Source organism: Solenopsis invicta, chromosome 3, assembly GCF_016802725.1.
Source record: "Solenopsis invicta isolate M01_SB chromosome 3, UNIL_Sinv_3.0, whole genome shotgun sequence".
Lineage (NCBI taxonomy): Eukaryota > Metazoa > Arthropoda > Insecta > Hymenoptera > Formicidae > Solenopsis > Solenopsis invicta.
In genome coordinates this window covers 7178003-7250091 of record NC_052666.1, presented here as the reverse complement: position 1 = coordinate 7250091, position 72089 = coordinate 7178003, and the positions used below count along the sequence as shown (strand labels likewise).

Sequence of the window (72089 nt, the reverse complement as noted above, 5' to 3'; positions counted from 1 at the left end):
AAGTTAAAGTACTTACAAAAGTGCTATCGAGAATCAGGGTATTCCTGGACGTTCAAAAAACACGATAATACACACATCAACTCCCGTCCTAACCCCTCGAATCATTCCTAAATCAATTAATTTTACTTATTACGATTCAGAAGCTTCATTAAAAGATAACGACAGGACGCTTGTACCTGGTTCCGGCGATTCCGACGATTCTGACAATTCCGACGGTTCCGGCGATTCCGGAGACAATACCGTGAAAGAGCGCGACGCCGCACTTACCCTTAAGCGTAAACCAAAGCGTAAAAGAATGACACATCCTCTAACTTTAAATACTTTAAAATACGCTGCAGAAGCCGTCCCGTTTTTTGACGGGCAAAATATCCCTCTATCATATTTTATTGAAGGATGCAAAGAGGCAAAATCTATGTTACCCGGCGAAACCGAATCTCAATTCGCCCGGATTATTAGAACGCGGATTGTAGGCGAAGCCCGTCGGACGATTCAAGACCAAAATTTTGACAGCATTGCTCAATTAACCACGTTTTCGAAACAAGTTTACGGCCCATCTAAAACCTTATACCAGTTGCAAGGAGAATTAGGTTGCATATATCAAAAAAATGAAGAAGATGTAGTTACTTACGCAAACAGAATAAAATTATTGGGCAAACAAATATTGGAAGCGTATAAATCCTGGAAAAATGCTGTTCCCGATTAAAATATTAAAGCATCATTAGAGAGGGATATGAGCAAATGCTTTATTAGAGGATTAAAACCCGAAATCGAACAAAAAATAGCGCGAAATTTAAGTGTTCAGGAGACAGTATCTGACGCGTTACGAATAGAAAGAGAACTGCGTTCAATAACCGACCTACGACAGGGTAAAATAACACCTCAGGGCAACTATCAGTTATCAATCAGTCACGTGAAACCTGTCAAATCTGCTACAAAGAAGGACACTCTGCTTCTAAGTGTAGGAAGTTGACTCAAACTGTTCAGAACTGTGATAAAATTAATCTAGGAACAGAAATTTTAATCTGCCAAATTTGTAAAAAAACGCGGACATTCTGCTGACAAATGTCGATTCCGCGATCCTCAAAATCGACAATCCGTCAAATTAATACAACAAACTAATATTATTTGTCAGCGGCTGTGTTCCAAAGCCGGTCATAATGCCAAATCTTGTCGAACTAATAGAACTAGTAGTCAAAATAAACCCTCGGTAACTTGTCAATGCGATAGACTAGGGCATATGGCTAATAATTGTTGGAAAAAGCAGAATGAACAGCGTAACACGGAAAATAAGTTCAGGCCCACCTGTCAAAATTGCAATAATTTTGGGCACACTGCGAGAGATTGTCGATCTAACTCGAGGGCAAATGTGGCGCCTAAAGATACAGTAACGTGCCGTTATTGCAAAGAGCAGGAGCATCTCCTTGAGAATTGCGAACTGCAAATTGCAAGCAATAATCGAAGAAAAGCTAACGGTTCGGGAAATGCGAGCGGACCCTCGACGGCGGGTGTGAGATCCTTTCGGAACCCAAAAGACCAAGTGAGTAATCATGCATTGACCGCCCGTCAAGTAACCATAAATCTCGACAAGCATAGTCGTGTACCTACCATTCAGGTAAAACTTTGTGAGTCAATTCCGCAAACTACCTTTTTATTAGACACAGGCAGTGGACCCAATATAATTAAAGAACGCTTTATACCCGAAGATATAATTATCAATTATAACAATATTTTGAAATTAAGCGGAATAAATGAGTATCCTGTTTATACATATATTTATATCAACAAAATATATAATTAATAATAATAGAAAAATTTTTTTAATAGAGTGTAATTGTAAAACATATTTATATACATATAGACATACATACATGTCTTCTATTAAATTAATACAGAATTCTAATCTTGTATAAGTATCTTAACGTTTAGATAATTAGTCGGGTGCTAATAGATGAATAAGTGTTTGGGAAAACGAGGGAAACAGAGATTTTTTTCCTTCCTGTTTTCACCCACACATATAGAGAAGAATAAAGGGATAAATATAAATATATAAGTATGTAAGAAATGCAAAAAAAAAAATCCTTATAAAAAAATATTATTATTAAAAAAAAGGGAAACCTTTATTATATATTATGCAAATATTTTTATAAGAATATATATATTTATGCCTTGCACCTATCAGGGAATTATGTAAGACCTTACCAAAAATAAAGAATTTTTATATTATAAACGCGGCGCTGGTAGTTAAGTAAATAACACTAAACAAATAAATAACCAGGAATACGAAAGAAAAAAAAGGGAAGGGGATTTGGAGGTCGCCCTTTTCTTTCCTATTTCTATATAACTCACAACGCACACCTGAGCGCATTTAGATATAGATCTTCCCTCTTCGATATAAGAATTCATAGTTGTCGAAGGAAAAGAATCAAATCTCTTTGCAAATGTTGTGCATCCCCAACATTTGTCGAAGCCGGGGGTGTTACGTCCTGCGGAGTAACGATTCTTTCTTTTGCAACCAGCGGATATTCTAATTAACGGGGCCGAGCAGCGGTGATCTCACCCCGATTCCAAGAACACGGTGACTCTCACGGCAATAATCAGATGTCACGAATTAAGTAGTTATAAATTCACCAATTATGGAGATCTGAGGTGACACCGTTGCTCGACGCCGAAAACATCAAAGATAGTAAAATCAGGGAGCTGGAAGACGCACGTGTGCACCCCTTTGAGTTCTGAATGTCCGACACCCGCATAGCAATAAATCAAAGAATTTTTGACATTTAATGCTTCCGAGAGTTCAATTGTCAAACCTGCCGCTTTCTCGGATAACAATTACCGAGGAATATAAAAAAGTCGTAAAAGTAAATATTGCACGTGGGTAAGTGGTGCACACGGCCCTCGATGGGACAAAGGGAATCATAGATGAAAAATAGTATAAATAGGTGCGTCTTCTAGCGGAGCGAGTAGTCTAGTCTTGATCTTTGGTCCATCCGAATCACAGTTCCGTGACATCTTGTATGTCCGAGTTCTGTGACTCTCTGATCGCGGTCTTTAAACTCGTATGCGGCGCAAGTCTCGGTCGAGAGGAAAAAGTGTCAGTTGAAACGTCCCTGGTTGAGATCTGCAGACCATAGTGCATTGCACCCAAAACACCTCCGACCGGACCTACCATCTCCCGCCGAGTGCGGTCCAGTTTGAAGGCCTGCGGCTCCGAGAGAATCACATTCATCTACATCGACACTCACACTACAATTTGCAAGCAGTAAGTCCTGAATCAACCGTTTGTTTCGCTCTCGTTTTTTCAAACACCCTTTCTCTCTCTAGTGCGAAAGACTTTAATATAAACATAATATATTTATTAAGTTTATTACTCTTTCCTTCTCATACTCTTCTCCACTAAGTTTATTACTCTTCTCCATTAAGTTTATTACTCTTTCCTTCTCATACTCTTCTCATACTCTTCTACTCTCTCTTTCTCTCCCTCCCTCTCTCTCTCTCTCCCTCTCTCTCTCTCTCTCCCTCTCTCTATCTCTTTATTTTTAATTCTTTTCTTTCTTGGGATTCACTCGTAAGAGTTAATCCGAAAGAATCTCTCTATTTTTTTTATTCTTTTCTTTCTTGGGATTTACTTGTAAGAGTTAATCCGAAAGAATCTCTTTATTTTTAATTCTTTTCTTTCTTGGGATTCACTCGTAAAAATTAATCCGAAAGAATCTCTCTATTTTTAATTCTTTTCTTTCTTGGGATTTACTCGTAAGAGTTAATTCGAAAGAATCACTTATTCCTTTATTCTTTTCTTCTTGGAATTCACTCGGAAGAGTTAATCCGAAAAAAATCTCTTTATTTCTATTTCTTTTTTTTCCTGGAATAGTTAATCCGAAAGAACTTCTTTTCTTTCTTGGGATTCATTCGAAAGAATTCTCGTTTCCTTCTCTTTCCTTAGATTCTGTCAAACTTTTTAAAATTTCCCATCTTTTTCCTTGGTTTTACTTGAACCCTATTCGAGTTAACCCGAGAGAGAGTGTCTCAAGTTTAATCTTTTGCCAAACGGAGAGAAACGAGTTTTTTTTTTATTTTAGTGAATAAAGTCCCCAAAGTTCACAAAAACCGGTCCCGAGCAGCCGCGAAGCGCCGCCGGAATCGCTACAATTGCCGAACCCGCCGCCTCGAAGCCATTGAGAAGGAAATACACAGGATCGCCGCCCAAGTTAATCGACTTTGTCCCCCCGTTTCGTACTCCCCGGTCGCACCGGAAAAAGAGCGACTTCCCCCATTCGCATTTTCCCCCGATTTCCCCGTAGATTTTTTTTCTCGCGCCGACTCTCCTGTAGATAAATTTTCTCGCGCCGACTCCCCCGTAGATAATTTTCCTCGCGCTGATTTCCCCGTACATAATTTTCTTTGTGCCGACTCCCCCGATTCTCAAATAACTTATAGAATCTCCCCGAACTCTCCCGTTTCACTCTCTTCTCCGGGATCTCCGATCCCTGAAATTCACGATTTGGAGGAAGACCAACCTTGAGGATCCTCCTAGAGGCCTGCGAAGAGGAGGAGGAACCTCGCTCAACCCCTCCAATCCTCGGATCGCATAATCTCGAGGACAAGAATCGTTCTCCAAGCCCCGCGTTTAGCGTGGATTATCTAGACGAGCTTCCACCACTTCCACCTAGTTCGTTTTTCGCTCCTAACCCCTTCCAATCGTTAAACGCCATCCTGTCGGTCCTTCCTTTGTGTTCCAATCCCTTCCCTCCTGACGCATTTCCAATCGGGCCTGATCAGTTCGATCTGGAAACCGTTCGCGCCTACCTTCCCCACTTCCCTCCTGACGGAACTATTCCCGTCTTCTTCCCCCACACGTATCCAAATTATTACTTAGTCCCGAAAATAATATTCCTCAACCACTTTCGCCTCAATTTCGCTACTGTAAGAGAAATTAGAGAATAATACTTCTAGACAATATGGACACAATTATACATACACACGTACGAATACCCTGTTTGTCACACTAGTATAGGATATTATGAATGTAAATATACACACACACACGCACACACACACGCACACACACGCGCACACACACGCACACACACACACACACACACACACACACACACACACACACACACACACACACATATATGTATATACCGGGTGTCCCAGACCACCCGTCCCACCCGATTTTTTCGTAAACGCGACATTTTAAAGAAAAATGTTTCAGACAAAAGTTGTAGGGTTTTAAAAGATCTATTTACTGATTTTATCAGTTTGACCTTGGATGGCGTCGCCAAGGTCAGATCAAAATAACATTAACTTTTTTAAATAGGACACCTCATTTTTGGTTCCAGAATCTAATAGCTGGTGTCAAGACCTTTCCAAAACACTATAAGAAAGTTTATTTTTGTTGAGTACTTTCCGAGTTGTGAGGCTTGAAAGTTACGGTGTACTGTTACCTTCAAGCGTCATAACTCGGAAAGTCCTTAACCAAAATAAACTTATTTATAGTGTTTTGGAAAGCTCTCGAAATCGACTACAAGAAAATGCAATGAAAAATATAAGCAGAGGACACCGACTTCGCCCATGCTATCACGTCGAATAATGCTTTCTCTCTCGACCCAGCGTCGAGCGAGGAGGATGCACTATCGTAAAGCCCCCCACCACTTTCCGCCCGCACCCCGATCGTCGCCGCGCAGCCTAGACACACGTACGAGCGCGGCTCCGCGTGTGTGCGGCAGCCGAGCGCTAGCGTCGAGAGACACCATTTCTGCCGGTGCGTGTACCTATAGTCCTACGCGTAGAGTTTTGAAGATACCTAATTACCGAGATCTCTAACATTCGGTACAGCTCTATGATGCCGTTTATTCTTGATTTATTAATATTAATCTTCATTTAAAGTTAATTATTGTAGCAATAAAGTAATTTTCACGAAAAAGCACCCTTACATACCACTCCTAAAAGTCATTGCTTAGAATTCATAATATTACGCAACTCGTCACCAATTCACGTTTTCTAATCAGCAACCCGGTCGTAAGCGTAATTTGTAGTTATGCCTTACCCGAACGAAGAAGCTGCGTTAATGATGTCAGTTTTGGGTAGAGCTGGAAGTTTTCGAGCAGCTGAAATAATGTGGCGAAATGAATATCCCGATCATACACCACATTCGCGCAAAGTTTTCAGTCGCTTACAACGTCGAATAATTGTAAAAGGTATTGTTCAGCCGGATCATAATAAGGGAAGGCAAATTCATCGATCAGTTCGTTCAGTAAGAGCACCTGATGTAATTGCATCTGCCTTTGTAACCCCGAATGATTCTTTAAAGCGACGAGCAAGAAATAGTGGAATAAGTCGAAGCACGATCAGTTGAATTTTTCGTGAAAATTCATTCCATCCATATCGAATGTCACTTCACCAGGCCATGACATTGAACGATCATAGACAAAGACTGATATTCTGTAATTGGATTACTCAACAATTACCTAATTTCCATAGAAGTATTTTATTTTCTGATGAGTGCACCTTTAAAAGTGACGGCGAAATAAACACACATAATTTTCGTTATTGGGCACAAGAGAATCCACATTGGTATCGAGAAATGGATCATCAACGTATCTGGAAAGTCAATGTTTGGTGCGGAATTGTTGATACGCATATCGTGGGACCATTTTTCTTTCAAGAGAATTTAAACCGTTTTTTATACGCCGATTTACTCAAAAACGAACTTCCACGTTTACTTGAAGATATTCCACTCCAATTACGTCTAAATATGTGGTTTCAACAGGATGGATGTCCCGCCCACACGTCTGTCATTGCTCGTCATCAACTGAACCGCATATTTCGCGGCCGATGGATAGGTAAACATGGTCCACATAATTGGCCACCACGATCACCGGACCTTACAATTTTAGATTATTATTTGTGGGGACGAATAAAAGACCTTGTATACCGCGAACGACCTACGACTGCGGAAGATATGAAAAACAGAATTCGACAAGTCATTCAGTCTCTAGATACTGACGAAATTCGTCGGGCGACGGATGATTTCCAAAGTAGGGTAACAGCCTGTATAAATGCACGTGGTGGACATTTTGAACATCGAGACTGAACAACATGCGTATGCACAAAGGTGACGACAAGGGGAACCACCTTATGAAAGCACCCCGACAAAGGTGACGGCGAGGGGAACCACCTTAAAAAAGCACCCCGACAAAGGTGACGGCAAGGGGAACCACCTTATGAAAGCACCCCGACAAAGGTGACGGCAAGGGGAACCACCTTATGAAAGCACCCCGACAAAGGTGACGGCGAGGGGAACCACCTTAAAAAAGCACCCCGACAAAGGTGACGGCAAGGGGAACCACCTTATGAAAGCACCCCGACAAAGGTGACGGCAAGGGGAACCACCTTATGAAAGCACCCCGACAAAGGTGACGGCGAGGGGAACCACCTTAAAAAAGCACCCCGATAAGGTGTAAGTACGATCTTGTTACCTACACGTGGTACACCTTAGGTAACGCTAATACCTACAGGCGGCACCGATTATTTCGTTTTTACATTTTAAAAATGTTACTTTGACTTATACCTTTATGCCCAGGATCGATCTCAAGGTCGAATTCAAGATCATCATCAGGTTGATCCCTCGAAATCATGCAAATTTTGTCTGAGCCATTTTTTTGTACAAGCACATCCCTACGTTTTAAAAGGGTGGGACGGGTGGTCTGAAACAGGTATATTTTTCATTGCATTTTCTTGTAGTCGATTTCGAGAGCTTTCCAAAACACTATAAATAAGTTTATTTTGGTTAAGGACTTTCCGAGTTATGACGCTTGAAGGTAACAGTACACCGTAACTTTCAAGCCTCACAACTCGGAAAGTACTCAACAAAAATAAACTTTCTTATAGTGTTTTGGAAAGGTCTTGACACCAGCTATTAGATTCTGGAACCAAAAATGAGGTGTCCTATTTAAAAAAGTTAATGTTATTTTGATCTGACCTTGGCGACGCCATCCAAGGTCAAACTGATAAAATCAGTAAATAGATCTTTTAAAACCCTACAACTTTTGTCTGAAACATTTTTCTTTAAAATGTCGCGTTTACGAAAAAATCGGGTGGGACGGGTGGTCTGGGACACCCGGTATATTAGGGTGGGCCAAAAAAATCGACTATTTTTTTTTCACTTTATACTTCGAAAACTTGGTTGGTAGAGACCTCAAAAACATTCTCTCCAAATATGAGCTCTTAATTTTAATAAGAAAGTCCTCCGCCTCTCAGTTTTCTATTTTTTTCTTATTATGAGGAAGAAAAATATATATCTCGGTATCTACTATTTGAAAAAAAATATTTCGTCTCATATTTTCGTAGGAAATTGAATTCTCTACAAAATAAATCTCTTACAATGTTTTCGTATACCTCACCGTTCAGAAGTTATTAAAGGTTAAAATTTGATCATTTTAAGGTAGATTTCTTTTTTTTATGAATTTTATAACTCCTTAACAAAAAATCATTATGATACGCGCAACTCATGGTTTTGTCGGAAATTCACTGCTCTACAATAACGGTCTCTTATGATTAGTCGATTAAATTAACTGTTCAAAAGATATTCACCGTCAAACTTCAATGCACACTATTTTTAACAGTTTTTGATTAATAATTCAAACAATTTCAATTTAATTCATGAGTTTCGGGGAAATTTTTACGAATTTCAGTTTCTATGAACATGAAAATGTTTTAAACCTTTTTTCTAGTTTTTTTTTTAATCCCAAGCATGTTTGAGTACAATCTCATCTCAGTGATTTCACTTTTAGCACATATAGGTTAAAATTTCAATTAACAGCATTAGCAATAAAAGGAAGGTAGTCGATTATTATGTTTTTAATCATGAAATGCTGAGTCGACTACCTTCCTTTTATTGCTAAATCTCTTAATTAAAGATTTTACTTACGAGGTGTGTTCAAAAAATATCGCGAATTTTGTGTTTTTTCAAAAATTATTTATTTATTCATGAATATCTATTTTGTCCCCTTCAAAGTAATCCCCATGAGATATTATACACTTGTGCCAACGGTTTTTCCAATCTTCGAAGCACTTCAAAAAATCATTTTTTTTATCTTGTTCAGCTCCTCCTTCGATGCCGTCTTTATCTCGTCAAGCGTAGCGTAACGTCGTCCTTTCATGGGCCTCTTCAGTTTAGGGAACAAGAAAAAGTCACAGGGGGCCAGATCTGGGGAATACGGTGGCTGCGGCATCATTAGTGTGTTGTTTTTGGCCAAAAAGTCGCGCACAAGCAACGATGTGTGAGCAGGGGCGTTATCGTGGTGCAAAAGCCAATTTTTGTTCTTCCACAAATCCGGGCGTTTCTGGCGGATTGCTTCGCGCAAATTGCGCATAACTTGCAGGTAATATTCCTTATTGACCGTTCTACCCTGTGGCAAGAACTCATGATGCACCACGCCCCTGCAATCGAAGAAAACTGTCAGCAAAACTTTCACATTCGACCGAACTTGGCGCGCTTTTTTCGGTCTTGGTTCGTGCGGCAGCTTCCATTGAGATGATTGAGCTTTGGTTTCCACGTCATAACCATAAACCCACGATTCGTCACCAGTTATGACCCTCTGGAGCAAATTTGGGTCGTCGCGGACAGAGTCCAACATCTCATTAGCAATGTTCATGCGATGCTGTTTTTGGTCGCAATTGAGCAATTTTGGTACGAATTTCGCGGCGACCCGTTTCATGCCCAAATCATTGATAAAAATCGAATGGCACGAGCCAATCGATATGTTTAGGTCCTCAGCAACTTCTCTAACGGTGATTCGACGATTGGCCAATACCATTTTCTCCACTTCATTAATTTTTTCGTCTGTTGTTGAAGTGCTCGGGCGTCCGGCACGCTCTTCGTCGTTCACATCTTCTCGGCCTTCTGAGAACATTTTGCACCACCGATAAACGTTGCTTCGGTCCAAGGTAGCTTCTCCGTATGCCACAGTCAACATTCGGAATGCATCCGCGCACTTAATTTCGTTTTTCACACAAAATTTGATACAGGTTCTTTGATCCAGTAATGCTCGATGCGTTTAAATGCTCAAAATCTAGTGCTACCTCTGCAGCCGTAGAAGGGGAGTTCAATGATTTGAAGAATAGGGTTTTAAAAAATGATTGTAGACCGATAAGGGTAGATAAATTTGTAAGCTTACATCTGAAATCATTTTCTGGGAGAGCAAAATTGGCAGCAATTCGCGAAGATGATTTTATGATGGAAAATGAATCGCAGCAACAAACTACCACTTCTTTGATTATGGAATCTACAATAAAAACGGAAGAAACTCGCAATAACACTTCTTCGATTATGGAATCTACAACAGAAATGAAAAAAAATCACAATAACGCTTCTTCGATTGTAGATTCCACAATAGAAACAGAAGAAAATTGTCTCAGTTCCTCCTTTGAAAAAGAAGAAATAAATGATTTACTATTTGAACAAAATTGGAAAAATAAAAATATTCCTACAAAGATAAAGCGATCATATTTACAAGGAAGATCTGACTGGAATACAATAAGTATTACCAAAAGCACTGTTGGAATCACGCTTTTGAAAAATGGTAATCTTTGCCCGGCAATATCAGAAAAGACTTTAACGTACGTAGTTCAAAATACTTGTGGATTTGGCAGTTTAGTCCATATATTAGCAAGTGCAACTATGTATGAATCTTTTAATACTATTTTAAAAACAGAATCAACAGCAATATTTTCTTTTATTACACAATATATAAAAGAAGGACCGACTAAAAAAGTATATAAAAAGAGATTGGAACTGTTAAAAAAGATAGAACAGTTTATTTGCAATGGAGCAACGTCTGATATAATAATTATTAATGCTCTTTCTAATGTAAATAATTTATGTGAGAAAATATTCAATGAAAATCCGAGTTACAAAATTACAAATACATGCGAATGCCAAAGTAAATCTCGGTCGGGAATTATTTTACCCATTCAAACAAAAATAATAGAAGAATACGGATATAAAGAATTAGACAAAGCTATTACAGAATATGTGACAGAAACACTTCAAATTTGTAAAACGTGCAATAAAAGTATTCAGACAGAAATAGAATACAGATCACATTTGTTCATTGAACATAGTATCAATCAACAAACATACGATTTAAATAGTTTCATCGATCAGATTACTCTTAATAACTGTGAATATAAATTGGCAGGAATAGTTCATTTCTATGGTGGTACATCTGTCGCGTCAGTAAGGCATTATACAGCATTTATTAAATGTAATGAAAACTGGACAGAATTTGACGATTTGAGCCGTAAGCCAAAAGGAGTTAAAAGCAATGCTACAATAAATCCACATTTAATAGTATATATTAAAGTTTAAAGAATCCTTTATGTTAGTTTATTGTAGCATTCTTTTATGTCCATGTCCAATTTTCATTACATTTAAATGCTGAAATTTAATTGAAATCATCAATTTCATTAATTATTTTTATATTCTAATCCGTTAAAACCCGGCTTTAAAAATGTACGATATTTTCAGTCAAATATGTGTGCGTGCGTGCATGGTGATGGTGGTGTGCGTGCGTGAGCGTATGTGTGCGTGCGTGTGTATGTGTGTGTTACACAACGCGCGCGCACGCACGCACGCACGCACGCACGCACGCACGCACACACATACAGGGTGAATCATTTTAATCAATATACTCGAATATCTCGCACTCTTCAGAAAGAAATGTTTCAAATAAAAATTGTAGGATTTGAAGGGGGACATAAGAAGATATATATATATATATATATATGTATGTATGTATGTACTTACATCTGTGTGAAAATGAGCGAAAATATGTATATATACAGAATGTCTAAAGTCTGATCCCGCCCCTGGATTTCAGAAACGACTGTAGATATGGAAAAACGTTTCAGACGAAAGTTGTTGTTCGAAAGGGGACATAAAGAGAAACTGTTGGTTTGACCTTGGGCTGCGTTGTCATATGAAGGTCATCGCCAGTTTTTAAAATGGAACTATCATAATTGTTTTATGCAAATACATTCCTTCTAACATTCTGCATACAAAGTTGTAAGGGTACCATGGTCAAAAATTGCGTCGTTTATATTTGATATCTACATCTGACATATTTTGACGTAAAATATAAGAGATCTCGTAAAATATTTATTTTTCGATAATCATACCCTAATACTTTTATGCACAGGATAACGAGACGAATCAATTGGTGCAAAGAAAACGCATGGTTGTTTATAATAAAAAATGTGTAGTTTGTAATGTACTTTTTGTTATAAACAACCATGCGTTTTCTTTGCACCAATTGATTCGTCTCGTTATCCTGTGCATAAAAGTATTAGTGTATGATTATTGTGGCGGCGGGAGGGGGGAGTCCTACGGTCCTGTCAGTAAAGTCAGTAAGACTAAATTTCTTATAGACACATTCTTATAGGCTCTGACATAAGCGTTTATCCACGCAGAATGTTGCGACATAGACCGCTTATTCAACAATACGAGCTCTTCGTAGTAAATGGCTCGAAAATTTAAATCAATTCAGCCAATCATCGGTTCAGATTTTCCGGCACATTTCCATTTATTACCGGACACAAAATGAAGTTAATAAATGGAAGAACAGGTCTTTCTACTCGAGGAACATTCAGCTATTCAAAGATAGCATTTATCAAAACAATGATAGAAGAAACTTTCTATCATCAAATCCTAACAGAATTTCCAATAGCTCAGCCTGTTGGTGTACGAAAGGAAGTAAAACATTCTACGGAACATTTCATTGCAACAACTCAAGGCCAACCAGAAGCATGTCGACTTCGAAGTTTAGCTCCTGATAAACGTCATGCAAAAATGGAATTCGATCTCATGTTATAAGAAAGATTCATTAGACCTTTAAAAAGCCCTTGGTCATCGCCGTTACATAATGGTATCAGAGAAAAAAATATTTTGAGACCCTGTGGAGATTACCGCAGACTAAATGCGAGAACAGTACCAGACAGTTATCCAATCCCGCATATTAAAGACTTTGCTCAAAATCTTTATCAAAAGCAAATCTTTTCAACGATCGATCTAGTCCAAGCATACAATCAGATCCCAGTTCATCCAACGGATGTTCCTAAGACAGCCATAACAACTCTTTTTGGACTCTTTGAATTTCTATACATGCTGTTTGGACTTAAAAATGCTGCTCAAACATTTAAACGATTCATCAATTAAATACTTCATGGTTTAGACTTTTGCTATGCTTACATTGATGATCTTCTCATTGCATCCAAAATGGAAGAGGAACACATCAAGCATCTGAGAGAACTATTCACACGTATACACACATATAGTGTGAAAATAACTTCAGCCAAATGCGTCTTTGAAGCTAACCAGGTTACATTCCTCCGATATTTAGTTTCTAGTGAAGGAACAAAATCACTCCCAGAGAAGATCAATGCTATCCGAAACGTTCCGAAACCTGAAAATATTAAACAGATGTGACAATTCCTTGGAACATTGAATTTCTACAGACGTTTCATTCCTGGCGCAGTCAATGATCAAGCAATACCTAATGAAGTTCTTAAAGGTCCAAAAATCAAAAAGAAGACGTCAATTGTCTGGACAGAATTGGAACAAGCATTCAATAATTGTAAAGACAGCTTATCAAGACCAACATCTTTGGCCCATCCAAATTCTACAGCTGTAGTTGCAATTACCACAGACGGTTCTAACACAGCAATCGGAGCTATAATTCAGCAACGTATCGACGGACATTGGCAACCACTAGCTTCCTTAAACAAAAAACTAAGTACTTCTCAAAAGAAATATAGTCCTTATGATCGAGAATTACTAGCGATCTACATAACTGTAAAACATTACAGACATTTATTAGAAGGACGAACATTTATAATATATGAGCACAAGCCGTTAACTTATACCTTCAACCAAGATCCACTGTGCAGTTCACCTCGTCAAGCTAGACATCCAGAATTTATTTGCTCAGTTCTTCACTGAAATTCGGCATATCTCCGAAAAGGACAACATTGTTGCGGATACTCTTTCACGAGTTGAGTGAATCCAGAAAGCAGTCAGCTATGAAGAACTAGCTCAAGCTCAGAAAAAGGATGAACTTCAAGAATTTATTATTATAATTAAAGAAGAAAAATTAAAACTTGTCAAAATTACACTTCCTGGAAGCATGAAAAGTCTATTGCAATACGAACACGTCTATCACTCGACCATTCGTATCTAGGTCTTTACGTCAACAGATGTTTTGGTCACTGCATGATCTTGCTCATCCAGGAACAAGCTTCAGAAAAACTTGTTATGCAACGATTTATATTCAAAAGAATTGCATTCATTGGGCATGAGCGTGTATACAATGCCAACGATCAAAGATTACGAGACATATTGGAAGTTTTATAAATCCTATACGACCGTCACAATAATCATACCCTAATACTTTTATGCACAGGATAACATGTTTTCTTTGCACCAATTGATTCATCTCGTTATCCTGTGCATAAAAGTATTAGGGTAAGTGTACCGGAAAATAAAAGTATTATACGAGATATCTTATATTTGATGTCAAATTTAGATATCAAATATCTCGTAAACGACGCAATTTTTGGTCACGGTACTCTCATAACTTTGTATACAGAATGTTACAAAAAATGCATTTTCATAAAACAATTATGGTTGTCCCATTTAAAAAAATTACGATGACCTTTATATGATCTTGACAATGATATGCTCCCTTCAAACACTACAACTTTTGTTTGAAACATTTATTTCTGAAGATTCCCGTTTTCGAGATATTCAAGTGTATTGATTAAAATTACAAACCCTGTATATGCAGGCACCCACGCATGCACGCACATTTGGTTGAAATTATTGAGTCGCAAAACCTATATCTTTAAATGTTAAATCTGCACCTTCCATTGCTTGTAGCACGGAAACAGCTTATAGGATCAAGTTGTAACCATCTCATCTTTTCTTTAGAATGACGAAAACTACAACATACCCAAAATTTAATGAAATCCACAGAGACATCTTTCCATAAGAATGGTGCGAGGTTCTTTATTCTGGTAAAATTGAGAATTGTTCTGGTTTGTTCTAGGCATATTATTGTTCTTCAATTTGGAGTCGCCGACACGTCTTTATCGGTCAAAAAACACGAAAAAATAACAAAAATATATTGATTTCCAAGAGTAAAGTCCCTTTTGTATGATTGTTCCAGGGAAAGTGAGAGTTGTTCCAAGTTGTTCTATGCCAGTACGTAATTGTTCTACAGTTTGGAGTCGCTGTCGCGACTTTAAAGGTCGAAAAAGGCGAAAAAACGACGAAAATTTATTGATTTCCAAGAGTAAAGTCCCCTTTGTATGATTGTTCCGGGGAAAGTGAGAGTTGTTCCAAGTTGTTCTATGCCAGTACGTAATTGTTCTACAGTTTGAGGTCGCTGTCTCGACTTTAAGGGTCGAAAAAGGCGAAAAAACGACGAAAATTTATTGATTTCCAAGAGTAAAGTCCCCTTTGTATGATTGTTCCGGGGAAAGTGAGAGTTGTTCCAAGTTGTTCTATGCCAGTACGTAATTGTTCTACAGTTTGGGGTCGCTGTCGCGACTTTAAGGATCGAAGAAGGCGAAAAAACGACGAAAATTTATTGATTTCCAAGAGTAAAGTACCCTTTAAAATTGTGTTTTAGCAAAATTGAGAGTTGTTCCAGGTTGTTCTGTTCGTTGTTAGCTAAAATATACAGTTTGGTGTTTACGAGATAATAATTATAGCTATAAACGTAAAAATACAGTTTGAGCGCATTAAACTATTTTTTTTATTATATCTCGTGCAATTTTTTGTTTGGGGAATTATTACTTTGGAACAATGTTTAAAACAACTAGAACAACCTGGAACAACCTTTAAAAGTTCTATTTTCGAAAAATGGGGTGCCATGTAAAAAAATCGTTTTTTTCAATTTTTCGCGAAAATTTTCATTTTAAAAATTTGATCTTTTGGAACAATTTAGAACAAGTCTAGAACAATCTGGAACAACTTTTGGAATTTTGAAATTCGAAAAATGGGGTGCTAACTTCACCCACGTCTGCATGCCGCCTGCCGAATTTCCTCGCGCTATCAATCACTTCGCTGTGGATCGTCACGAGCTGGGACGACTGGAGCCGCTACTATTCGAGGACGACCCCTCTGGTTTGAGCCAAGCCAGTGTCGTAGTGAGACGAACGAGTGTAAAGCCACCGATTTCGCCAGTCGGATGAGTCGCGCGTGCGGTGATTGCACTTAGAGTTCACGTTCGCCATAAAATCTTCCGTCGAAATGGGAACACGCCTGTGATCGCGTGTTGTCCGCCTGCTCAGCCGCCGTACGCCTCATCCGATCAAGTCGCGTCTTGATTCTTTTCGGTTCCGTTTATTGAGAGCAAAGCCGACACCACAGCTAAGTCGCGCTAATTGTGTAATATTCTTTGTGTGTCGTCTGTAGTCGCGTATGTGTTTCTGCTTGGCGATCGCGTATTTCCGATCGCATGTGTCGTACCGAATCGCCACCTAATTTTGCGTAAAATGAGAATGTGTAGAGTTTCGAGTGTGCGCGGCGTGTTGTACGCCGCTAATTAGAATAGAATGTCGACTCTCTCCGTTCGGTGAGCTCGTACCGACGACCGCGTGGTATTTTCTGACCGCGCCCGGATCGCGAAGCCTCGTCGCAGAACCTTGTTAGTAGTGTTAGATCGCGGCCAAAATACATTGTTACTTTCTCTATGAAATTGATGTGTTCTCTTTAAACTACCTCGCTCTATATTATTCAGTCAACAGTATTTTAAATATAATAACTGTAAACCGTTTTTAAATGAAGGTTAATTTTAATTTTTATTACATAGCATTTTAGTTTTTTATAATGAAGTATATAAGAATAAAATACCTACTATAATTTGATGTATGTAGAGTTACATTATTTTCAATAGCATTACTTATGTCCTCATTACTACCTTCCTCAATATTAAAATTATTATCATTTTCACACTCTTTGCCACTCGCAGATTTTAATAATCTTGACATTCGTAGAATTTCTCGATGAACAATTGGCATTCTATAATGTTCACGATGAATTTTTTCCTCGTGTCCCATGAAATTGGCAAGGTCGGCAATTTCAGTATCCATCAACATACTAAAATATATCTGTAAGCACATGGAAACCGATAGTAGATGTATTATACATTAGTTACAGCATAAATAATAATCAGAACAATGGCTGAAGGGCATTCTGCCATGGAATCCAAATGCATTCAAAGCTCTATTGCTTATTTTTTAAAAATAGTTTGTTGCATGCTAATGCAGCTAACGCGTTTGGCCGTGTTTTGCATGAATTTTTTGAAATCGTTGACACATGTTTTTAAACTAATTCTATACGAAAAACACGACCTTCGCGTTATATATTATATATTTGTAACGCTGGTGGTTTTCGTGCGGTTCTGGTAGGTGTCAGGATACGGTTGCGGATAAGCTCGCCGGATTGGCCGGGTTCGGTAGAATAATCGCACTCGGAATTTAGTTGCAAAGAATACTAAATCTTTATTCAGATGTGATATTTACATTTAGTCTGATAGCTTATTGAGTCTAACGGCTCGTGACAAGTGGACCTAGCCTAAGCGGGGACGCGATTGACTCGCGGTGGTCGCGACGACCAATCGCCGCTGAGCGGTCCGAATGGCGAGCGCTGTTAACGGTAAAAGTACGGCGACGCGTGGAATAACGAGAACGCTAGGCGAGAGCCGAGATCGAATTACAAGACAAGAATCAAATTATGATAAGCGCGATAATACAGATGAAACGGTAAAGCGACAAATAATAATTCTACTTAAAAAAGAAACATAATAAGAACTAAATTACTATAACCGCGATAATACTGACGAAATCAAAAAACTACAAATAATCCAACTTAAACTAATCGCGTGGTTTTAAACGGACACGGTGTCCGGGGTGATCGGGGAGCTGCGGAACGGGGGATCGGAGCGACGGCGGCGATTCTACGCCTCGCCCGAGCCGCCTCGTGCAAAGTGAGCGAAGATCTCGTCAGAGCGCGGATGCCCTGACGAGGCTTTAGATTTCGAGAGAATCTTCCCTGAGGGATAGGACGGAGGTGATTGGCCAGGGATACCTAGCCTGTGGACTCGACGAGGATGCTCGTCGTGGACGGTGATTCGCCGAGGATACTCGGCTACGGAGCACGGCGAGAATGCTCACCGTGATTGGTTGCGGAGCGGTATTCGGTATAGTAGGATTAGCCGAGGATCCTCAGCTAGCCGGGACGACGAGGATTCTCGTCGAGGAGAGTCTGGATGAGGCGAGTATTCTCGTCCTCTTGGGAGTCGGAGTTGTGGTCGAGGATTCTCGACCTGTCGGGTTCGGCGGACCGGGAAGATCTGATTCGGCGCTCCCACGGCCGGCTTATATATCGAACGCACGGTTGGGCGGACCAATCCGCGCGTTCGGCCGGCTGGACCGTAGTGGGAGGATTACCGAACGCCACGGGCGGCGCGCGTGCTGCCGCGTGATCGCGACGGCAGGTTAGCTCGGTGCGCGCACGTGGCGTTCTGCCGGTGTACTGCTCGGGTGGACGGAGCAGAGTGGCAGTGCGCGCGAGGTGGAGGGGCGTTTTGTGACATATTATATATATATATATATATATATATATATATATATATATATATATATATATATAATATATATATATATATATATATATATATATATATATATATATATATATATATATATATATACGTATATGGGACGAAAAGAGGGGACGATGAAAGCGTCGGGGAGTCGCGCTAGCGAATCTTCCTCGACGGGTTGGGAATGGAAGAAGGACGGTGTCGAAGAGTCGCGTTAGCGAGTCTTCTTCGACGCCGCAGGAAAGAGGGAGAGAGAGAGAGGAGACGTCGAAGAGTCGCGTTAGCGAGTCTTCTTCGACGCCGGAGGAGAGGGAGGGAGGCAGAGAAACGAGTGAGGCCACACTCTAGCTGGTGCTAGGTGAGGTTCAACCCTCAGGATCTCTGGCGGAAAGGAGGGAGAGGAAAAGAGGCGATCCGACCGGGGCCACCCCGAAGACCAACGTCTTCGTCAGGAGTAAAACCCTCCCGTCGCTGAGATCGTACCTGGAGGTCTGAATGTTGGTGGTCGCCGATGGCAGCGAATCTCACTCGACCAACAAGACTGATCTGAATTTCGAGCTCCGATTTCGCTCCTTATATAGGCAAGGATATGGGCAAGAGGTGTTGCGGGACGATTCCTCAGGTTCGCGGAAAATTCGGAGCGATAGTTTTTCGTAACGTGTGGCCCTTAGAAGCCCGCCCCGTTCCGCGACCGCGCGGCTTGCGCCTATATCGCGCGAGCGACTTGTAGACTTGTAGACTTCTCCGGGGGTCGCGACTCGCGGGGGCACCGCATACCAAGCCCCGACGCGAAATCCAGTGCCCAGGAAATTAATAGAATTTAATAGAATTTATATTGAGAGTGTGCGAGGCGATAGCGCCAAGCACATGCAATAGTTTTATGTATAAAAAGTTAAGGTTTAATTATCGTTCGTAGGAGATTGATTGATTCACAATTATTTGGCATTTTTATTGGCCGTGATTTTAAAGTTGTTTCGATCTGAGTTGCATGGCACAGCAGTGGGAAGCGTCCATGAGTGGATCACGCTTATATAATAATAAATTTGCCATTCTTAATATTTCGTATTAAATTGGAAAGATGAATAGAATTCCAACGCGCGGAGCTTGTTGGTATCAGAGGGGGTCACGAGCCGAGGGGTCGGCGCGCACGATGTTTGTCTCGCGCCGATGGACGCTCGCGGGTGTTGCGCGTCGAGGGGGCGGCACGAGGTAACCAAGCCGTATGAAATTTGAAATCGAGCGATATCGACTGATGCGGGATTTATCTAATTGATCGGAGGATGTTTCCGGATTCTGATTGGGTTATTATTAGTACGGATGGCGGAGAAAAATGAAAATTTTCTCGCCAGACGTAACACTGTTATTATTATTAAAGTTATAATTATTGAAAAAAGTTAATAAAAAACTCACCAATTCAGGCATGTCCAAAAATCTTGGAAATGTTTCAAAAAAATGTTCGTTTAGATATAAAATTCTCCTGACTTTGAAAGTCTCCTTTACTTTCTTAATAATATTATCTTTTTGATCAACAGTTGCAAACTTCATAAAATTAATCGCATCTTTAACAGCATCTGTTTCATCCACAGGTTCAATATCTGCGCAAGTATCAGTAGATTGCTTTTTGTTCGGTTGAGTACCTTCCATCGACATACAGAATGGACTGCTGATGACCGTGGTGGGGGTAGAAAGACACATAGAGTGAGAGGCAGAGAATACGAAAAACGTTCGTTCTCTGTCTACTAAGTCTGATTGGTTGCTGGGGCCACAACAACCAATCAAACTTAGTAGACAGAGAACGAACGTTCTTCGTATTGTCTGCCCCTCACTCTATGTGTCTTTCTACCCCCACAACGGTCATCAGCAGTCCATTCTGTATGTCGATGGTACCTTCGCTATGTACTTCTTTTCTTTGTTCATTAGATAACCGCGTTGCGATATATCCTTTTCCAGTTTTTGGATCATAGAAATGCTCCTATAAATAAATAATTTATTAAAATTAATAGAACGTTATAAGAATTTGACATTTATATCAATATTAAGTTCATATATGTAATAATATAATAGTTGCTGTTTGCTTCAATTTTGCTATTAATATAGAAGTAATAAACGGGATATATATATATATATATATATATATATAGATATATTGTAAAAGTATTCAACTCGTTTATCGTTTTTACAAGTATTTATTCGTTCTTGTTACAAGAGCTTCGTATCTCTATCACACAAGTACCACGAGTGAGTCTTCGCGTCCAATGCCCCAGGGGGCGAATGCATCTAACTCAAGCAACCAATCAGCGAGTTCGGGGCTTGAGGCTAGTGCGTTAATTCTCTACGGTGCGCCATCATGCTATGGCGGGTAATTTGAATGGAGTTAATCTGCGCAAGACGCTCTTTCAATATATATATACTTACATAACCCAAATTCCCTCCTGAATTTTTTAAATTTGGGAAAACTTCTATGATTGCTTTAGCATATTTGCATTTTTCCGAAGACAAGAGTTGTCTACCAACTTTTTTTTTATATTGTAATAAATCATGAACAACTAATTTTATCAATAATTTGCTATATTTATCAGGCAAGTATTTATAAGTTTCACAACTTTGGAAAATTTCTTTTCCAAATGAAGAATTTTTAATCAGTTGCAATAAGCTATAAAAAGGACAAAGAAACAAATTAAAGATAAAAATATTAATAGCAAACATAAATTAAATAGAAATACAATGTAAAAATAAAATTTCAATGCACGCGCGCATATCTGAAAAAATATCTTTTTTTTTAAATACACTGTCTTTATCAAGAAAAGAAATAAGCTTATAAAACTGATAATTTTAAACAAACCTTCTTTGATATTATGTCGTTCTCAATATGCATTACTTTAGATTTTTTTGAGCGAGGTTCATATTCTTCAGAATCCGATGTAGCATTTTCTGTAGTGTCTAATATATCGATCACAGTTGAACGCTGTTTGTTACATTTTGCATCTTTGTTTTCATCCAAAATGTTTGTATCCAAAATGTTTAACACGCTAGGTGATGAAGGGCCAGAATATAATGAATTTGAATATGTGGACGTATATGTGGATGATTGAGAATCAGCTATAAATTATTTTATACAAAATAATTTTAATAAATAAATCAGAAATTTTATCATTAATAAATATTAATATTTCAAAAAATTAATAAAATATGTTAAAAATTATTACAGATATCGAGAATATTTGTTGTACATTTGATCTTTAATACAACTCCTCGCGAACTTATTTGAACGAATTCCGTTAAAAATTCAGGATCAAGTCTGGCCCCTCTCGATGTGACCCACCTCAACGTGGTGAGAGGGTGAACTCCATCCCCGAATGTATTCGGGGATGGGGGCCAAGAGGTCACGTGGAAGGCATTTGTCTTCAAACCGAAGACAAATGCCTTGCCCAAGGCGTCTCCGGGCGCGGCGGGCACGGGAAGGAGAGGGGCTGGTAATCCCTGTGTCTGGGGACGGTGTCGTTCTCACGGCTCGCGTCCTGGCACGGGGAGAACCAGTCCCTCCGGGAAGGACGGGCCGGCGGGTTTTGGCGCTGCCAATCCCGTCGGGCTGGGCCGTTCCGGGCCGCCTGGACGTATTCCAGGGCAGGGTCGGAGCGGCGGGGGTGTCCCGGCGCGTGCATCGTGGGAAACTCTCCCCGATGCATCGGGTCGGGGCGGCCCTCGGGCCGCTCGGACTTTTCCGAGGCAGGGCCGAGGGCGCGTGCGGACAGCGGCGAGGAGTCTCTGTGAAGGGACTTGTCCCGGAACGGAACTCCCCGCCGCCACCAATCGGACGAGACGGGCCGCTGGGACCCCGGTTCACCGGACCCAGCGGGCTGGGCCGTCTCCGGGCCGCCCGGATTTATTCCGGGTCAGGGTCGGAGCGGTGGAGGACGGTCCAGCGCGTTCCTCGTGGGAAACCCTCCCCGAGGTTGCGGGCTGGACTGGCTCCGGGGCCGCTCGGAAGTATTCCGAGGCGGGGCCCGGGGCGGTGTTGGCTGGCCCGGCATTCCGCGACGGCGTCCCTTCCGAAGCGGGTGCCGGGCCGGAGTCTTGTCCCCCCAGGGGAGTTGTCACCCCCCTGGGTGGACGTGCTGGTCGCCACGGCGGCTAGGGTGCGGAAGGGGCGTCGCTTCCGTTGCCCGACCCGTCCGTGGGGCCCCCCGGGTGGCGCCACCCGTGACGGTGCCCCCGCTGTCGGAGGCGGGGGACCCCTGAAAGCCCATACGGGGCGAGCCCTTGATGGCTCCTCCGTATGGGTGTGTAGGGGGCTGGAGGCCCGTGCCCTGGATGTCACATCCCCAGGGCCTGCGCCATAAGCCGACCCCCCCGGAGTACCGGGGGCACCCGTACCGGTCATGTTTCGGCGGGGTGGGAGATACGCCGGTCGGTCCAGCCGTCACGGGGAGTGGGATCAAACAAAAATGAATCATGAAATTAAAAACGAGGCAGGAAAAAGCGGTACGCCCAAGGGCGCCCGCTTGTGTGCTGGATCGGGAGGGACGAGATCTTCGTCCTCTCCTGACCTATTGAAAGGAGACATCTCTCCCGCAGAAGGGAGAGATGCCACTAAACACGCGAGGGGACCCTCTATGGGGACTGGAGGGCTGGAGCTTTTCAGCCCGTCCAGTTCCCCGGGGAACCCCCCCCCACAAAAAGGAGGAGACCAGGAAGCTCCAAGTTACACTGGAGGACTTCCTCCCCAAGGGGGAGAAGGCACGCCTCACTGGCTCGAGGCCGGGCCCGGCCTGCAGTAAGGGCGCTAAACCCGATAACTGCCGGCCGGATGAAACCCGCCTCGAGCCGAGAAGTACTCCCGGGCCAAGCCAGGGAAACAGGGAAAGACCCTCCCTGCCGCCCTCACCGACACCTGCCGGGGCGCCCATCCATATGGATGTGGACTCCGATGTAGAGTCGGTGGGACGGGGAACTAAGAGGGCACATAAGAAGACGGTTCCCGCATATTACATCTCTTCGTCGACCAAGTCGGATGAAGGTCCGACGAAGAGAGGACGCGGGAGACCCGCCAAAGACCCCTCCCATAAGGGGCAATTTACGGCCCAGGCCCTGGCACAGAAGGCGGAAGCCGAAAAGGCCAAACAATTAAAGAAAGACCACAGGGCAATCACAAACCCTGAGGTCAAGCCCACCTCTGGGCGCGCCACGAGGGCGCAAAATGAAGCCCTCGAGCGCGCAGAGGAACTGGAGGCACAGCCCCTGGCTGCGGTGGCGGCTGTCATGTCCAATAGTTTGGGCATGATAGCCAAGTCCGTGGAGCGGTCCGGCAACATCCAAGGTCCCATCAAGAGGGACCTATGGACCGCTTACACGGAACTGACGGCTGGCCTGACCGCCATCGTGGCCAGGCAAGGGGAGAGTAATGAAGCGCGACTCCAACGGGAGGAAAGTGCGGCCCTAAAGAAAGCCAGGGCCAAATGGGCCAAGGAAAAGGCTAAGCTGGAGGCAGAGCTCGGCCAACTGAGAGTCCGCGTCGAGCGCCTCCAGTGCCCTTCCATGGCCCAAGGTGGTGAATACACCGACGCCGAGGTCCAGACGGACCTCGACGAAGAGGTCCTGGGGGCCCTGGTGGGACCGCCCTCCCACGTGCCAGATCCAAATGAGGATTTGGACACGGGAGCAGAGGAGCTTCCCGCCCCGGAACCCCCTCAGCTGGTGGGCGGCGCGACCATGCGACCCAAAAAAGGGCCGATGGTCGTGTCCGTGGAGAAGTTAAAAGAGCCCCTGGTCATATCAGCCAGGGACTTCAAAAAGCCCTAATACCGTCCGCCGCTGCAGGGGGTCAGCAAACAGCTGAACCCCCTGTCGAAAGCGGCGGACCGGGTAGCGGCTCCCGCCTTCCGCACCTCCTTCCCCTCCCTTCCCCCTCCCACCAGTTCTCTGGAGACGTCGGGATAGGCCAAGGTGGAGGATGGCGGGAGAAAAGAGAAGAAGAGGGCGAAAGCCCTGACCGAGGACGGCCTCAAGGAGGCTCTTTCCAGAGTTCTCCCGGCCGTCCTCGCTGAGATGGGGCTCCTTCCCGCCCCTAGGGTGCCAGAGAGGCCCAGGGCGCCCCCGACTGTGGGCAAGACTGCCAGGCAGTCCGGGGCTGCCCCCCAGAAGGGAGCGGGCAACGCGGTCGCAACGACCGCGAAGCCCGCCCCGACGCAGAAGACGACCACCCCGTCCATACTGGAGTTATGGACGGAGGTGGTCTCCAAAAAGTCGAGACGGAAGGCCGCTAGAGCCGTCGAGGAGGCGGCAAAGACGGCCCCCACGGTGAAGAGGCCGACAAGGGTCCTTCCGGTCCCGCCCCAAAAAACCCCCCCCAACAATCTTCTTCGAAGAAGAAGAAGAAGAAAAGGGGCGGGCGTGGAGGGGGCCAAGGGGGTCCCGGGGGGCCACCCCCACCGAGCGGTGTCAGCTCCCAGGGCCCGGCTAGGGTGACCAGAATCAAGCCGCCCACTACATCGGCAGTCACGGTCACCTGTGCCGACCCGGGAGCATATGCGCAGGTCCTCAAGACCGCGAGGGAGAGAGTTGATCTCTCGTCCCTCGGAATCGAGGACCTGCGCCCCCGCAGAGCGGTCACGGGAGCCCTGATCCTCGAGGTTAGGGGCGTCGATAATGGTACAAAAGCCGATGCCCTGGCCGAGGGGATCAGAGCTGCCCTGACGGGACGGGACGACGTCAAGGTAGCTCGAACGTGCAAGACGGTCGAGCTACGCTTGACCGGCCTGGACGATTCGGTCACCTCCAGCGAGGTGGCCGAGGTCCTGGGAGCCATGGGAGGATGCTCCCCCCACGATTTGAAAGTGGGGGATATCCGTATGGCTCCCAATGGGCTGGGCACCTGCTGGGTGCGCTGCCCAGCGAAGGCGGGCAAGGCAGTCTTGGCCGCCCCCCGGGTTAGGGTGGGCTGGTCAAGCTGCCGAGTGGCGCTGCTCCCTTCGCGGGGACTCCAGTGCCACCGGTGCCTGGCCACGGGCCACGTTCAGGCCAAGTGCAGCAGCCGGATCGACAGATCCGGCTGCTGCTACAGATGCGGAGGCATTGGCCATCTGGCCAATGCCTGCAAGGAGAAAGCGGGCTGCCCGGTCTGTAAAGACGCGGGCAAGCCCGCCGAACATCGGATTGGTGCGAAGGGGTGCCTGGCGAACAAGCCTCAAAAGGCACCCCCGAGCGCCGGGGGCCGCAGCGAGGCGGGGTCGACAGCAACGCCAACCCCGCCGCAGATCGCGGCCCCCCCGGAGATAGAAGCTCCTCTCCCGCAAAGGGAGAGGAGAGTCAGAGAGGAGGAAGCAGCAACAGACTGCGTAGAGATGCAGGAGGTGGAGGAGCCTCGGGAGCAAGCCAACGATGCCCCCTAGGCTCCTCCAGGCCAACCTCAACCACGCCAGGGCTGCGCAGGACATGCTTGCGCAGTGCCTGGCGGAGGGAGGTGGCGGGCTGGCCATCGTCGCCGATCCTTATAGGATACCCGAGGGCAACCCCAACTGGGTTGGAGATCCCTCGGGGAAGGTGGCGATGGTCAGCCATCACGTGCCGGGCGCTCCGCCGATGATTCCGATATCGGCTGGAGAGGGCTTCGTGATGGTCGAGTACGGACCCATCGACGTTATGGGATGTTACTTCCCCCTAGCCTTAACAGGGGGGAATACGAGGCGGCCCTGGATGCCATGGAGAGCGAGATTATAGCTCGCTCTCCTAGGCCGGTCGTCGTGGGGGGAGACCTCAACGCCCACGCTGTGGCTTGGGGCTCCCCTCGCACAGACCTTAGGGGCCGCCTCACCCTGGAGTTTGCGGCGGGGCTCGGCCTGGTCCTGTTGAACAGGGGCCGGGTCAGCACCTTCGTGGGGGCAAGGGGGGAGTCCATCGTTGACGTGACGTGGGCTTCCCCCAACGCCCTTAACAGGGTGAAGGGATGGCGCGTGGAGACGGGCTCCTTGGGAGAGCTGTCTGATCATAGACTAATCTCCATGGAGCTCGTCTCCCCCCCCGCGGAGACGCGCGAGTCACGCCGCCGCAAACGCGATGGACGTCGATGGGTTCTGAGGAAGCTCGACCCGGAAGCCCTCGAGGTCAGCCTCCTGGCATCTACCTGGCCGGGAAGAGAAGCTGACCTCGGAGCCGAGGAGGAGGCGGAGCGCCTATGCGACATGATGTCGCGCGCATGCGACGCCTCCATGCCCCGCAGCCGACCAATGGCGCGCCGCGCCGTCTACTGGTGGTCCGCGGAGCTCGCTGAACTCAGACGAGCCACCGTGGCCGCCAGGCGGGCGCACGCGCGCGCCAAGCGGCGGGGCATGGAGGAAGTGCTGACAAACGCCACGGCGGTCCTCAGGGATGCCAGAAAGGCCCTGAGGACCGCCATAGCTCGGGCGAAGGCCGCGGCCTGGCAGGACATGCTCTCCGAGCTGGATCGCGACCCGTGGGGCAGGCCATACCGCATCGTGACGAAAAGGCTTCGCCCATGGGCGCCTCCAGTCTCGGAGACGCTGGACCCCCAGTTCCTCCAAAGGGTGGTGGACACACTGTTCCCCACCCGGGGGAGGGACATCCCGGAAAAGTCCGGCCCTCCCCCAGAATGGACGGAGGAACTGGAGGTGTCCAGGCACGAAATGGTCGCGGCCTTCGCCCGCATCAGGGGCAAAGCGAAGGCGCCCGGGCCAGATGGCATTTATGCCAAGGTCTGGGCCAGGGCGTCGCCCATCGTAGGGGAGGCACTTCGTGCCACGTACACGAAGTGCCTCCGAGAAGGTACCTTCCCCAGGAGGTGGAAGAGGGCCCGGCTTGTCCTCCTCAAAAAGGAGGGCAAGCCCGCGGAGAGTCCCTCCGCGTTCAGGCCCCTCTGTATGCTGGATGATGCGGGCAAGATTTTCGAGCGAATAATCGCTAACCGCATCATCCGGCATATGGCCCGGAACGGTCCTGAGCTGTCCCCCGAACAATACGGGTTCCGAGAGGCGCGATCGACAATCGACGCGATACGTCAAGTTCGGTCCCTCTCGGAATCCCTAACGGGGGTTGGGATGGTGGCGTTGGCGATATCATTGGATATCGCCAACGCTTTTAATAGCCTCCCCTGGGGCGAGGTAGTGGCGGCGCTGAGCGAGCACTTTCGCTTGCCGCCCTACCTCGTCGCCATCGTTCAGGACTATTTCCGGGAGAGGGAGCTGGAGTTCCGCGATAAAGACGGACTCCAGCAGCGGAGGGACGTGTCCTGCGGCGTTCCACAGGGGTCTGTGCTGGGCCCCCTGCTATGGAACGCCGCATATGACAGAGTGCTCCGCACGGCCCTCCCCCCTCGCTGCTACGTCGTCGGCTACGCCGACGACACGTTCATAGTAGCGGGGGGGACCTCCTGGGGAAGAGCAGTCGCCAATGGCGACTGGGCTGTGGCCTGTGTCGTCGGTGCCATTAAAGGCCTGGGCCTGAGGGTGGCCCCGGAGAAGACAGAGGCCATCTTCTTTCATGATGGCTCCTTCGGGGTACCGCCCCAGGCCTTCGTCCTGGTGGACAACACCCGTGTCTAGGTGGGTGCAACCCTGAAGTACCTTGGGTTGCACCTGGACGGTCGCTGGGCCTTCGCTGATCATTTTGATCAGCTGGCCCAGCGGTTGGGCAGGAGGGTAGACGCCCTCAATGGGTTGATGCCCAACCTCCGGGGTCCGAGGGTGGGTGCTAGACGCGCGTACGCCCTCGCGGTCATGTCCGGGGCGCTGTATGGCGCCCCGGTGTGGTTCCGCGAGGCGCTGGCCAGCCGCCGCATCAAAAAGGTGCTGCACGACGTGCAGCGGCGGCTGGCGAGAAGGATAACGCGCGCGTTTAGTACCGCTCCCAACGCGGCAATCATGGCCCTGGCGGGGCTCCCCCCGGCGGAGTATACGGCCGATGCCCTGGCGTGGACTTACGCCAGGGCAAAAGCCATCCGCCTCGAGGGGGGGGTAGTTACCCCCAGGGCCGCTGCGTTGCTACGGGAGAGGGCCCGTCGGCGGGTGATGAGGGCATGGAAAAGGAGCCTCATCGACAACCCGCCGGCGGCCGGATCTCGGATCTTGGAGGCCGTCCTACCACACCTGGACGATTGGGTGGGCCGCCCGTTTGGCGGTTTGTCCTACAGGACGACACAGGTGCTCATCGGGCATGGCTGCTTCGGTGAGTACCTGTGCAGGATAAGGAAGGAACCGACGACACGATGCCATCACTGTGGCGCCGCCCGGGACTCCGCGCAGCACACGCTGGAAGAGTGTCCAGCGTGGGAAGGGCTGCGCGGAGTCCTGAGGGCCGAAGTGGGAGATGACCTCACCCTGCCGGCCATCATTGGTCAGATGGTCGGCAGGGAGAGTGCCTGGAAAGCGGTCTCCTCCTTCTGCGAGCAAGTAATGCTGCAGAAGGAGGAGGCCGAGAAGGTGAGAGAGAGGCGGCCGGGGGGACGAATGCCCCCTGGCAACGCCAACAGTGGCAGGGGCGGCAGGGACGAGAGCCATGACCCAACTTGGCTCCCGCCCCGGCCGCCTAGGCGAAGAAAAACTGCCCCCCGTCCTCCGGGCACTAGTGGCCCTGCTGTACGGAGGCGGAGGGGCAGAAGAGCCGTGGCGGTCGCCCCCTCCCTCCCCACTATCGAGGAGGAGAGGGACGACGGCGACCGCCACGGAAATGATGATGAAAGGGAGCGACCCCCCTCCCCTTCGGCTGCCGGCCCAGCTTTTGGGACGCGCAGCCGTGGGAGGAGGGCCCCCCACCGTATTAGTGAACCCGGCGAGGTAGACCCGACCTGACGGTCCGGGGGGGTCGACTCCGTGACGTAACGCGGAGCCGTACCCCCCCTGCCACGCCGGGGAGGGGGGAGTGGGAGGATTCTCCCCCTCCCCCCCTAGGGTTGTCAGGAGGGCCGCGCCGCCGCACAGGGCGGCGCGAAGAGGCCCGGGGTTACGGCGGGGGCCGGATACCCCGGGCTCTACCCCCAAACCAACAGGGGAAGAGGCGGGGGGGGCTGGTGTCCCCCCTTCCCCGACCTAGGGCTGCCAGGCCCAAGAGCCCTGCCGGGTGTGCTCAGAGCGCACCCGGCGTGACGAATCGGCCCATGGCCGATCGGGTCCGGGGGGCTCCGGAAGTATGCTGCACGCGTTCCCGGAGCCCCCCAGTCATGGACCAGGGCAGGACACCCGGAGAGGTTTTAGTGGGTATGTCCCCGCCGACACGTCGTCGGCGGGGAAGAGCCCCACATAACCACCAGGCCTCCCCCGAGGCCTGGGGTATGCGGTAACGCATTTCCTCTCCGTTATCAAAAAAAAGAAAAAAGAATCAAGTCTGGCATCATACATATCAGTAAAAACAAAATCCACATCATTTAACGATGGAAATGTTGTTTTAGCTACAATATAAATAATGTATAATAAAGTAATCTAATAGTGCTATTATTTAAATTATTTAATGAAAGAATTAAGAAAAAACATATAATTGATAAAAGGAACCTTTTCGAACAAAATCTTCATATACACAAGGCTCTTCCAATTTAACCCATACTTTTTCAGCAATGTATTGTAACACACAAAATAGATACGTTTTATTTTGCTCAATAGCCATAGTAAAGGTTATGTACATTAGTAATTATACAAATGAAGACCTAAAAAGAAATACTATGTAGTTATGCAACATCGTTATATTTTGTATTATGACGTATTAGAAGTCTGTATAATGATACGTAACTACATCATTATGAAGAGTTATGAGAGAAAATAAATGTAGGTTTATTCTCATTTTTAAAGATTTAATACGATACAGTGATTTCAGAGATTGCTTACTACATTACCGTACAAGAAATTACGGAAAAGCTTATCTTATTTTTTTCTTTGATTTTATGCGGAAAATTTACGACTAAAAAGTGATAATAAAAAATAATGTTCCTCCAAAATGAACAAAAATTTTTTAATGATTTAAGCTGTCGGCATACGATGATATTTTATCTGCTAGATTGCTAGCTGGTTTTACATGCTTGCTATCGTGTAGTTTTTAGTGTATTTTATTATTAGTTTTTATATAGGATATAGTGTATTTTTCAATGTATTTTTGATAAATCGGTAAATAAGCACACAGGAAACCATTATTACTGCAGTACATTGACGAAAAATTGAACATCATATTTCAATCTAACCGTAACGTAACTGTCAACGCGCACGCAAGCAATCCAACAGATAAAACAGCATCGTGCCGACAGCTTTACTAATGGCATTAAAGTTTTTATTGAAATTATTAATCAATTTAGATAACTGAAAAATAAGCTCTTTAATAGTCAGCTAAATTTACGTTAAAATGCATGTGTGATGTTTTATTCTCTCAGTCTCTCTCTCTCTCTCTCTCTCTCTCTCTCTCTCTCTTAGAAGTATTAGAAAAGAATTAAGAGGTAAGACTGTCGTGAGGTGTCTGGATGGAATTGAGATAGAACGGGTATCAACCATGAAATATTTAGGTATAATGCTAGACGATAGACTTAGATTTCAAGACCACTGCGATTATATACTTAAGAAAATAGGGAAAAAGACTAGCTTTTTAAATAGAATAGGTAACTTCGTATCAGCATATACTAGATGTATCGTGTACAAGTCCATCATAGCGCCTCATTTCGAGTACTGTGCCACTCTATTAGTTGGGATGGGTGAAACGCAATTGAATAAACTTCAGATAACTCAAAACCGTGCCATGAGAGTAATTTTACAGTGCAATAGATATACCAAAATTGAACACATGCTACACGCATTACAGTTCATGTCTGTAAGGCAACGGTTATATTATAACGTTAGTGTATTTATCTTTAAAATATTAAATGGCATGGCTTCGGAGGCGTTAAACAATAAAATAGAGATAGTGGGAGGAGAATGCGATAGACAAACGAGGCAGACAGGAAACTTAGCAGTAACTTTCCGTAGAACTAGAAGTGCTCAAAAAAGCCTTTTTTATGAAGGTATAAAAATGTATAATTCGTTACCCACTGTGATTAAGCAATGCAGCGAATTAGTAGCGTTTAAGAGACTGTTAAAAGAGTATATATTAGGTAATATTAATATATAGTTATAATAATTGTGTACAAGAAATAGCTGTGAAAGCTAAATAAAGGTCTATCAATCAATCAATCTCTCTCAGTCTCTATCTCAGTCTCTCTCTCTCAGTCTCCTCTCTCTCTCTCTCTCTCTCTCTCTCTCTCTCTCTCTCAATTCAGCTGTTTGAATTCTTTCTTCCAAGTTTGATCTCTTTGAACCTTTGATCTTTTCTCCTCTTTGAACAGATTCAATAGTTTTTGACACCTTATCAAGAGTTTCATCATCAACAGGTGCAATTGAACCACTTCCTGGAACAACATCTATTGATCCACCAATATCTACATAATTTTCCTGACCACCCATATTGGAGTCACATGTGTCAACATTACAATTACAGGCTTGATTCTCATGAGTACAATATCCCTCAGAACCACTCATTGTAATATAATTGTTTATTTTGGATATAATCCTATGCAATATCTGACCTCCTACAAATCCTGCAGTATAAAAAAGAACTGGTTGAATATATCTAGGAATTTTGAATAATTCTTTATATCAGTATATATTATTTTAACATTCATATATGATTGTCGTTTAATATTGTTCTCTTTACTTTTACCTTCCTCTCTCTCTCTCTCTCTCTCTCTCTCTCTCTCTCTCTCTCTCGCAAGGAGAAGACGTGTCGAGAGTCGCTCCGCAAATGTAATAACTTTTGAGTGGTTTAAAGTGAGAAAAGACATAAAATAAGTTGATTGGCTTGCGCCGTCATAGACCGGGGATAGCTGTGAAAGTTATCTAGCCGGGATATGGCGATCTGTGAATGTGAGCAGTGAATTTACTGTTTGGGACATCGAAGTCTCACAAGACAGTAGACATTATACGTGGACACAATAGTGCTGACGTGTGAAAGTGGATCACAGGTGACGGATCGCTTATGCTGATATTAACGGTTTCGGCCGGTAATTATCAGCATGGACGAGGAATATGCAGAATACCGATGCTCGGCATGTAGGAAGGCAATTAAGAGCAAAGTTGTTAGATGTAAAACTTGCCCAAAGCTTTTTTACCATCCAGGATGTGTAAATAAGCATAGAATTTTCGACAGAAATCAAGAGTACGTGCCGTGTAAAGGCCCATTTGAGGAATTCTTGACTGACATTGAAAAAGCACCGACACCGACAGGAAGAGATAGGACATCATCGACAGGATCCGTAGGAATGAGCAGTGGAAGTAAAGGGTCAGGAATCGATTTAAAAATAGATTGGATTATAAGAGCTGTAAAAGAAATAAAAGATGAGGCGGTACGTAAAAACGAAATTAAAACAATGATTAAAGAAGTAGTTCAGGAAGAATTAGAAAATGTCAAACAAGAATTAGAAACTTTGAAGAAAATGATACATGGATCAAAAGAAGGACCACAGAGAAGCTACAGTGAAGCGGTCAAAGAAAAGAAGAAAGAAAACGTTATAATAGTTAAACCAAAATTGCAACAGGAGAGTGAAGACACAAAAAACGTAATAAAAGAGAAGGTAGATATAAAAAATATGGCAATGGGAGTAACGAAATTAAAGAAAGGAAGCAAAGGGATAGTAATTATGGGTTGTGAATCTGGAGAAGAGGTGAAAAAATTGAAAGAGGCAGTACAAGCTAAGCTGGGAGAGAATTATAAAGTGCTCGAGTCGTCTCGATCGGAACCAAAAGTAAAAATTGTTAACATAAATTTAGAAGAGATGAACTTAGATGATAATGAACTTATAAATACAATTAAGAAGCAGAATAGAATAGATACAGTAAATATGCGAATTGTGAAGAGAATGGTTAAAGAAAAGAGTAACAACCAAAGAAGAGGAAATGAAGGATCAGTAATAATGGAAATAGATGAAGAGACGCACGAGCTGATATTGAAGAAATCAAAACTAAATATAGGATGGAACAAATGTCCTGTATTTAATCACATCAGCGTCAAAAGATGTTTCAAGTGCTGGGTGTACTTCCACATTGCTAAAAATTGTACGAGAGAAGAAACATGCTGCAAATGCGCAGGGAATCATAGCTCGCGGGTTTGCACAGCAACGGAGAGCAAATGTGTAAATTGTATGTTCAAAAATAGAACATACAATTTAAAAATAAATGACGAACATGAAGCCATCAGTCGAGAATGTCCAACTTTTAAGAGAGCGTTACAGGAAGAGAAGAGAAGAGCAGGTTGTGAGGATACAAAATAGCAACTACAGAAGAAAGAAGAAATAATTATGTATACAAATGCGCAGAGCTTAACAGCACACATAGACGAACTACAGCATCAGGTTATGAAGAGGATAAATCCTGTGATGGTAGCGATGTCGGAGACCAGGCTAATTAGTGACATAGAAGACAGTGAAGTAAATGTGCCAGGTTACACTGTAGTTAGATGCGATGCCGAAAATAGGAACACAGGGGGAGTTATTATGTATATAAGAGACGATATTAGATATGAAGTAGTATTAATAAAAAAGTTAGAATCAAATTGTTGGTGTGCTGCGATAGAAATGAAAGAAAAACTTTATAAAGGAGTGATAATGGTAATATATCACTCACCAAGCGCATCGCACGGAGATTTCATGAGATTTTTTGAGGATATAGTAGAGGAGTTAATAATAAAGGGAGAATGCATGGTAATAGGAGATTTTAATATAGACCTTATGGCGGACACGTTATATGCGAAAAAATTACAAGAGACAATGTTAAGCTTGGGCATGAAACAGTATGTGAACGAACCAACGAGAGTTACAAAAGACAGTCAGACAATTATAGATTTAATTTTTTCTAATAATAATAAAACAGTACAAGTAGTTCATGAACCTAAGATTACGGACCATGCGTGGCTGAAAGTAGAGTTAAGTGTGAGTAAAAATGAAAGTAAATACAGGGAATTTAGCGCTAGAAATTACAAAGAGTTCGATGAAGATGAATTTGTTATATTAGTAAAAAATAGGTTACAGGAAAGTCAGGGATGGCAATGCGAATGTGTAGATGTGAGTGAGAGAGCGAAAAAATTTGTTAACAGTATAGTAGATGCGTTAGATGTAATGGCACTGAAGAAAAAATTTAGAATTCCAAAAGTATGGGAGGGGAAAAAATGGTTCTCAGATGAGATAAGAGAGGCTGCGGATAGGAGGGATAGGGCATATAGGAAAGCATTGTATGACAATACCGAACAAAATTGGTCACAGTATAAAATTGAAACAAATGGAGTAGTAAAATTAATCAGGAAAAAAAGAAAGAATATTACGAAAGTATGATAGATCTTAATAAAGAAAACCCTACGACTATGTGGAAAACCTTAAAAGAAGTAATTAGAGGCGAGCCAGTAGGTATACAGGAAATAGGAAATATAGATTTTGAGATTTTAGGCGATACCGAAGAGTGCAATATAGCCGATAAATTTAATTTAATTTATATTATATACAAAGTATTAATAGTATAGTAAATTCTATAAAGGTAGATAGATCCGGCAGTGATATAATTGAATTTTGGATGAATATAAATAAAAAAACTATTTATACTATCGAGAACAAAGAAATTATGGAAAGTTTTGAGGTTGTTACACTAGAGCAGCTAGAAGAAATAGTTATGGGATTACCAAAAAAGAAAGGTACGGAAGAGGGAATAACTAGTGATATATTGAAGGTAGCTTTTCCTGTAATAAAAAAAGAATTTGCGATTTTCATAAATAATTCTTTAAGAGAAGGTCACTGTCCGGAAGGTTGGAAAACCTCTACTATAGTACCGATTCCAAAGATAGATAAAGCCAAAAAAGCGAGCGAATATAGGCCTATTAATATGTTACCAATATATGAAAAAGTGCTAGAATTAGTAGTAAAAGAACAACTTGAAACCTATTTGGAAACAAACGGTATTATAACAGAGCATCAGGCGGGATTTAGAAAATATTATTCGTGTGAAACAGCGATTCAATCTGTCATAGACGAATGGAAATTAATAGTGAGCGAAGGAAAAATGGTAGGAGTTATCTTCATGGATCTTAAGAGAGTATTTGAAACAATAGATAGAGAAAGATTGTTAGAAAAAATGTATCAATACGGAATTAGAGGAATGACCCTAGAGTGGTTCAAATCATACTTAAATAATAGGAAACAACAGGTTCGATCCAATCAGATATGGTCTAAATTATTGCCTACAGAATATGGAGTGCCTCAAGGTTCAGTACTGGGACCTTTGCTATTTATATTATATATAAATGATATAATTGAAGTATGTCCAGAAGGGTGCAATATAAAAATGTTTGCAGATGACACGCTTATATATGTAAGTGGAGAAAGTAATGCGGATGTAGAGGTAAAAATGAATATGGCTTTTAATGTAATCAAACATTGGATGAATATAAATAAGTTAAAAATGAACGCAGATAAAACAAAGTATATGATAGTTAGAAGTATTAGAAAAGAATTAAGAGGTAAGACTGTCGTGAGGTGTCTGGATGGAATTGAGATAGAACGGGTATCAACCATGAAATATTTAGGTATAATGCTAGACGAGAGACTTAGATTTCAAGACCACTGCGATTATATACTTAAGAAAATAGGGAAAAAGACTAGCTTTTTAAATAGAATAGGTAACTTCGTATCAGCATATACTAGATGTATCGTGTACAAGTCCATCATAGCACCTCATTTCGAGTACTGTGCCACTCTATTAGTTGGGATGGGTGAAACGCAATTGAATAAACTTCAGATAGCTCAAAACCGTGCCATGAGAGTAATTTTACAGTGCAATAGATATACCAAAATTGAACACATGCTACACGCCTTACAGTTCATGTCTGTAAGGCAACGGTTATATTATAACGTTAGTGTATTTATCTTTAAAATATTAAATGGCATGGCTTCGGAGGCGTTAAACAATAAAATAGAGATAGTGGGAGGAGAATGCGATAGACAAACGAGGCAGACAGGAAACTTAGCAGTAACTTTCCGTAGAACTAGAAGTGCTCAAAAAAGCCTTTTTTATGAAGGTATAAAAATGTATAATTCGTTACCCACTGTGATTAAGCAATGCAGCGAATTAGTAGCGTTTAAGAGACTGTTAAAAGAGTATATATTAGGTAATATTAATATATAGTTATAATAATTGTGTACAAGAAATAGCTGTGAAAGCTAAATAAAGGTATATCAATCTCTCTCTCTCTCTCTCTCTCTCTCTCTCTCTCTCTCTCTCTCAATCTCTCTATCAATCTCTTTCTCAGTCTCTCTCTGTCTCTCTCAGTACGTAAAAACCAACGCACTTCCACGATATTAATATATTAAACTTATTTTAAACAACAAAGATAAAATACAGAGCATAAAATTAGATTCGCTATATACGAGAAAGACAGAAAATTAGACAGGATTATCTCTCTCGAGGATGGGGGCAAGAAACAGAGGCATAGAGATATATAAGCATTAAATATATCGCCATGTCGAAATTATTATTTTCGATATATTAACGTGAATTTATTTTATCGCGTTCAAACGTAGTATCAGTAACTACATACGTACAGCGCGCCGTCGAGAAGATATATAAATAAACAACAAAGCAAGAAGCGCGAGCTACACGATCGGACAGCGGAATGTAAACACAGATTTTGGAATGTGAATAAAATCGTCTATAGAGTGAGTTAATGTTCGCGAATAATCGCGGCGTTCTTTGAACAGTTATTCCGATTTTATTTACACGCGTACACACACGAACACATACACGTGAGAAATTCGTTCTAATGGAACGTATAAAATAATTTGCCTGTTTCCACACACACATTAATGGAACCGACCCGACGTAATGATCGGACGACAGAGGAAAATGAGGAGAAACATTCACGCATCTCCTCCTCCTCTTCTTCCATCTTCACGCTTCTCGCCTCCTTCAACGACAAGACATTGACGAAGATTGCGCGTAATAAGATTGCGACAAATACGCAGTAATAAAAATTCATCGACTTACCTGAAGTGGGACCACAGCTCTCGAGCGATACGTCTCTTTATGCACTACGTGGTATTCTCTTCCAACTTCCAAGCAGATTTCTATAATGCTGGCTCTTTCTCTCTCTCAGTCTCGCTACGTAAAAACCAACGCACTTCCACGATATTAATTAGAGTATAAGAGTATAGGTATAGAATGCTAGCACTCTAACAAGAAGATTCGTCGAGATATAAACACGCGTCCGCACGACGCACACTTCGACGTATCGTCGAGAAATAACGCGAAAGACGCGGGACTGCGGGATGCGGGACGCGGTAGTCGCGGGAAGACTGTGAGACGCGAGACGTTGCCGCGTGCAGTCCTGAACAAACAGGTCTCACAATAACACTTTTTTCTGTAAATTTTAACAAATAAATTCTGTCACTAATAATGCGTAACATATCTATCGTGTAAAATTAAAAATATGTGCGCATTATGTTATTTTTACATTCTTTTTTAGTTGCTTTAATAATTTAACATTTGAGTTCAATTAACACAACAGCAATATGTTAAATTAACACATGGATGTGTTAAGTATTCAACACAAAAATTTTAACCGGCATATTTTTTAACAGAAAAACACAAATTTTCCAGCAGTGCATGAACAACGCGTGACAGATACGCGCGATTTAAGAAGTAATTTTTTGCGCTGTGGTAAGAAAATGATAAAGTGCTATCATTTCCACACCACCTTGCGGTAGATAGCATGGTGCGTTTTTTTTAAAGTGGTATCCCCAGTAGGCCTAATCCACTTTCTTGCATTTTCAATGCAAGAATTGTTTGAAGTGCCGTCCTCGTTCTCGTACGCAAAGTTCGGCCCTTCGAGTAATATTGCGCGTTGCGCGATGCGCCATTTCCGGCGTGATGGTACGGAAAGCTGCGAGAATTGTTTCTCGCATCTCAACTTCCGTACCATCACGCCTGTGCTCGACCAAATCTTTGATGTAACCCCAAACGAAATAGTCGAGCACGTTAAGATCTGGCGACCGCGCCAGCCAAATGATTGGGCCATTTCGACCCATTCATCTGTCCGGATAGCGCTCGTTTAAAATAGTGCGTACTTGCCGCGAAAAATGCACAGGAGCCCCGTCGTGTTGATAAATAATTTCCGCCCGTTCGCGAAAGGAAACATCTTCCAGAAAAGCGGGTAACACATTTTCTAAAAAATGTGCATAAATCTGCCCAGTTAAGCGAAATGGGAGAAAATAAGGACCAATCTAAAAATTGTTGTAACAGTGTGATTTTTAAAAACTGAGTCTGTGTGCGTGCATGTGTGCGTGTGTATGTTTGAGAGAGAGAGAGAGAAAGAGAGAGAGCATTTCTTAATTGATATACTTACGATTCGGTCCGCTATTACTCCTGCCCATACGTTTATGGACCACCGATACTGGAAGGCTCCTTGCCGAACGGCGTGCGGATTTTCATCTGTCCATAATACTCGATTATGGGAGTTGAACACGCCGTTCGGTGTGAAGGTCGCTTCGTCCGTCCACAGGATGCGGTCGGGGAAAAGGTCATTTCGCCGACACTGCGCGAGCAATCCTATATTCATTTAGCCGGCAGTTAATATTTCTTATAACTAGCGCAAACACTTTATGAAAGTAATAAGAACATCTTCACAAAAGTAAATGCACTGCTCTGCATCTTGCGCAAAAATTTGTTGCACCCGCTGATAGTGGTACGGGTACAATCCGTTGCGGCGTAGAATACGGTGCACTACGTCTCGTGATGAACCCAGCGCACGAGCAGCACGCTGTTCCGGGGATCCTCCTCGAACGCTTGTAGGATCCTCTCTTCGTCTTGTACGCGAATTTGAATTTGTCGACCACCGTCTTGCTGAGAATGTAACACCGATCTTCTTTTCCGGCAACGTTGAATGCATCGCAAAATAACATGAGGATCGGGATGTCGTTCTCGGTTGGAAAATCGTTCAGCGTACATACGAGCAGCAAGGTTTGCGTCTCTTCCTGCTTCACCATAAATTATTACCATTTCGGTATATTTCGCAGCACTATTCTGCCATTTGATCGTAACAAATAACGATACACAGCGATGATACACGACGGAAGCACCTCGAGATACGCAAAGACACGCAAAACACGATGAAGTCTATAAAATAACAAATGACATTCGAAAACAACGCTTGTATCTCTGCCTGTTGATCTCCCGCCTAAGTGTGGCAACGCCAGTGTTCTTTTTGAATTTTCTTGTTTTATACACTTCAACGTGTTTTGCATGTCTTTGCGTGTCTTAAGGTGCTTCCGTCGTGTATCATCGCTGTGTATCGTTATTTGTTGCGATCAAATGGCAGAATACAGTGCTGAGGAATATTACCGTCATTTTTTATGTATTTATCTATTTTTGTTATTTTATTATAAACGTAGTAGTTATTCAGAGAATTATTTTAAAGACCTATGTACAAATCTTCACGCGGCATAAACATTGGAGTTATTTTATAGAGTTATTAAATTTTTATAGTATTTTTACACACACACACACACACACACACACACACACACACACACACACACACACACACACACACAGAGAGAGAGAGAAAGACGCGCGCGCGCACACACACACACACACACACACACACACACACACACACACACATATGTATATCTGGCTATCTGAAAAAGTTCACGTTACATTATTTATGTTAATTCATATTTCTCGACATTTATTATTGACGCTTTTCCATAATGCAAATTAGTTCACCCATTATATTTACTTCTGATCTATTGTCATCTAGTAGAACTATCGAATTATGAATCTCTTTTTACTTAAATCAAGGAGTAGGAGAAAGAAATGGACTTAACTTCGCATGAAGAGTCACAAACCCATATGGAGCAGCAGTTTAAATGTTGTTTTGTTCCTAAGAAGGGAAAAAAATAGGATGATTTAAGTGATTAACATTATATTATTATTTTTTAAAACGAAATTTTTTATTATATAATTTTTTCATAAAATCATATACAAATATAACTGAAATTAAAATAGTAGAAAGAAAAAATGTATCATACATAAATGTAATTCTTTGAAGCTTATTAAATGACTTTTGAACATCAAGTTTATTCATATATATTTTATCGTCCCAAAATTTTTTAATAAAGCAATTTTAAAATTTTATAAAAAGAATAAAATATAAGGATGTTAAAAATCATAAATAGATTATTGATAATGAAGAAATATTTTCCACGTTAGCAAATGCAAACCAAATTCTAAAATTTCCACAAAAACGGCAAACTTAAATGTCTGTAATTAAGTATTTGCGGTTTAATTGGAATATACTCTATCAATTCTCATTTCTATCAATTCTCATTTCTATATAAATAATAAATTTATCCAAAGTATTAAAAGACTCTCAAGATTTAACACAAAATAAATAGCCAAAACAGGCTAGTGAGAGTCAGCGCGGGTTTAAGAGCGCAAAACACAATCAATGTTCAAACAATTATTTATTCATAATGAATCAAAGTAACGAACGTTTCGGCTCTCTTTGGAGCCTTCTTCAGCGAAATTACAAGTAAAAATTATTTTAATCGTCATCTTCAGCATAATTACAAATGGAAGTTATTCTAGTCGTCATCAGTCAGTTACCGGGGATTAAATGAGTCATCAACGGTTTGCCAAATCCGCCGTGGAAGCATTGCCCGTTGTCAGTGAAATTAACAATTTTCTAAACAACTGTCGCGTTCTTAGATAGCTGACATTACTATAATTAATATTTTTTATTTTTTATTTTTTAAATTATGTGACTCACCCATTGGAACTGATGACGACTAGTGAAGCGTTGGATAACTTTGTCCATAGGAAGCAAAATTCGCCTGTTAAAGTCTATGTTTGAATTTGCTGTATAATGTATAAATTTGCTGTATAATGTATAAATTTCAAGTTTATAAATTTCAAGTTTACACACAACATATACACATAAACATACATATGTATCTAATATATGAGTTTACGTTTACATATACAGAGTGTTTCACATAATTTCAATCCTCCGTATTTGCATAATTGTTTTGTTATACAACATGTATAAAAAATTAAAATAGTATTATTTACAGTTCTTATTTTATACTTAATTATTTTGTATTAAATGTATTTTGAAATATATTTAATTTATGTTTAAAAAATATATTTCGAGAAATATAATAGTACATAAATGTTTATGGACTTCCATTTAAAAACTTTTAAGAACTTCAGATCATGTATATATTTCCTTATAAACATAATTTTTAACTTGTTTATTATTACGCTGACTACCAAGATAAACTTTTAATACTTGCCAGGAGCGTACCCGTGAAAAAGCAACATAAAGTTGACCATGATTAAATACATCTTTATCAAGAAGATCAATTCCTACTCTATCAAATGTTTATCCTTGTGATTTATTAATTGACACAGCAAAAGCTAATTTTATCGGAAATTGTCTTCTTTTAAAAGTAAAAGGATATACATTTTCGCAATACAATGTTATACGATTTAAAAAAACAATATCTCCTACTTTATCCCCTGTTAAAATTTTACATTTTAGTAAATGATCAGCAAGTTCAATAATCATTAGTCTAGTGCTATTACAGAGACCTTTATTAATACTAAGATTTCTAATCAACATAATAACACAGTTTGGTTTCAAACGTAATTCATAAGGTGATAGTGATGACGGAGACAAAGTATTTAAATATACTGATAATATAACTTCATCAATGTCGCCATTATCATTGCAATTTTCAGTACTATCTATACTTATATAAATTCGTTCTTCAAATGCATCAAATAATTCGACAACTTGTTTATTAATTTCATCAACATCAACATTTCTTGCAGAAAGTATCGTACATTTCCGCCTTCTTTCGAAAGTATCGCCATTTTATCAAATTCTTTATTTTGTATCAAATCACTATATACATCTTGTACAATATCGGCATTAATGGGAATGATGCAACAATCAGGGAGTTGTATATTATCATTAGAATCATTTAATATCCCATCTGCCGTATCCAATAAAAATTTTGCAAATTCAGTTTCCTCAGGAAGAACTCGCATGTTTTCCGTTAGAGAAAAATTTCTAAAATATTTCCAAATAGTACTAAATTTGATTGAAAGATTTACGATTTCACTTCGAGTACCATGTACTTTAATAGGAAGAAGTTGTCTAAAATCACCACTTAATACAATAATTTTTCCTCCGAAAGATAAAGCATTATTCATAATATCACGCAGTGTTCGATCTATAATCTCTAAAGCATAGCGTGGTGCTATTGGTGCTTCATTCCAAATAAAAATATCTGTTTCTTTCAAATAATGAGCTTCTTTAGATTGAATTTTAATGTTAGATGATGAATTAGCATATAATGGAACTAATAATCCAAATATTTCATGAACTGTTCTTCCTGCTGGTAATAACGTAGCTGCTATACCCGTAAAAGCCATTGAACATACATGTTTATTTCGAATTTTGGCTAAATATATAGTAGTATACATAAATGTTTTTCCTGAACCACTGGGACCATCGATATAAATACAATTGTTATCATGATTATTAGTATCTAATTCATTTAATACGAGATCTACTATTTCTTTTTGTTTATTATTTAACTGATTATATTGTTTAGTACCAACTCCCATAGCTTCTTCAAGTGTTATATAATCATTCTCTGTATCATTATTTATAAATTGTTCCATTTGGGGAAAATCAGCAAGACTTTTACCTTCAACACAAAGCATAGTACTAATTTGTGTATATGCTTTCTTTTTATTACTCTGAAGCTGGCTATGTTCAAGAAGGTATCCAGTAGTGCAGTCCATCTCCACCCGCTAGGTAAACCGTTCAGCCACTCAATGCGGAAAACCCCTCACATTTTACAAACGCTCCTCTTATAAAGATACTTTCTCGAAGTGCTTTCCACACCCCTTTCACTTCTTCTGGGATACTTGGATTATGCTGTAGAATGTATTCCCATACTGTATCTAATACTAGAAGAACGCTCTCTTTACTTTGTCTCCAGTCAAAGCTGCCTTGGTCTAACGGCACCTTATACCAACTTTTGTCCCTTGTAAGTTCCACTAACTCCATATCTACTTCTCCATTCCCCTTACGTCCTGCAAAAAGAGTACTAATCCTACTACCGTACATTCCTCTTTCCCATATCTCACTTAGGTAGTCCATCATCCTGTTGATCTTGTTACCTGTTTTTACTACAGGCCTTATCTTCCCACTCTCACTTTTCTGCATTACTGGGGTGAAAAGCATAGTTTTTATTTCTTCATCGGTGAAGTTAGCTCCCTCTACGCCTTTCATCTTTCTTGTTTTCTTCTCTTTGTCATCTATTACAACTTTACCTGGTTTTCCTGTGCCCGCGTGTCCTCTCATCCACACTCCGGTGGATACCCACTCGTCTACTGTAGGGACATTGTCTGGCATAGTCCACTCCTCAGCCATAAGTTTCTTCACCTCTGTCTTTAGCATATCAAGATAATTATAACCTTCCTTTTTCATAATTGAACCAAGTTCTATACGTGTTCCCAACCATTCCTTGCTCTGGTTATACATATCTTCTTTTGTAGTATGGGCTAAGTATCTCAAGAATAGGGTTTCTAGTGACGCCGAATATTACATCATCTCCCTGGGCATGGACCATACCCCATATCCCAGTAGGTGAAATATCTCCAATAAGGGTGGATCTTTTTCCCTCCCATCTTCATCAGTCCTGTTTGAAGTTTACATAGCTTCTGTACTCCATGCCAACATGCATCCTCCCGCATAGGATATGGGCCTGCTTTACAATATATTCTCCTACCCTGCTACCCGCTAGAAATGCCAGGAGGTGGATGTTGTCCTCCCAGACCCCACGCGGCAATTTGCACCCTGAACATTTCTTATGAGCTGTGAGCCTAAACCGTCTTAAACTTTCATTCATGTGTGAGTACTCTTGACCCCAACCCAGCTCATCACAGCACTTAAGTTTACCTTGTTTCTTCATTTCATTTAGTCCATCTCTAAATTTCTTCCAGTACATCTCTGGGCTCCACACCTCTTCAGGGAATACTTCTTCTGGTTTTCCCCACTCTACAGTATGGCCTGCTTCTTCCGGTGATCCAGGTTCCGCTCCGCTTCCTCTACCGAAGTACCCAGTTTTGGCTCTTCTTCCCCAGTCACCATTACACACCTTACTCCCTTCTCCTTCGTAATAACATCTTTCGGCAAGCCTGCTAGGGATGTCTCCGTTATTAATCCTCCCACAGCCTCCCTCGTGCTCGCGCCATGCTCCAAAGATGTCGCGTGAATGGTCCTCACAGATGCACCTGTCCTTCCTATCTCTAGGGACTTCCCTGTTATTTCCCTCTTCATAGGAAGAGAAGGTTCTGCAGGTACACCTTTTCCCCCTGGTCCCGAATCTTCTTTTCAACCACCCTCTATACCTCCGTGACCATGTAAGCTGGGTTCTGTTGTGACGACTTTCTCTGTCTTCCCTCTTACAGGAACACCCGGGCCCGCGTGAAGTGTTCCCCCTTTCAAGTTTCCCTGTATAGCCTTCCAATCCGTAACGCTCGGCCTATATAGGTAGTCCTTGCCTGAGCCAGTAATGGGCTGGGTTTCAGGTCCTCTAAATAACTGTACCCCCTCCAGGAAGTATGTGCTCTCCAGGATGGATCCTACATTTACACTTATGCATACTTTCTTGATGGAGTCTCTCCCCCAATCACGTATGACGATGTTTAAACCCCAGCTCCATTTTTTCCTCACTGTTATATTGTCTAGTTTTTGATAGACATCTCTCCATCCACAGCTTCGTGCCAATCGCCCTGTAGCTAAGGTCTCAATATGGTAGCCATATGAACTACTTCTTGACCTAGATGGCAGCATCATGTAGTCGATCCCTTCATGCCCGTAAGTTTCTAAATTCACTCTGTTGAGCATGGCTTCTAGTTGGTAGTCATCTTCACCCCTATCTTGAGGTTGCCACTTTTCATAAGCCCATTCTGTCCTAGATGTATTCAGGTTATAATCATACACAGCATGGTTAGCTCCCCCGCTCATTTGAAACGGGACAAAGTTTTCGTTTAGGAAACATCTCCACCAGCTACTGGGTGTTCTGCTCCCACTAACAGAGGGATTTATTGTTCTGTCTTCATTCATTACCCATGACCATGTACAATATGTTGTCTTACATATTAACCCTGATATCATTCCCAGCGTAGCTCCTCCACTGGCAGTCGGTTCCACAAAAGTAGTCCAATAATCTCCCAGTAGAGCGTAGGATCCTGGACTGGCTATTTCATCTCTTAAACCGTTCTGCCTCTTGAAGGTTTCAGTTATCCTCCTCCAATAGCCTGCTCTTTGTAAACTGTCTTGGCCTCCTGCATATATTCTACCCCTTACCATTTCATGGTTCTCTCTATCGAAGGCGGCATATATACACATTCCTGCTACCATTCCCAGCTCTGCTGCTGTATCCCATCTACCTATCCTTAGAGCGGGCTTTGATCTAGCTGTTTCTCTATCTACAAAGATATGGTCCAGGCAAGTAACTGCATCATCACATCCGTAGTTATGGGTGTCTCCATCCTCTCTAGCGTTGTATCCTAATCCCTTTATAGCGAACCGCCTACTTATCCTTCCTTCTACAATTCTTTATATGCTTTCTTTTGTCCTTGTATCAATCCAAAGTGTCGAATATAATCTTCCGACATTGCTACTTTAAAATTTTCCCAAAGTTCTTCAGAATACAATGGTTGACAATGTAATAATACACGTACAAATAATCTACGAAGTTGTCGAGGCATCATCCATCCAATAGCTTCTTTCATAGCTCGTTTCCATTCATCATCATCTTCAATTAAACCTAAAGCTAAACATGCCGCTGAAAATGATTGACATTTTTTTTCATTGACAGTTTTTAAATCATCAAAACTCGTAGCTCCCTTTACAGTGAGCTATAATAGCCGTAAATGAAATAATTCAATTTGTGTTGGACTAATGGAATATATTCGTCCTATACAATTGTAATGACTCTTATGTTTGGCCCTATATGCTACATTTTTTCCACTGATTTTCTCTTTTTTAAACGTATAATACTGAGGAATTTCTATATATAAATATTGTCTTGCTTCTTCATCACGAGAATTTAAGGAGAAGTAATCAATTAACATCGTAACTTGATTTAAAGCAGAAGTCATTGCTTCTTCATTAGCTTTACTTTCAATCATAACATTTTGTTCGTTAGGAAGATGGACTGGTAAACGAAATATAGTATGACTTTTATCTTGTCATTTTTTTTTTAGAATACGCCAACAAGCTTCTACAGGTCCAAATTTCTATAAAATTACGTATCTCATCGTGATCAACAGTTACATTACTTGTTTCAGGTTCAATTATGATAGTAGCGGCATCATGTCCTTTGTAAATATATTTATAAAGATACTTAACTGATTTAATACTTGAAACTACAACATTTATATGACAATTAAAATAATTGAAACTTCAACATTTATATGACAATTAAAATAATTGATAAAATAGGACAATACGGAACTACGTAACGATTATCTACTACATATCCACCAGAGCGTTCAAAACTCTTGTTATTATTTCTTCGACCATAATAAGGATAAGCATCTTCATCCATTCTAGTTTTTTCTTGATATGGCTTAGGATAATGTTTTGAACATTTTCTATCTACTAAACACCAATCGCCACAAGGTCCATGAATCATGTGTTTCATAACTATATTATGTAAAGTACGATTTTCATTTGGATCAGGAATTTCAACAGAAATATATTTATCAACAATCTGAGGTGTTGTTATTTTAAAATTATATTTAGAAATAACTAACATATGAATATGTGGTAAACCACGTTTTTGAAATTCAATTACATATACGTAAGCTGCTACTTCTCCAAAAAATTTTTGTTTTATAATCAAGTCAATTAAGTAATCTTTTTTAATATTAAAAACACGTGTACAAATGTCTGGTCTATCAGAACCATATTGGCCATGCAAAAGATTTTCTTCAATTTCACGCATTTTGGATTACAAGTCATAGTAATAAAGAGGTCCGGTTTACCAAATTTATTAACAATTGCCATTGCATCTTGGTAATTTTGTAACATATTACGTGGTGATCCAATAAATGTAGAGGGAAGTATAACCATTTTTCCGATACGTCCATTTACATTATTCGCCATAGTTTGCATATAATCTTTTAAGCCTTGATAAGTTTCAGAACGTAATTCTTTTTGATGATTTTTACAATAATTTATTCTGTCCTTTTCAATTTTTACATAGCTATCTACAAGCCACTGTTGAAATAAACGACGTCTTAATATAAAAATGTTAAATTCATCACGAATAGCTATACGATATTTAATATATTGACCTCTAGTAATTCGTTTATTACTATTTAATTTTGTTAAATTACAATGCCATCCTTGAGTACCATATGGATAAAATAATGGATAAATCCATGGTTCAACATTGAGATCCATGGTACTAATATTTTGCAAAGTTTTGGTACTTCTATTACGTACTGTTACATATGATTCTGGAATTTCTCCATCAGCAGTAGTTCGAAAAACGGCTGCAACTTCATTAGTTCTTTGAGCATTATATCGCCGTTGATCAATTCCTGGTTTTAACGTAAATAATAATTGTAATTCTGGTAACAATTTTCCTCCTTCTATTTCTAATCGTCGTTGAATTTCTAATTCTTCACCCATCATTTGATAAGATTTAGCAAATGCATTACATTCTTGCATTATAGTTCAAGATTTTGTATGATTTCTAAATCTAATTCAGAATTTTCAGTAAAACGATAATTTATTGCTTTATTAGAATCTATAATAAAAAGCTGACCATAAAACGGTTTTCCATTTTGAGCAGCATATAATGCTGTATTTATTTGATAATAAATTTGTTCTTGTATTTTAAATATGGACCTGGTCGTCTATTTGGAAAATTAACTAAATTAGCGTTAAATGATGCGAAAGAAAATGAACTCTTATAATTACTGTTAAGGTTCTATGGATATTTATTTAACAATTGGCATTATGTTAATATACGTGCAATACGTCCGTTGCATGTACGCAACCGTTACAAACGCAGGTCGGTGTTCAACTGACAAAATACGCAGAGAGATACATAAAAAAAGGGTTGAACACAATAGCCTAGAGATGGCATCCGTATCTTAGAACCATCAGGCCACTAGGCTCAGGCACGAGAGTACAAATTCTAAATAGTTTCAACACTCTCTCCAGAATTTGACTCTATCACTCTCACATTCATTCTGTCTCGCAGGTATTCAAATCTGACACGCGCCAAAGGTTTTGTCAGAATATCAGCTACCTGGTCCTCGCTTTTAATATATGTCACGTTTACAATATTCTTTTCACACATGTCACGTATGAAACAATATCTAACGTGAACATGTTTGGTTCTCTTATGGAACTCGGAATTTTTTGCGAGTCTCATAACACCCTGATTGTCTATCCGCAAGTCGACCGGCATTCTATGCTCGTACCCGATATCGGTCAGCAATTTCTGCAACCACACGATATCCTTCACTGTTTCATTCGCCGCTATAAATTCAGATTCAGTGGTGCTTAGAGCAACACAATCCTGTTTACGTGAGGACCAAATCATTGGACCCCCAGCTAGAAAACTCATGCAACCACTCATCGACTTGCGTGTTTCAGAGTCTCCGGCATAATCCGCGTCACTATAGCTCACAGGCACATCGAATTTAGTTTTTCGATACATTATGCATACGCTTTTCATACCCAATAGATAACGCAAAATTTTCTTCACCGCATCCCAGCACGCTTTATTGTAGTTTGACAAGAACCGACTTACAAAACTCGTCGCGAATGCAATGTCAGGTCGACTAACAACCGTTATAAACATTATCGATCCCACTACCTCGCAATATGGAATTTTAGAAGAATCATTCGTATCTCCGCCGTGAACACTGTCTATTGAAGCCTTATCGATCGGTATGCTTACATTCTTGCACTCATTCATTCCAAATTTATCCAACATTTTCTCAATGTATTTTTCTTGATTTACAAACACAATTCCATTCTTAGAGTCTCTATATATTTGCATCCCGCAAAAATTACTCACGTCTAGAATCTTTATGGTTACAAAATCACTCAAAGCCTTAATCGTATATTCTATAGCGTCACTGTTTTTCGATAAAATTAACCCATCATCTACATACAGAGCTAAAATCACGCCTTTGACGCGACCATTGAACACACACGGATCTGCTTGGCTTTTCACAAATTCGAAATTACACAGGAATTCGTTGAACGTCTTGTTCCAGCATCTCGACGCTTGTTTCAGCCCGTAGAGCGATTTTTTCAATTTCAGGACGCAGTCCTTCTCGTCGTCCTCGACTTTGAGACCATCTGGAATCTTCATGTAAATATTCTCCTTCAACCTTCCATTCAAAAAGGCCGTTTTGACATCGAATTGTACTAATTCAAGATCGTGCTGTGCCACCATCGCCAGCAATACTCGCAAGGAGTTGTAACGTACCACCGGTGAAAATCTCATTGTAATCTATTCCCGGTGTCTGCATAAAACCTCGTGCGACAAGACGAGCCTTGTAACGCCGGCCGTCCTTTAAATCTTGGACCTTGAAAACCCATTTGGATGTTATCGTCTTCTGCCCAACATCATTCACGATTTTCCACGTATCATTTTCTTCATGTGCATGTAGTTCTTCTTCTACTGCTCTCTCCCATTTCTCACTGTCTGGCCCCGTCATAGCTTCGACGAATGTTCTCGGCTCCTCAATCGCTGCCCAACACGCCTCATAGCGAACCGGTGCTCTGCGTTCCCGTTGCGAACGCCGAACACCTTCACTCGCTGCTTCCTCCATCAAGAGCTTATGCGCCTTCTTAGCCTGTTCGTCTTCAATCATCGGAAGCTCTTTTAGCATAGTTGCTCCTTGAACTTCTTGTTCCATCATAGGACCAATATCCTCTTTAATCGAAATTTTTACTTGTACTTCCGCCGCCTCCTCGTCGCTCACTGGAACATCTTTCTCGTGTATCGTCATGTCTTTCGACTCCTTGATAGTTCTCGTTATTGGCAGATACACTCTTGCGTTCCTTGATTCGCCTTGAAAACCTACAAAGATCCCCTTTTGAGCTTTTGAGTCAAATTTCTTACGGAATAAACCTGGAACATGTATATATGCATCGGAACCGAACGTTTTCAATTTCGATAAATCTGGTGTCTTTCCAGTCCACATCTCGTAAGGTGACACATCTCTGTCCTTCCGATTAGCAATACGATTGAGAATATATACTGCATAAGCCGTTGCTTCTGCCCACAAGATCTTCGGTAGATTTTTCGCGTGGAGAAGAGTACGTGCGCACTCGACAATCGTCTGATTATCACGCTCCGCCTTGCCATTTTGCTCAGGAGTAAACGGTGCTGTCACTTCATGCTCAATACCTTTCTTCTCCAAGTATCTTTTCATTTCATTGTTGACGTATTCGCGACCTCGGTCCGTTCGAAGTACTTTAATAGATCTTCCGAAGCGATTTCGCAACGCAGCTTCAAATATTTAAAATTTTTCAAATACATCAGATTTATTTTGCATAAAGCAAATCACGCGAAAGTCAGTAGCATCGTCTTTAAAATTTACATACCAGCGCGATCGACCAATTGACTCAACTTCCACTGGTCCCACCACATCACTGTGTATGACCTCACCTGGTTTAGTATCACGTCCAACCTCGGTCGATTTGTATGATTTTCGATGCATCTTTCTCATTTGACATGGTTCACAAAAGAATGACTTTACCTCCTTGAGATTGACCGACGGCAATAATTTGTGTTTGACCATCCTCTCAATAGTCCCAACGTTCACATGTCCGAGTCTCTCGTGTAACGTCTTTAAATCTGCATTACACTCTGCAGCATTCGCCTCGCTGCAAGGAATAGTCTTAAACGCTAAGCAATACACATTATTCGACGCTTTCACACCCTCAGCTACCTTAACGCCATTGTGCATTAGTTCCGCTTTCCTTTCCGTGAGAGTCACACATATGTTTTTGTCCGTTAAGCGTCCCGCAGACAAAAGGTTCCTACGCAAAGTCGGCACAAAAAACACATTATCGATGCGAGCCTTTTCGTATTTTCCATCAACGCATTTCATTATTTCGATGTAGCCATATCCCTTCACAGGACAAATTCCATCGTTGCCCACCTTTATGTTCTCAAGTGCTCCATCTTTATAGTCTCTGATCCACTCTCGACGAAACGTGGAATGCAGTGATGCACAACTGTCCAAAAACCACGTGTCTTCCGACGCCATATTCTCATGATCAAACATGGCCGGGAACGCGAACGCGCACGCTGCACCAGAGCCACTCGATGGACTACTGGAAGCACCGCCATTTTCAGCAGGCTTCTTCGGTCTCGTCGGACATTGCCATGCAAAATGTCCCTTTTCAGAGCATCGGAAACATCTAGCATTTCCTTTCTTCTCGGCTTTCTTGGATTGCTTGCTCTTATTCCCGCCTTTATTTTCCGCGTTGCTCTCGTGCCTTTCGCTGGATTGACCACCATAGCAGCGAGCCCTTCACTGATTTGTTCCTCCTTGAGTACATTCTTTTCTTCTTGTAGTAATTTATCAAGCAAATTTGAGATGGTCTGCGCACTCTCCGGAACATTAGCCCATGTGGTCTTAAAAGCACGATATTTCGACGGTAGCGTCGACGTAATTTTGGCCATGGTCGTGTCGTCGTCGATCTCCTTCCCGATATCACGTAGCCGGAAGGCACGATTTTGCACACGCGCCACGTGCTGCGCCATAGTGCAGCCCGGCTCCATCGCGTACCCATGGAAATCCTCTAATAACGACACCTTGTTCGTTGATGATCGCTGTTCGTGGATCGTCGATAATTTCTTCCACATATCATGAGCAGTATCACACACTGTAAGATACTCCATTTGTATCTCGTCACACGCCGTAATTATGAGGAAGCGCGCCTTTGCGTCCCTCTTCTTCCAGGCCACGCGCTCGGCATTTCTCGCCGCCGCATTCGTGCCTGTAGCTTCTTCAGGAAGCATCTCACTTCCCTCGACAATAGCCGATAAATCATTGTAATCGAACAATGTTTTCATTTGGAATTTCCACGGTTGGAAATTCGTACCGTTGAACTTCACGATGTTACGTAGCGAAATCTCATTACTAGCCATCTTGTGCTCGACCACGTGTTTCACACGACGCGTACGCAGGAAAAATGTTTAATTTTATCCAAAATACAACGCAAAAATGCCAATCGTTCACAAAATATTATGCACTCACGCGCCCTGGGCCCATACCTTTAAGGTTCTATGGATATTTATTTAACAATTGGCATTATGTTAATATACGTGCAATACGTCCGTTGCATGTACGCAACCGTTACAAACGCAGGTCGGTGTTCAACTGACAAAATACGCAGAGAGATACATAAAAAAAGGGTTGAACACAATAGCCTAGAGATGGCATCCGTATCTTAGAACCATCAGGCCACTAGGCTCAGGCACGAGAGTACAAATTCTAAATAGTTTCAACAATTACGAACATGTTTAAAGAAATTATTAGATTTTATATGAGTGCTATCAAATAGATTATGAAGAAATCGTGGAGACTGAGGTAGTGATTCTAAATAAACCGTACCATGACAACAATCATGAAATGAATTTCCTTTATTAGATATTTTTTCAGCTGCAAAATGTTTTGCATTACAATAAATACAAGATATATTCATAGAACCAATATAATATTTATTTATATCATTAATTAGTAATCTATTAATGTCTAAACGATGCATTTGTTTTCTTCGTGATAATGAGATAATGAGATTGATATTCTGCATGCCGTTGTTGACGTATTGGTACAGTATTTGTCGTATTTACTTGAATTATTTCTTCAATATTTTCTTCAATTATTTCTTCAATTATTTCTTCATGTAACTCAAATACTCGAATATCACCAACATAATTTCTACAATTATTACTTGTTGCTTTTGCATTCTGAAGATAACGACGTTGATGTTCCGCCTTTTTTTCACGACGTCGTCGTTGAAACTCCTCTTCTTCTTCTAAAGTACGCTCTACTCTACGCCTTGGCATTTTACAAAAATACAAAATATAAAAATAAAATTTATAATTATAATTTAATAAAATTAGTTTGTAATTAAATAAAAAAATAATTTAGTTAATAAAAAAATTTTATTTTTAATTAAAATTTTTTTTTAATATTATAAGAGTCCTAAGATAAGTAAATATAACTTATTATAAACATTAATTAATGTATTTAAACAAATTATATTACATAATATATACCGCGACTTTAATTACAAACCAATTCGTAAACAATAAATGTATATGTGATACATTATTTATTGAGTATAATAAATTTAGACCAAGTTTAAATAAAAGTTTAAAATTAAATATTATAATTTTTTTAAATTTAAATGATCAAATAAAAGAAACAACCTTAATTCTCACGTTTGTGAGACGAATTTGAATAATATGTAAAAGCAATAATCATTATAATCATTATTATCATCATTGTTATCATAATCATCATTATCATTGTTATCATAATCATCATTATCATTATCATCATCATCGTCATCGTCATCGTCATCGTCATCATCATCATATTATTTTCATTTTTATTATTATTAGTATATTATATTTTTAATATTTATTATTTAATTAAAATACTATTAGGAGTACAAATTGAAAACCGCCGTTTTTTGTCAAAATTTGAGGATTGATTGTTGAAAAATGGTTACATACTTATTCTTGAAAGTATTGTCCATCGCTGGCCACTACTTTCTCCCACCTTTCGGGCAGCATACGAATCCCGCGTCGAAAAAACTGCTCGTCTTTTGCGGCGATCCACGAATCGACCCAGTTTTTGGCCTCTTTGTAATGGAAGTGCTGCTCAGCCAAGCCATGCGCCATTGATCGGAACAAGTGGTAATCTGAAGGGGCGATGTCAGGAGAATACGGCGGATGAGGTAAGACGTTCCATTTCAATGTTTCCAGATAGGTTTTAACGACCTGAGCAACATGTGGCCGAGCGTTGTCGTGCAGCAACATCACTTTTTCGTGTCTTTGCTCGTATTGTGGCCGTTTTTCCTGCAATGCTCGGCTCAAACGCATTAGTTGTGTTCGGTAGCGAGCTCCTGTGATTTCACCCGGTTGCAACAGCTCATAATAAATCACGCCGAGCTGGTCCCACCAAACACACAGCATGAGCTTCGAGCCATGGATGCTTGGCTTGGCCGTCGATGTTGATGCATGGCCGCGATAGCCCCACGATTTTTTTCGCTTTGGATTATCATAATGGATCCACTTTTCATCGCCGGTTACAATACGATGCAGAAAACCCTTCCGTTTTTGCCGTTGGAGCAGCTGTTCGCACGCAAAAAAACGCCGTTCGACGTCTCTCGGCTTTAATTCGTATGGCACCCAGTGTCCATGCTTTTGGATCATTCCCATGGTTTCCAAACGATGTGAAATAGCTTATTGAGTCACGCCTAATGAATCTGCAAGCTCCTGTTGCGTTTGAGATGAATCTTCATTCAGTAATGTTTCCAAATGTGCGTCTTCAAACTTTTTTACCTGTCCGGGACGCTTCTTGTCTTCTACGCCGAAATCACCACTTTTGAAGCGTTGGAACCATTCTCGACACGTTCTTTCACTAATGGAACCCTCACCATAAGTTTTTACAATCATTCGACGCGCCTCAGCCGCAGATTTTTTCGAATTGAAGGCAAAAAGCAAAACTTCCTGCAAATAACGCTTATTGGGCACAAATTTCGACATTTTCGATCACAAAAAAATATATAACGCCGATAAAAATTCACAACTGCAATGATAAGAAATTGTTGCCAGATGCCCAACCTTACATTTAAAATTTTTGATCTAACGTTTGGCGCCAGCATTTACCGCTGGCGCCATCTACTGGAAAACGGCAGTTTTCAATTTGTACTCCTAATATATTTAAGTTTTATTAAACATTCATAATAAACAATATATAATATATATACACTATATAAACTATATTAATATATAGTATTATATTTTAAAATAACTTAAACAATAACATAAAATGATAATCATTAATCATTAAAAGGTCCAATAAAAGTGAAAATAGATAAGATGTCAATAAAATTCTATAATTAGATATTTACATAAATGAAAAACGCTGGACGTTTCGGGCTAACTTGCCCCTTATCAACATAAAATTATTTACATAATTAAAACGTCCGCGGTGCAAATGGGAACGCAATAGATGGAACGTTGATGTGATGTCTTCCGTATAATGTCATCTTTAATAGTTGGATGAAAACGAGAGCTTTGTAAAGACGGTTACATGTATCGTTATCCTAATTAACATAGATTTAGTAAAAAAAAAACTTAAAGAAAAAACGCGATCCGATCAGAGAAGAGAAAAGTAAGAACTTACATGAGATATGTGTGTATATAATAAGATGTCTTATCTATGGTCAAAGTTTTTCAAATTCACGGAGCACATGACAAACGAACCGTCTCCGAGGAGAGATATAGCAGAAATGAGTTTAAGTATCGAAGTTTCAAAATCTTGTAAATGTATTGAAGTGTGTATGTGACTTTCGAATAGGTTGTTGTGGTGTTGAGAGATTATTATTCTTATTGTGCAAACTTTACGAGAACGTTAGAATAAGATTTATCTAGAAATTCAGTATCTTTCATTAAGTTAACGTTTTAATTATGTAAATAATTTTATGTTGATAAGGGGCAAGTTAGCCCGAAACGTTTTTCATTTATGTAAATATCTAATTATAGAATTTTATTGACATCTTATCTATTTTCGCTCTTATTGGACCTTTTAATGATTAATGATTGTTTTTACACAAAAGAGCACGAACTAATTTATGAATAAAATGATAACTTAAACATACGTGTTAAATTAACCCTAATTAAACTAAAAAATATAATATTTTAAAATAAAAAATCTTAATAACACTTAATAACTTAATTAATGAACTAAATAAACACATATATTTAAAATCAATATTATAAACTATAATAAAATGAATTTGAAAATTTGAAAATCTCGCAACTTATTAAACCAAATGTGGTACCTGAAACAAAAGAAAAAATGAATATAAATATTCATATTTATAACAAATAAACTTTTACACAATACACGTAATATAATAGGTAATTCTCACAGAAAAATTTTAAAGATTCATGTATAATATTCTTAACCCCTTACGTCATTTATTTCTAGTGAATATAATTTTATGAAATTTGTTCTATAAATTTTTGGAGTTACTGAATACGATTCCTGTGTAAAAAATACAAAATACAAAATGACAGATAGAATTTCCAAACTCAATCGAATTCACTTGAAAATAGTTACGGAGGAACTTTTGGTGTCGCAAATACTAATCTAAAGCCAAAAATATGAAATTCAAAATAAAGGCTCAAAGTTTAATATATCTAAAAAAACTGTTTATAAATGTTTTTCTGACATACTGCTGAAATGTAATCTTTACTATTTTCCTTAGGAAATAAATCTATGTTCAAACCTATAAAATTGAATTATTCAATATATTAGATTCGAATAATTTTAAAAATTTCATCCGTTTTATTAGATCCGCTATTTAGAATTTTGTACTATTAACATCGAATTTGTAATCAACAACCACAAAAACCCCTAAATAGCAAATTTTAAGTGAATCTATTGAATTTTGATAATTTTGTTCACCATATTATATCCACCATTTTAAAATTTGAATTTTTTACACCAGATTTGTAATCCAACGATCTTGGAAAACCTTAAATAACAAATTTCATGTAAATACAGTTAATTTTAATAATTTTGTCCATCATATTAGAACCGTCATTTTAAATTTTTAATTTTTGACATTACAGTCATAATCAGTGTTCTTGAAAACTCTTAAGTAACAAATTTTAAACGATTTTAATTGATTTTGAGAATTTTATTCACATATTAGTTTCACGATTTTTAATTTTTAATTTTTGACATCAGGTTTGTAATCAGCGACTTCAGAAATTCACAGTGATTTTAAGATATAGATTTTATGGCAACACTTTATACTAACAAATTTGATTTGTAAAAACAGCAATTTTTTGATATACATTTATTAACAAATTATTTATTTAAAATATCATTCTAAAACTTATATTATTAGTTAAAAGAAATTTTTAGCAATCCAACAATACCAAACATGCTAAAGAAATATGTAAAACAATTGATTTATTAATGAAATAACTTTGAATAATAGGTGTATTTCAAAGGATTTTGTGACGCAAAGAGTTAAGAAATAACATAAACGCTATAAAAAAATATATTATAAACACTACTTTTTGATTTTAAAACGTAGTTAAAAATTAAACAAAAATTGGTAATATCAAATTGAAAATTAATTTAATATTAACTGATACTAATAAACGTTTAAATGTGAGAACTCTGAACTACTAACTCTCTCAACTTACATAGTTGCAAAATTTATTTTTGAAAAATGTTTTTTATGTCAGTAATGTTTTTTCATGTTTTGGTCACAGTTCAAAATATTATTTTTTGTATATTTTTTTTGTATATTTTTTATTAATCTGACTATGAGATTTAATGACATAATAAAAAAATGTTCTCTGTAATTCATATTAAACTTTTAATAATTATATATAATAATTATTTACTTTAAAATGAATGAAAATTAAAACATTAATTTTAAATTTAACATATTTTGAAAAATATGACAACAGAATATATATATGTAGATAAAATTAAAAAGAATTAAATAATAAGGTAATAATTTAAGAATAAAAATTGATCAATTTTGAACACATTTTATCTGTAATTTGTCTGTACGTAATTACGAATTAAAAAACGCAAAATAAAGCAGACTGATATGAATCATACGCTTTCTGAACGTTTTCTTTTTTTTTAACAAAGAAAGATTCCTAAAAATATAATTTACCTTTTTCAAACTTTTTCCTTCCTTCTTTTTTTTCTTAGCTCTTTAATCTTTCTTTCTTTCCTCCTTTTCCTTTTCGTTCTTTTCTTTTCTTCTTTCAATTCTCCCTTCTTTCAATTTTGTCTTAATTTCTTCTTTTCTTTTTTTTTTTGAAGATAGTATCAAAAATAAATTTATTTAACAATACATATAACAACATATTTAATATAAAAATTATTTTAGTAAAAGATTAAAGAGAGAAAGAGAGAAAGTGCGTGAGTGGGTTATGAAAGGGTAATATGGCTACCCCCATTATTTCTATTGTTAAGAGAGATGTTATTTTATGTTTGATATTTAATATAAAACAGAAATAAAGTAATATTTTTAATGATACATATCTAAAATCTTTGAACGCGGGAAAAATTTTAAATCAAGAAAATTCTAAACAATAGAAAATTTAAACTATATAATTTTGTTACAAAATATTGTTTTTTAAAACTAAATGGATTTTTAAAAAGTTTTTGAACATGTTATAAGGTAAAATGCCCAATACTTGGACAAAATGAAAATTTAGACCTATACTTGGACACTCAAAAACCTACTTTTATGGTAAAATAAAAAATATTCAATTGAAAAATAAAATAGATTAGTATTGCGAACACTTTTTTGAATAACATATAATTTTTATTAATACTTATTTCAAAAAATTGAATAAAAATGATCAATTTGAAATGTCACCTTAAGCCCCATAAGAGCGACATAATTTTTCTTGTATTTTTCATTTTTGTTAATTGTGTTTATACTGTTACAATAAGTCCGATGCATTTATATATATAAGTTGTGATATTATCTGATAGTTTTTATATTACTAAACAATGTTTCCAATATAATATTATTACAAAAATAATTATTTCTTTGGAAATTAGCTGTCCAAGTATACGTTCGATAATCGTAATAGTTGGACACACGCAGCGCTCGTGTCCAACTTCAGATCATAGGCACTGATATATCAATGCAGTACTTGGACACGTTTCTCCGGGATTTTGTTAGTACAATTTTTAGTGAAAAATGTTTACAAAAAGTGTTCTCTAATAACTATCAGTGTTGTGGAATATTTAATATTTACTTACGGACTGAAAAAAAACATCAAGAAAAAAAAATTTCGCACCTTCGTACCAACTTAACCTGAAAATCCAGAACTTGACTTGGCAAGCATTTGGTAGTCAGGATGGCTAGGAAGAAAATTAATGAGAAAACTGTAAAAGAGACTGCTAAGAAGAAGAAGAAGAGTGCAAGTGGTCAGTATCGTAGAGCTGTAGCTAAAAAGAAGAGAAGTGAAAAAAATTACAGTGTTGAAACTCTTCAAGCTGCTCTCAATGCAATGGGCGAAGGGCTGACTCTCCGTCAAGCTGCTCACAGTTTTGAAGTACCAAAGAGTACTCTTTTTTTAAAATCAAAGTATAACTCACCATTTGAGTGTAGGAAGGGACCAAAAACTGTGTTGAGTGCGGAAGAAGAAAATGAAATTGCAAGTTGGATAGTGTTCAGTGCAGATAGTGGTTTTCCTGTGAATAAAACAAGACTCCTTGACTGCGTACAAAAATATTTCAATAATAACAAAGCTAAGAGTCCTTTCAAGAACAATCGTCCTGGGCAACACTGGTATCGAGCTTTTATGAAGAGACATCCAAATCTGAGTACCAGAATAGCACAAAATCTGACTTCTACCAGAGCAGCCGTCACTGAAGTAGACCTTCGAAACTGATTTGCAAAAGTCAAACAATACCTTGACACAAAAAACTTGCTGCATATAGAACCACACCGAGTATTCAACTTGGACGAGTCTGCTTGTTCCTAAGGACAACAAAGTGATAACAGAGAAAGGTGTTAAGGCTCCATATCAAATAGTGTCCGGTAACGAGAAAGCCAGTTTAACAATATTATTTACTGTTGCTGCTTCTGGAGTAATGCCACCTCCCATGATTTTATTTGATCTGAAAACGTCGCCAAAGAAGAATGTTTTGGACCAAATACCAAGAGGCTGGGGAGTAGGAAACACGGAACGTGGCTGGATGACAGGTGAAAGCTTTTATAGTTATATAAGTAATGTATTTTACAAATGGCTACAAGAGAACAATTACGTGTTTCCTATCATCTTATATGTAGACGGACATAGCTCACATATGATGCTACCACTACTTAAGTTCTGCAAAGAGCATCTTATAGAACTAGTAGTACTTTATCCAAATGCCACACACACATCATACAACCATTAGATGTTGCTGTCTTCCATCCACGGAAGGATTCTTATAGAAAAGTGTTACGTCAATGGAGAATCGACAATAATGTTGTTGATGTTAAGAAACATATGTTTGCTCCAGTTTTAAAAATGGCCTTGGAATCGTATGATCTCACTGACGCTGTTAAAAATGGTTTTAGAGCCTGTGGCTTATATCCATTCAACGCTGATGCAGTTAACTATAATGTTTTAAGCAAGAAGAGTAAGAAGAAAGACGCAAGCATTAATCTACATTTAACCAACAATTCAGATCAAGACAGTATCATAAAGAATACAGAACTTTTAGCTATGTTTGAAAAATATGTTATTTCTCCGGATATCATAGAGTCTTTCAAACAAGCTGAATCAGAAAACAAATGGAATGGTGATGTGAAATATGTGGCATTATATGAATCTTGGCTTAAGCTGAAAAAACTATGTAATGGTGAGTAAGCTCTTTTAATTATCTATATGTATATATACAGCATCTAATTTGATTTTCTATTTGTATAGAAATGCATGATGTACCTTCAAATGAAGCTCTAACAGTTGACAATTCATTACCAGCTGATCAACCAATACCAAATGCTGATTTGATTGGTATGGCAATTAATAACGCATCCGGAGCAACTGATGAAACCATGCTTGATGCTTCAAGTCATTCCGACAACCAGCTGGACTTGTCTGTTATCAACGCAGCGGATGAAAACTCATTGGACATGAGTTATGCTATAACTCCAAGCATCGAACAAAATACTCTAGCAGAATTAATTGAGGTTAGCAGAGTTAATTGAGGTGTACGATGAACTGGGCAATCGTGTAACAGCCACAGTTATAGCAATAAATGTTGATGATGTGACTATGAGCAGCGACAGCTCCCCAAGTAGCGTAGATATCAGAGGTCTGTTCAATTTTGTTTATAATAAATTATATAATAGTAATAATAATAATTATATAATACTATTTATAATAAATTATAAGTATACTAAGTAAATATCTCTTTCTAGTTGACAGTCAACTTGTACCGGAAGAAAAAAATAAAGATGATTTGGATAAGACTGACAGTGAAGAGTTTAATAGTGACTCGAATAGAGAATCAAGTAGTTCTCATTGTTTGAATATATCAAACAAAGGTTTGTAAAAATTTCTTTTTGTAAAAAGATATATTGTATACATAATTATTTTCTAATAAAAACTTTCTTATTTATAGATGAGGTTCTGGATTTCACGATAACTTCCGAAGGTACCAATGAGTCTGAGAATACTGTAAATACAGAGCAAGAAGACTCTTATGATTCTGTTAAAGCTCCTGTACAGACTGATATCTTAGAAAAAACTAGTCCTGTGTTTGGAACTTCTGTATTAAGCAAACACAATTCTATAAATGTCATAAATGACAATAACAGTCACCTAAGCATCAACGAAGAATCTAACTCAAGTACTTGTGAGTTTTTTTAAAGCATTTCCAATTTTTTAATCGAAAATGCATTTAATTACATTTTTTTTCTCATTTCAGGTGGAAGTAAAAATGATATACAAATATCACCTAAGCTACAAGAATTTTTCCCTGTACCTACGTTTACGAAGAAGAGAAAAAAAAGTACATCTAAAAATACCCCAACTGTGGCTGTTGTTGACGACCTGTTGATAGCGATGCAACAGAAAGAAGCAGAAAAAAAAGAAAAAGGGCAACAAATTTTATTGAACAAACAAGAAAGGGAAAAGGCGAAAATAATAAGAGACAAAGAAACAACTATTGTGAAGCAATATAATGAAAATAAGAAGAAAAAAATACAAAAGAAGAAAGAACTTAAATTACAAATACAAAATTTAAAGAAGGCAATCAAATCGGAAAACAGCAAAGAAAATGTTGGTCCCTTAACAGAGCGGCTCCAGAAAGTGAATGCCGAATTAGCTGAATTGGAAAATTTATTCATTCTAGAGGAAATGGAGTTTTTACAAACAAAAATTAAAGTAAAAAAAGAAAAATGTGATTCCACTGTATGAAATGTTATTTTTGTTAATGTAACTTCTTTATTGTTCTTAAGTGCATTATTTTTGTACTAAAATAATAAAATTTAAAATTAAAATTAATACTACAATGTATGTGCATTTATCACTTCTATGTCTATTATTTTATCATTATTATCAACTTCATTTACCTAATTGATATCCCGTATTAAAGTATTGTACAACTATTAGGTTCGAATGTGTCCAAGTATTGGAACATTGTCCAACTTATGGGTTTTAAAGTGTCCAAGTACTACGTCAACTAAAAATGGTTGTCCAACTACTCCAGTATATAACCACGTTTTAAAATCAAGTTTAATTAATGTTTAAAAGCTCTATTTAAACCATTTTTTTTAAAATTGTCTCTTAAATATGCAAATTATATGTGGGAATCGAAAAAATATTAAATTAACGATATTTTGGCTTTGAAATAACGAAGTTAAATTTTTTTTCAAAAAATCTGTCCAAGTTTTGGGCATTTTACCTTATTACTACCATTTTGTTCTTCTGTCGATTATGCAGTGAGTCACATTTTTATAAATCACGATTTATCACAATTTAAATAATAAATGAGTCATAACATTGAGTCTAAAATTTGTTAAACAACACTTCAATAGAATGAAAGACTGAAAAAAACGAGACAATGTCATAGAGAATAAAAGAAAACATGTGATTGCAATATCACGATAGAACAAGAGAAAGAGGAAGCAAATTTACGCGAAAGAGGGAAAAGAAACAATTAAGTTAAAAGTAAAAAAGTCAATCTGGAAATTCAAGAAAATATTTAAAAGATACAAAAAGATATAATTTACCTTGTTCAAAATTTTTCACTTTTTATTCCTTGTTATTCCCTGTTATTAATCCTTTTTCTTTTTTTTCTTTCTTTTTCCTCTTCTTTTTTTCCTTATTTTTTAAATTTGTTATTACTTTTTTTAATAAAGAACCAAATTAACAAAAATTAAATTTTAACTTTATATTAAATAAAATTAAAAACAATAATATACAGGTAAACTGATAAAAGAAAACAAGAGAACAAGAAAATGAGAACCGAAAGAATAGAACGCATGTAAAAATTTAAGGAATGTGACTTACCTTTTTCTGAATCCAATCTTTTATTTTCTTTTTCTTTTAATTTATTTCTTACTTTCTATTCCTTTTTCTTTTATCTTCTTTCTTGTAGTTTCTTATGGTTAACACATCAATTGAAATCATTACGATGACAACATCTCATGAAGTTAACGCAGAACAATAATAATATGTATACATATGTATGTTATTTTATTAGGCTGGTATTACATCAATCTTATAACAAATCTTGGGCTGATCCCGATAGCACTTGGGACCGATAGCACACCACTACTCACAGTAACCGATGCCTAGAGTTTTTCTGTTGGTTGGATTAAATAAGTCAAGATGATTGGTTAGTATCCAATCGATCTGTGTCCAAACAGGTATCACCCACAAATCTTAATGACATGTTGAATGATGGCAGAAAAAAGGATTCAAATTTATAAATATTTATTATACTACAACCAATCAACAACTTAAAAAAACTCTACATAAGTCATAACTGTAAAACACAATATTAAAAATTAATTACAAAACTCAATAAACAATGTTTATTACAATAATTACAAAATTGTCAATTAAAATGCAAACAGATAAATTTAGAATATTTTTAAAATAACAACAATAAAGCCAATAATATAATGTATATTAAGGTAAGAATTTATGTTTCATTTAAATAATTTAGTGAGAGGGTATTACTCGTACAATCCGATAACTGTTGGTCACTCCTACTCAGAGGCATCCTTCTTTTCTTCCTTCCTTCCTTCTTACATTACTTTATTCCACTTCTTTTCTTTATCTTCGTCGCACATTTTTTGAACAACTTATTAAAAGAGATATTGTTAAAAAAAAATATTTTAAAACTTAAATCACAAAATGTCTAAATATTATGTGATATTTACTATTATTAAAAGAAATCTTTAAACCCGGTGTTACGTCCGGCGAGAAAATTTTTATTTTCCCGGGCCATCCGTACTAATAATAGAATCCGGAAACATCCTCCGATCAGTTGGATAAATCCCGCATCAGTATCATAAATCGATATCGCTCGATTTCAAATCTCATACGGCTTGGCTACATCGTGCCGCCCCCTCGACGCGCAACACCCGCGAGCGTCCATCGGCGCGAGACAAACATCGTGCGCGCCGACCTCTCGGCTCGCGACCCCCTCTGATACCGCCAAGCTCCGCGCGTTGGAATTTTATTCATCTTTCCAATTTAATACGAAATATTAAGAACGGCAAATTTATAATTATCGAAACGTGATCCACTCATGGACGCTTCCCACTGCTGCGCCATGCAACTCCGATCGAAACAACTCTAAAATCACGGCCAATAAAAATGCCAAATAATTTTGAATCAATTAATCTCTTACGAACGATAATTAAACCTTAACTTTTTATACGTAAAACTATTGCATGTGCTTGGCGCTATCACCTCGCACATTCTCAATTCTAATATAAATTCTATTAAATTCTATTAATTTTCTGAGCACTGGATTTCGCGTCGGGGCTTGGTATGCGGTGCCCCCGCGAGTCGCGATCCCCGGAGAAGTCTACAAGCGCTCGCGCGATATAGGCGCAAGCCGCGCGGTCGCGGAACGGGGCGGGCTTCTAAGGGCCACACGTTACGAAAAACTATCGCTCCGAATTTTCAGCGAACCTGAGGAATCGTCCCGCGACACCTCTTGCCCATATCCTTGCTATATAAGGAGCGAAATCGGAGCTCGAAGTGCAGATCAGTCTTGTTGGTCGAGTGAGATTTGCTGTCATCGGCGACCACCAACGTTCAGACCTCCAGGTACGATCTCAGCGACGGGAGGGTTTTACTCCTGACAAAGAGGTTGGTCTTCGAGGTGGCCCCGGTCGGATCGCCTCTTTTCCTCTCCCTCCTTTCCACCAGAGATCCTGAGGGTTGAACCTCACCTAGCACTAGCTAGAGTGTGGCCTCACTCGTTTCTCTGCCTCCCTCCCTTTCCTCCGAGCGTTGGAGAAGACTCGCGAAAGCGACTCTCCAACGTCTCCTCTCTCTCTCCCTCTCCTACGGCGTCGAAGAAGACTCGCTAACGCGACTCTTCGACATCGTCCTTCTTCCTTTCCCAACCCATCGAGGAAGACTCGCTAGCGCGACTACTCGACGCTTTCACCGTCCCCTCTTTTTCCGTAATTTCCACCTTTAAGGGAGGCGTTCTAACGGGTGACCACTCCGACCCAGCGGATTCGTCACTCATAACGTATACTCGATCATTAATTTATTTTACTAAATTTCGTAGATCTTTCATACTGAGCTCTCTCTCTCTCTCTCTCTCTCTCTCTCTCTCTCGCGTTAAAGTCGTCCATTCGGAAGATCGGTAAGTTAATTGCTTATTTACGCATTCACGTGGCGATCCTTCTCCCATATCAACTCTACCAGGTCTCGCTTGAAGCACATATGGGCAAACGTAGGGCACAGCGCGCGTACGCCGGCGGCAGAAAGCGCTTCTTTCGCAAGATGACGTTTTACCCACAGCCCCCATATGTAACCATCTACTATTCTGTAATCACGAAAATGTATATACATATTCAGTTTAATCATAACACGCTCTGTCATTCATTTAATCCCACGCCAAGCTCAAGCACGCATGTTACAACTCCTGTAGCTTTAATAAAACGCTAGTACATTTTCTAAAACTACTGCTCATTAATCACCTAATAATATATCTTCCTACAATACCTCCTATTTCCCATACAAGGAATTTGTCGCGTATCCGGCCGTGTTATCGCACGATTCGGAGCCGCGACTGGTGACAGCTGCCTTAACACCGAAAGAACCAAAACTAACCAACGAAAAAGATCTGCGTCCCGGGAACGCAACATCGCGAATCCGCGGACGTAACACCGGATTCAATTGCAACATTAAACCCGGATTCAATTGCATTCTTAATTTTTTTCATCCTTTATTTAAAAGTATTTACTTTCTCCAACTTCTTTAATTCCTTTCTCCTTTCTATTATATTTCTATTTTACATTCCTTCAATTCTTCCTCCTCCTTTCCTTCTTTCTTAAATTATTTAATTTCTTTTCTTCTTTTTACTATCATTGCACATTTTTTAAAATCCTTACCAAAAGAGATAATGTTCAAAAGAAAAATAATTTTATTCTTAAAACACAAAGTATCAAAATATCATATGATATTTACTCATTATTTTAAAAAATCTTCAAACCCGTGTTCATTTGCACGCTTAGTTTCTTTCATCCTTTCTATTCTAAATTCCTATCTTTCTCCGCGTTTTTTAGTTTCTGTCTGCTTTCTATTTCTTTTTTCTATTTAACACTCCTTCAATTCTTCCTCCTTCCTTCCTTCCTTCTTTCTTACTTCATTCCTCTTCTTTTCTTTACTTTTGACGCATACTTTTTAAACAATTTACTAAGAGATAATGTTCTATTAAAAAAAATTTCATTTTAATAACAGGAAATCACAAATATCATGATATTCACCAGTTATTAAAAAAAACTTTCAAATACATGTTCAATTATATTATTAATTTCTAAAACCTTTACCTTTTCCGCTTTCTTTAATTCCTTTCTCCTTTCTATTTTATTTTCATTTCACGTTCCTTCAAATCAATTTCCTTTCTTCTTTCTTTTTTACATTATTTCATTCCTATTTTTTTAATAGCATTATAATAGCAATATTATAATAATATTAAACAAAAGTATTCATTCCTCTTCTTTACTTTATCTTTGTCACACATTTCTTAAACTCTTTATTAAAAGAGATAATGTTCTACTAACCCTTTCAAGACGGTTTTTACAACTGATGGTACAACTCATGAGTATCTGGAGTCTAGAAATAGATAAAGAAAATTTTATTTTAATAACAGCAAATCGCAAAATATAATATTCACTCGTTATTAAAAAAAACTTTCAAAGTGTTCAGTTACACTCTTAATTTCTTAAATTTTTACAATCTCTACTTTCTATTCCTTTCTCCTTTCTGTTTTATTACTATTTTACACTTCTTCAATTTAACCTGCTTCCTTCCTTCCTTTTTACAACATTTTATTAATTTTCTTTTAATAACATTTTAATAGCAATATTATAATAATATTAAACAAAATTGCTGAAAATGAAGTATAACACAAAGTATCAATTCTTTATAATGATATTATAACTATAAATAAAAACATTTAATAAGACTTATCTAAAATAATTGTGAAATCGTCCAAAGGGAAAAGAAAAGTCTTCATCAACGCAGGAAACAAAACCAACACAATATTATTACTACACCATTAGCCTTGTGATGCATGTAACAATTATGTCTATTAACTGTCAAAACGCAATCTTTACTTTCGTTGCACATTTTTTAAACTCTTTACTGAAAGAGATAATGTTCTATTTTAAAAAATTTTATTTTAATGACAAAAAATCGCAAAATATCATAATATTCACCCGTTATTTAAAAAACCTCAAACGCATGTTTAATTACATTCTTAATTTCATAAATTTTTACCTGCTCCGTCTTTTTTAATTCCTTTGTCCTTTCTATTTTATTACCATTTTATACTCCTTTGATTCAACCTCCTTCCTTCCTTCCTTTTTACATTATTTCATTACTCTTCTTTTAATAACATTTTAATAGCAATATTATAACAATATTAAACAAAATTGCTGAAAATGAAATATAACACAAAGTATCAATTCTTTATGATGATGTTATAACCATAAACATAAACGTTTAATTAGACTTATCTAAAATAATCGTGAAGTCGTCCAAACGGAAAAGGAAAGTCCTCATCGACGCAGGAAACAGAACCAACACATTATTAATTACACCATTAACCTCGTGATGTATGTAACAGTTATGTCTATTAACTGTCAAAACGTAATCTCCACGATGACAGCAGCTCGCGAAATAAGCACATCGAGAGAACCAATCAGCATTACGGAAAAACGTCAACAATAAATGCGACTATCGATTTAATATGGATTTTCTCAGATAGAATTAGTACAAAAACGTTTTGAAAAAAGTGAATATCTATTTAATCACATTTGTGGAGTTCCAAAATCGATTGCAAACTGCACCTTACTAATTACACTAAATCCATAAGGATTAATACGTGTTGGAAAACACGTAAAATTTATAAATAAGAAGTAATAGGTTAACTATAATAAAAGATGCTCACGTATATATGAAAATTGTATATTATGAGGACAAAAAATATTTTATCAGTCCTACCGTACGATGACAGGTGAAAAGTCAACTAAAGGATATTATAGACGATATCAACTGTGCCTGAATTCGAGGCTTTACAGTTTATTTTCTCTCTCTTTTTCTCTCTCCCCCCCCCCTCTCTCACTCTTTCTCTCTCTCGCTCTATCAAGGCGACGGAGAAGCGCTTTAGCACGCTAGCCGGCTTTTCGGCAGGCTTGTGTGTGTGAGGACGTGTATGTGTGTGTGTGTGTGTGTGTGTGTGTGTGTGTGTGTGTGTGCGCGCGTGTGTGTGTGTGTGCGCGCGCGCGCGCGCGTTTGTGTGTGTGTGTGCATTGTTTTTAATGATAGGAGGGCGATAATTTAATTTTTAAGCTATTATATATTTTTTACATACATTTATTCCTTTTAGTTATATTATGCTTTAATTAACAATGCTTTAATAGCTATATAATGCTCATTTAATTGTTATAATAGTAATTATGATTATGCACTTGAATGCCCTTCCCCCCTCCTCTTATTATCGTCCCGCGACCACCTCTACCTCTTCCTCGTCCTCGTCCTCGTCCTCGTCCTCGTCCTCGTCCTCGTCCTCGTCCTCTTCTTCGTCCTCTCCCTCTTCCTCTGCCTCTCCCTTTTCCTCGAGCGAATGCCGCACGTATTATTTTTTCTAGATCTAAAGTCTGAAACAAAAAATTTAAAGAATGCGTAAAAGCATTTATTGAATACCGAAGAAAGATAAAACGATGCTTATATGTCAACTTTGTCATTAAAAGAAACCACATTTGCCTGTGTAGGTAAACCGTGGCAAACCAAGATCATGTTTCGACAATACGCTCGTTTTTTAATAGTGAAACTATAGCCGCATTTAGAAACTCGTTTATATTTAATTAATACTTACACGAGTCCTGTTGGCGTCGCCGTGTCGGCCGTCACCTCTGTCGTCACCGTTTCGGCTGACGCCGTCGGGTTGTCGTCGCCGCCACTGTCGACGTCGTCGTCGTCGTCGTCGCCGCCGCTGCAGTCGACGTCGTCGTCGTCGCCGCCGCCGCTGTCGACGTCGACGTCGTCGCCGCCGCCGCAGTCGACGTCGACGTCGTCGCCGCCGCCGCAGTCGACGTCGACGTCGTCGCCGCCGCCGCTGTCGACGTCGTCGTCGTCGCCGCCGCCGCAGTCAACGTCGTCGTCGTCGCCGCTGTCGATGTCGTCGTCGTCGCCGTCGCCGCCGCCGCCGCCGCCGCCGCTGTCGACGTCGTTGTCTTCGTAACCGCCGTCGTCGGCGTCATCGTCGTCGTTGTCGCCATCGCAGTCGACGTTGTTGTCGTCAATGTTTTTTCCACTGAAAAAAGAGAATTTTTAGAATAAATAACAATATTTTACTAATATAATTGTTGTAAGTAAAGTACATAGACGTGTACTTACTGGTTCCTGCTTTACGGTGCTCGTACTGCTCGTCCTTACAGTTTACGGTGCTCTGCGGTGCTCGCAATAGCATGTATGATCTTTTTTAGATCTAAAGTGTACATTAACTTGCAAGAAAAAATATTTAATGTTCTCTTACATTCATTTTTTAACAAAAAATTCTGTGTTACACAACACAGACACACACACACACACACACACACACGCTCGGCACGTGTATGATGCACAGATTGAAATCAATATAGTTACGATTTAATTGTAATAATACTCATAACTTGTATAATTTTTAATAAAACATGTATATCATGCGCGCGAATTAACTTATATTTGCATCATACACGTAAATGAGAATCTTAGCAGCTTAAAAGGCTGAGCCCCTTTACCACGTCAAGGTGATTCTCACGAAGGGGAAAAAATGGGAAGCAACAATCAGCTGAAAGTTAAATTTGTATTTTTTTTTAAATATAGAGAAAGAATATGCAAAAAGTTAAAAAGAACGCATCTCTTGGTTTGTAAAATATATAATTATATTTAATATTTTCTAGAACGTATGTTTATAAAAATCAAAATTCTTTAAAACTATAAAATTACAATTATTGTTGGTGTTTTTGTTATTAAGCATATCACAAAGATCGCAATCACAATTGAAATAATTGCATAAATCTGAGACTAGCAGATGTTATCACAGAGAAGTTTACGTAATAAACTTCTTTGAAATAACTGATATAATATCAGTTATTTCTTTTTCTGAAATACTTTGTATATTTTAATACACATACGTGTATTAAAATGTTTTTGTATCTTATTATAAAATACTGTGATTTTTAAAAATTACGGTACATAATATATGTATATATAATATATACATATATATTATATATATAAACATATATATATATATACAGGGTGTTTCAGACCACCCGTACACCCCTTTTCTCTTCGCAGGATTAGGACCAATCAAAAATATGTTCAGACGAAAGTTGTAGGGTTTCAAAAGATCTATTCAATGATCTTATCAGTTTGACCTTGGATGGCGTCGCCAAGGTCAGATCGAAATCACATTAAGTTTTTTAAATGGAACACCCTATTTTTGATTCCAGAATCTAATAGCTGGTGTCAAGACCTTTCCAAAACACTATAAGAATGTTTATTTTCGTTGACTACTTTCCGAGTTGTGCGGCTTGAAAGTTACACTACCGCTAACACCATGTAAATAACAATATAAAATCACGCGTTACGCAGAAAGCCGTGCAGCCGACACAAAGAAAGTAAACACGCGAGCCGGGCCAACAAAAACAGATCATGAAAAATCGTGAAAGTTAGCTGTCGCGACCGTAGATAGTCACACACATATGTATGTCATAATATTATGTAATTACATTATTACTTTAATGGTA

At 39.7% G+C, this 72089-nt stretch overlaps 4 protein-coding genes across 4 annotated transcripts; 3 read left to right on the top strand and 1 right to left on the bottom strand.

The window, feature by feature from the left end:
• Positions 1 to 32359: 32359 nt before the first annotated feature.
• LOC120357234 lies at positions 32360 to 34979 on the top strand. Its single transcript, XM_039447260.1, has one exon. It carries the CDS (start codon positions 32701 to 32703, stop codon positions 33952 to 33954), a length of 1254 nt encoding a protein of 417 aa, XP_039303194.1. The 5' UTR covers positions 32360 to 32700; the 3' UTR covers positions 33955 to 34979.
• Positions 34980 to 42478: 7499 nt separating this feature from the next.
• On the bottom strand, positions 42479 to 43540 carry LOC120357329. Its single transcript, XM_039447493.1, has one exon. The coding sequence runs from the start codon at positions 43538 to 43540 to the stop codon at positions 42479 to 42481; it is 1062 nt and encodes a 353-aa protein (XP_039303427.1).
• Positions 43541 to 59952: 16412 nt separating this feature from the next.
• Positions 59953 to 61000, top strand: LOC120357328. The gene is made up of 2 exons (XM_039447492.1): positions 59953 to 60471; positions 60539 to 61000. The coding sequence occupies exons 1-2, from the start codon at positions 59953 to 59955 to the stop codon at positions 60998 to 61000; spliced, it is 981 nt and encodes a 326-aa protein (XP_039303426.1).
• Positions 61001 to 61113: 113 nt separating this feature from the next.
• Positions 61114 to 63009, top strand: LOC120357327. The gene is made up of 6 exons (XM_039447491.1): positions 61114 to 61447; positions 61516 to 61725; positions 61787 to 61903; positions 62010 to 62135; positions 62213 to 62446; positions 62519 to 63009. Exons 1-6 carry the CDS (start codon positions 61114 to 61116, stop codon positions 63007 to 63009), a joined length of 1512 nt encoding a protein of 503 aa, XP_039303425.1.
• Positions 63010 to 72089: the final 9080 nt, after the last annotated feature.

What these genes read in the sequence shown, in the direction of transcription:
- LOC120357234 (XM_039447260.1), top strand. Translation starts at nt 32,701, where the DNA reads ATGGACGAGGAATATGCAGAATACCGATGCTCGGCATGTAGGAAGGCA.
- LOC120357327 (XM_039447491.1), top strand. Translation starts at nt 61,114, where the DNA reads ATGGCCTTGGAATCGTATGATCTCACTGACGCTGTTAAAAATGGTTTT. An exon ending in TGAAAACTCATTGGACATGA is followed by an intron (nt 61,726 to 61,786) that starts GTTATGCTATAA and finishes TGAGGTTAGCAG; the next exon opens with AGTTAATTGAGGTGTACGAT. An exon ending in TTTGAATATATCAAACAAAG is followed by an intron (nt 62,136 to 62,212) that starts GTTTGTAAAAAT and finishes TCTTATTTATAG; the next exon opens with ATGAGGTTCTGGATTTCACG.
- LOC120357329 (XM_039447493.1), bottom strand. Translation starts at nt 43,540, where the DNA reads ATGGACTGCACTACTGGATACCTTCTTGAACATAGCCAGCTTCAGAGT.
- LOC120357328 (XM_039447492.1), top strand. Translation starts at nt 59,953, where the DNA reads ATGGCTAGGAAGAAAATTAATGAGAAAACTGTAAAAGAGACTGCTAAG. An exon ending in CCAGAGCAGCCGTCACTGAA is followed by an intron (nt 60,472 to 60,538) that starts GTAGACCTTCGA and finishes TGCTGCATATAG; the next exon opens with AACCACACCGAGTATTCAAC.